General features: G+C 46.8%; 2 protein-coding genes across 5 annotated transcripts in view; one reads left to right on the forward strand and one right to left on the reverse strand.

The window, feature by feature from the left end:
- The window catches only part of VANGL1 (VANGL planar cell polarity protein 1), a 48,184-nt gene extending 42,132 nt beyond the window's left edge, over positions 1 to 6,052 (forward strand). For all 4 annotated transcript variants that reach the window (XM_018074706.2, XM_029960695.1, XM_018074707.2 and 1 more), the window contains exon 8: positions 1 to 6,052. This exon is cut by the window's left edge and continues 162 nt beyond it. In XM_018074706.2, the coding sequence (XP_017930195.1) occupies positions 1 to 99 (99 nt within the window). In that variant the 3' untranslated portion in view covers positions 100 to 6,052.
- A 9,257-nt stretch (positions 6,053 to 15,309) lies between these two features.
- On the reverse strand, positions 15,310 to 47,708 carry CASQ2 (calsequestrin 2). The gene is made up of 11 exons (XM_008922525.2): positions 47,287 to 47,708; positions 34,119 to 34,203; positions 32,553 to 32,653; positions 30,213 to 30,324; positions 29,305 to 29,378; positions 28,717 to 28,847; positions 23,862 to 23,907; positions 21,147 to 21,201; positions 20,356 to 20,456; positions 19,891 to 19,965; positions 15,310 to 16,116 (listed from the first exon to the last, which is right to left on the reverse strand). Exons 1-11 carry the CDS (start codon positions 47,518 to 47,520, stop codon positions 15,907 to 15,909), a joined length of 1,224 nt encoding a protein of 407 aa, XP_008920773.1. The 5' UTR covers positions 47,521 to 47,708; the 3' UTR covers positions 15,310 to 15,906.
- Between the last annotated feature and the right edge of the window lie 23,254 nt (positions 47,709 to 70,962).

A 70,962-nucleotide genomic window follows, 5' to 3' on the forward strand; every position in this document is an offset into this window, starting at 1 on the left:
AATGTGAAAAAAATCCCCTTCATCAAACTCTCAGAAGAGTTCATAGACCCTAAATCTCATAAATTTGTCCTCCGCTTACAGTCTGAGACTTCAGTCTAAGGGATTTGGAGGGTGGGTTGTTTGGAGATTTTTTTTTTCAATATTGTGCTTTTGGGTTTAATTTCCCCAATGCTGACTGAAACTGGCAGATGATGGACCAGTAATATTTGACCATCTGCACTTTATTTGGAAAGGGGAGGGGGGAGTTGGGATATCTTATCTAGAAAGAAGTATCTTAAGAGGCAACAGGGTGACTTGGCTCAGTTAGCTCAGCCTTGGAGACAGAACAGATTTTTTTCTTTTCCCCCCTCTTTCCAGGCATACTGTAAATCTCACGCTCTCTCTTTTTCTGCACAACTGCAACGTCAGTATTTTTGTTGGAGTGCTGCCTTACGCCGTGTGCACGCCTGCTCTGTTGTGTCTCTTCTTTTGCTACCTGTGGCTGTTCCTGAGAGGGTGTTGCTCACCTCTCCGTTATAGAAACCTGCTGACACGGGGGTGCCGCTGCCCCTGTTCACTTGGGGAGGAGGCAGTATCAAAGGGCGGGTGTGTGAGAGTACTTCTATTCTCTTTTATTCTTTTTCTCTTCTCCATGTGCCTCTTCTGTCAGTGCCAGACCTGTGTGAACATAGTGGGGTGGTTTCACTCCCTGTGAAGTTTCTTGTCTTGAACTGGATCAGCCCATCTTTCAGCTTTTTGAATTTTTATTACTTTTTTTTATCAGTGCTTGTTAGTGAAATTGTTTTGTGTGGCACGGCTCCCTGTTTTCTCTCACCTGCTTCCCTCTCTTTTGCTTGTACACATCTTTGTTGGGCACTCCCAAGGCTCCCTGTTTCTATCCCCTTCTGTCTGGCTTTCTGAATGTGTTTCCCCAGGCACTGCCACTTCCTTTTGCACCTGCAAGGGCATATTTGCACTGGGGCAGGGGTCAGTGAATAGCTGGCTCCTCCTCAGATAAATCACAGACCCTCCCTATATCTGACAGCCTCTTTGAGGGGAAAGGGGTGCAGGCAGGAATGTGCCCTTCCCTCTCAAGCCAGTTTCAAGTGTGTCTGGAGAAAAGACCAGCAAAAGCACTTCCCTCCTTAAGGAGAGGAGCCAGGGATGGGCTGACCCCTGCCATGTTCACTTGCTTTGGAAAATTGTTGTGGTCTGGAAACATTGCAGTGAGCCCTTCCCCACCTTACACCTTCAGCTGTAACTAAGAAATACCAAACAATGTTCTGAATGTTGAAAATCTGCCTGCCTTTCTTGGCCTTGCTGTGCTGTGGGAGTTTCTGCTCAGTGCTAGGATCTGCTCCTGAGAGAGTTTTGTTTGGAAGGCTGCCTTTGGCCACCAGTGCAGCTTTCATGTGTGAATTCAGTGTCACCTGAGTTTTATGGGGTTCTAGAAAGTTTGTTTTTAACAGTGACCTAAATCGGTGTCTGAAGTCTGATTGCCAGCATGGGGGCATCACATCAGTGTTCAGGTAACACAGCTGCTAGGCTGGCAGTGACCTGCCTTCAGTCAGGTACCCCTGAGATCCATGTGAATGTAAATGTTCATTCTGCTCAGTCTTTTGCCATGCAAATATCCCTTATCGGGCAGGATCTGGCCTGCCCTCTGGAACCAGGGCCTTCTTCCTTATGTTAGCCAGTGCCTTTCATTGCCAGACTACACAGTCTTCTGAGGAAGGCTGTAACAGCCCCACCTGTCCCCTTGCCTTTCCCAGGCCTTTCCTGGGCTCCTCCAGGAGCTCCTGGGGCTGCCTCCATGCTCCCACCAGGGTGAGGTGGCCAAGCAAAGAGTAGAGCTCGTGGCCCAGCAGGTGTGGGCTGATACTGGTGCCCACCACGAGCTGGTGGGAGGGAGCCGTCACCTTAAGCAGAGACGCTGGGGACAGGGCAGGAGGGTCCATCCTCTTCAGCAGCAATGGAGATGCATGTCCAACAGCACCTGTGGATAGTCCTCTTGGGATCAAGGGAACACCCCGGGGAGCAAGGGTCCAAAGTGATGATTCCCTATCCAAGTGACCCCTGCAGTTTCCTTCACCTTTCTTACAAGTGTGTGGTAGTCTCCTGGATCCTTTTTTCTCCCTGTCATGTACCAGATGTGGTTATGAAGAAACTAGATGGCATGATACATGATGGGATTAGGCCCTTTGCCCTTAAAGGGTGGGAAGTAGGTAAACTTTTCTCTTCTCCAAACCCGGTGTTTGGGTTTCTTTGTAGATCAAGCTTTCTGGTAGTCTGTATGGGGACTCCTTTATTGCCTGTGGCCTTTGCAGCATTTTACTTTGAAAAAATAGGTGGGTTTATTCCTTTAAAAAAAGAATGAGAGCATAAAGTATCTTACACTTGGCTCTCCTAAAGATACCTGCACCTGGCTTTTATGATGTGCATAACCAGTAGGGTGGGAGAGACTGGGAGTAGCTTGGGAGACTGTGGAGCACTTAATGCCTGTGTGGAGGCTACTGCCTGTGGCTGAATTGGCTCATTTCTATGAAGCCAGAACAAGAACCACCTTGCCAGGGGCTTGGGTGTGCCGTGTATGTGAGAGCACCTTGTCACAGGCACATCTGCAAACTTTCTTACTTTCCCAGGATTTCCTTCCCCTTTTCCCTGCCCCACAGGGCGGGGGTATCTGACACTATCTGCTCAGGAAACTCATGTCTTAATTTTGTTAAATCCTTTAACACATGGAGAACCAGACAGAAGCGGTTTGTGCTCACTCTGGGTCTGCTTCCTCATCTTCGTGCTGTAGTTCCGTGCTGCCTTTTCTGCCTGCTGCCAAAAAGGACACTGTCAGTGGGGGCCAACTCCTACATTAAATGTTCTTCCCTATGTCAGCAGCGTGAATGTTTTGCCGGATGAAATCTGAAGGAAAGGACTTGACCTCTCAAACAGTCTCTTTAGAGATGCAACCTGCTTAGAGGTGAGGACAGGCTTAAAGGGGAATCATGACTCCTGAATATTCCCTGTTCTGGTATTTTTAATGAGATTTTTTAGGGTCTCTCTTGTTCCCCTCTCCATGCAAGATCAGGGGACCACTGTCATATCTACCTCACTGGGGTGTTGTGAGGCTAAACTCAACTTGCTGTCAAGTGCTTTGAGATCCACAGGTGAATCTGTGGCATCTATAGGAATTCAAGTTCTTTAAAAAAATACTGAGTGGTGAGAGCAGACTGGTTTGTTTAACTGTGTTTATAGCCAGCTAATGAGTAAGAGTCGAGTCATAGGGAATGAAACACTGGTCCAATTCCTGCAGCCTTTGCTTCTACCGAGCTTGCCAAGAGCTGAGCATAAATACAACTTGTACGGTTTGTCAGCCAAGTGGAGGCTGTTTCTCCGAATGCCTCTCCTATCCTGTACTGTCTCCTTGCACATATTTTCCCTCCTCTCTCCCAGTCTGGATATTTTTACCTGGCTGGGAATTGTGGGGGTATTTTTTAGAATTCAAGTGTTTTTTTAAGACAACCCTATTTGTGACAAAGTGGACAGTGTCCCCCTCAGAGGAGATCCTTGCACTGGGCATCCTTCCCTGGAAGCTGAACCATTCAATAGGGTGCTGTGTTGTCTAACCAGGGGTGGTGGTGCCCCACTCCTCCCTTCCACGTTGGCATGGTTCCTGTGATTCTCAAGTATACTGCTTGAATACTTTTAAGGCTTTGGTTTTTAGCTCTCAGATTTGTTACAGCCTAAATCCAAGGCCATGCTGAGATCTTGCAAAACCAGATGCAGCTCAGACTTTCAAGTGTTCCAGAGCAGATGGAAATGGCTGTGGGTTTCCACAAAGGCTGGCTTTCTCTTTCATGGCTAAAAAGTGAAAGATTTGGATTTCTTGCAGCTAATCAGACTGTAGGGGCAGATATTAGACCCCTACTACTTTGCCAGTCTTGTAAATAGGCATGGGCAAAGGTTTTAGCACATCTGTTGACCTCTCATTGCCATGTGGCTTCAGCCATCCATGTGTAGGCTCTGTGGGGCTGCCCCAGTTCTCAGACTCCTTTCCCACTCCTGGGAGACAAGCAGACAGCACTCTTGGAAGTATAAGCATTGTAGGACTCCCCTCCATAGTGTACCAGCCCTTGACCAAGCTCTTGTAATCAGCTTGGGGCGGTTTGCTGTTACCAGTTTTCACCCTGCAGAGGGGAGACATTGCCATCCACGCCCCCCTGTAGGCAGCAGGGTAGCTGAGGAGAGATGCACTGGGCATGAAAAGCTGGTGTGATGCAGCTTGATCACAGAGCAAAGTCACCTCCTGCTTCAGGGGTTGCCCTGGTACCTTCAAGAGCAATGTCCCCCCCAAAGGAGGGTACTGGAGAGAAAGGCAGATCTGATTTCAGCCTCTGCCAGCTATTTCTCTGACTTCTGCCTCTAAAATTTTTTTCTGCCAGCAAAGCGTGTCTCTCCAGCTTCCATCCTCACTTCTGTGCATTTTTTTCCCCCCAGAGTTCCCTAGTGAGGCACAACAAGTATCTGCTGGGAAGGGAGGTGCTGAGGCTGCAGTTTAGAGCTTGGGGGCAGCTCACAGTAAGGCTCAAGTTTGGGGAGTTCTGAACAAATACTGTCCCTCATAGAACCTCCTAACCTTTTCCTTTGAAATGGAGGTATCTGTGCAAAACCTTGGGAATCTGCTGTATGTCAAAAGGTGAAGGGAAGGAGTTTCTGGAGCTGACTCTGCCCCACATAATTAGCTTTGAAAAGTCTTGTTTGAGATGTGCTCACTTCCAGCACTTGCTGCTGAAGAAACTGGAAAGATCCATAACTTGCTAAACACAGAAACCTATTGAAACCAATTTCATCTTGCTTACCAAAATGTGTAAATCTGCCCTTTTTCAAAGATAGGCCAAAAGTCTTGCAGTCTTTTGCAAAATTGCTGTAGTCTGGTCCCAGACTGGCTCCTCAGTTGTGCTCAGTTCTGCCCAGCCTTATGAGAGCTGTTCACAAGACGTGTGTGCAGGTGTCTGTTTTCTCATTCAGCTTGTGTGCGTGTCTTATGTGCTTTTTCCCTTCTAGATATGTGCATTATACATGTCTCAAGCCTCAGGCCAGGCTTGGTGGTTTAGTGTTTAAACTGTGTTAAGAAGGAAGTGCTCTTGCAATTGAGCTGATTTTATAAAACAAACAAAAAAAAAAAGTTAAAACCCCAAATTTCTCTTCTAAAAGAGATGGCTTTGGGCCATGACGTCTCCTACAGGAGTGTGCGTCCTCCTGTGCTCAGGCTGCTGCCTCCAATAGAGGATGACCAAAAGTTGCCGTTTCTGACAACTGTGACCGGTGTGGATCGCTCCGGGGTGCTCCGGAGCCAGGTCCTCGCCGCCCCAGCGGTACAGCTGGTGTTATCCGCCCATCTGCGTCCCTCCGAGAGACTGCATTTTTTTATCCCTATAGCACACAGAAGCCCTGCAGGCAGCAGGCAGCCAGCCCTGGGTGTGCTCTGCCCAGAGAGGGAATCCCTCCTTCCCTCAGGCTGCTTCCTGGGCACCTCTCACCAGCACCTAAGGATGCTTGGGGCCATCTCCTCTGTGCGCAGTGGGGAGATGCTGTGGCTCACTACCTGCACAGGCATGACTGTGAAGGAATCTTACACTCTTCTGTGCCTGTTTCTTTGATTCAGCATTATTGTGTCTTGGGGAAGGGGGTGGGGGTGAATGCCCTTCCCTCACCCTCCTTTATCACTGTGTAATACTTTTTCTACACACACTGTATAGTAAGAAGGGTTTTGCCAAGGTTTTCTAATTAATAGACACTAACCAGCATTTCTTTCTTTTTTTCCTCTTCTTTGCACATGTAACTTTAACTGCAATGGTACATGGTCTTTCTGTTCTTTTCTAATTGTGGACTTAAATAAGCAAATTCCTGGTGTCTGTGACATTAATGCACTGTGGGTCTAGCCTTGTAAATTGTTCTGTTCCAAGCTGGGTTCTCTTAAGTTATAGCTGGATGGGGTTTTGTTGTTTTTTAAACTGAAACATAAAACCGTTTTACACTTTGCATATTTTGTACAGTAAAATTCTGGAAATAAACTGAAACCAGATTTGATTGTCCTACTCCTTTCTCTTATCCTTTCAGACGAAAAGCTCTTCTGGTCTTCAAGCATTCCTTAGCTGTGGCTAGGAGGGGCCCTGCAAACATGTGGTTTAGCCTTTTTGAGGCTGTCTTTTTGTCACCCTTGTCCTAGGCCTTTCTGATCTGCCGCGCCACAGTAAAATGCAAACTCATTTATCACTCCTGAAGGAAGACTGGTAGGTGACTGCTTTGAACACCTGAAATCTCAAATGATGGGGAGCAAATGCAGCTGGGGAGGAGGGCATGATTAGAGTGGGAACAGGTTTTTCTGCCTCCTGTGTTCTCATAGTTTGCACACAAATTATGAAGTGCAGGATTCATTGCCGAGTTCCTTATTTGGCTTTGGTGAGAAGAAGGAGTGGCAAGAGGTAGAAAAGCCAGTGCTCCTTGTTGGTGTGGATGCAAGACTGTGCTCTTCTAAAAAAAGGTGTAGGGATCTTGCCTCAATAGCATCTCTGGGTGCGGCTTTCCCCACCATCAGTTTCAATACGCTTCATGCCAAGAGCTGGGAAAGACCAAGCAACTGTGCCCGAGGAAATGTAGGAGCAGCTTTCTTGCCTAGACATCCTTTGGTACCCACTCTTCGAGCAAGCCCCCTTTAAGGCAGAGTACCTTGCCTCACAGCTGTGCCCTGCCCAGGAGATCTTGGTGTCTTCAGCTACTGGAAAAATCCACAGGATGCTGCTGTGCAGTGAAAAAGAGTGCAGCAGTTGTGGAAATAAGCAGCACTCACAAACACACTTGTGGAGAGAAACAGCCACATTCTCTGCCTGGGGGGAGTAGAATATATTTGGGCTACAGAGAGCTGAACTGAGGCCTGGGAGGAAGCAGGAAGGGTGGGATGGGGCTGTGTTCTGTTCTGCCTCCTGTCCTCCCTTGATCTCCGCTTTTGATCTGTCCCCCTCATCCTGCTGATGCTTTGGCAGTGCCCAACCCTGGATTGTTTGCAGGGCAGCTCCCGGAGATGGGCAGGGAAAGGAAATGGCATTGCTGCTGCCCTGCAGAGCCTACAGTGGGAGTGCAACCATTGCTCGTCCCCACCTGCCCCCCACAGGAAGACCTGACTTGCTGGACTGGAGCTCTGTAGGTAAAGCCTCTGTGGGAGTCGGCCACAGGTGTGTCATGGGAAGGTGAAAGCAGCAGGAATTTGGCATAAACAAGATACTGCACTTGTCAGCCTCATCCAAGGCTCTTAGTTGTGTCTTTACATGTGAGTTCAGTGTGCTCTGTTTCATTTGTGGGTTAGTGCTAATACTGAATCAACACGTGACTGCTGCCGTTCATGGCACTTTCTCCCCTGCTGTGGGTTGTGAAAGCTGGTGGAAGGAACAGGCTTTGCTAGAGGCACTAGTTCCCTTGGCCTTCGCCCAGAGCTCAGCTATCTGAATCATAAGGGGCTGTGGTATGTAGCTCAGCAGAAATTAAAGCTGAAGGAGCTGATCTGGTTTGGCCAAGTCTTTCGCTGAAGTTGCAAGGGCCTTTGAGATGTGATGGAGCCTGAGGTGCAAAACTGGGTTAAGTATTACAGATACAAACCTCTGACAGAAAGGGGAGGGAGGCTTTTACTGGAAAAACACCACCACTTGGAGGGACCCGGCATCCTGAACCAGAGGTAAGGACCTTCTCCTGAGGGGCATACTGGACTTGAGGAAGAGTTGCCTTTCCTGCAGTGCCTTTCCTGACTGTATGGGAATTAAACACTGACTGCCCTGAGACAGCACAGCAACAACTAGTGGTGTAGGGTATTTGGTAGCTGAACTGTGGCTTAATTCCTAAGATCAACTGACCCCCATAGGTGATGGAACCAGGCCTCACAGCTATGGATGATCGGAAAACATCAGCTTTGGGGAATGAAGTGGAGATCTATGGGGCAAAGGGACCACATGCAGTCAGGGTATAACAAACAGGTTAAGAAAGGGATTTGTCACCTTCAGCAACTGGCTCCACAGCCTTGCTTGAAACACTAGCAACACCTCACCGTACAACTCTGTTAGCTAAATTAATAGTTCAATGAGACATCTGGCTGAGGAGGTCAGCAGGGCTTCAAACCCCAAAACAGCTTCTTCCTGTGCAATGAACTGGTTCTACTGTCTCAGCCCCGGGTCTGGACTACTAGGAAGTACAGTTGGAATCGACCTTGAGGGCTTCCAAGGGGCCCTGGAGCTCAGGGTAAGTGGGGTGGGTACGAGGGGAAGGGGATCTCTTAGCAGGACATGGTGTCTCACAACAGCATGCAGGAAGGGAAGGTGTTTTGGGAGTTGGCCAAACAGAGTGCTTTGATTTGTCTTTCAACACCATTCCTAAGTTTATGTTGGAGTGGGAAGGTGATGGGTTTAGGTTACAGTCCTTTCCGGTATTGACAGATAATCCCCTGGGGCAAGGGTATCCGTTCCCTTTTCACATGTGCATCCATGCACCGCTAGGTCAGGAGGTGCTGAGAGAAAAGAGAGCACTGAGTACATGTCTGCAGAAGTGAGCAGGGGCAGTGTAGTGGGGTGATTGCATATGCATAAATCACTGTCTATGAACAAGGTTGCCCGAGTTGCTTTGAAATGCTGTAATAAGTTTTACAGCCCTGCTGTGAGCATGTGTGCTAGTTTATGTCGATGTGTTGCTAATAAAATGGGAAATACGTAGTAGTCTGTGTTCAGGTTGGGGCCCACTGCAAAACTGCTAGCCTATTCCAAAGCCCTGAGCTGGTCTTCCCTTCCTCCAAAATCTGAGGACCTGAGTGGAGTGAAGACTTCTGTCCAGGACCTGGGGCTCGCTGTGGTTCCAGCTAAGTTAGTGCAAATAGCCTGGGGACACAAGAGTCCGCAAGCAGCTGTACTGCTGGTTTTTGGCCTCCTGAAGCCCATGAGTCCTGCCCATAGGAGCATGAGAGCCATTGTTTGCTGGAGGGACCACAGCCAAGACAAAGGGAACAATCAGTCTTTGGGCTCTGTGTGGGCAGAACTAAGTACAATTTAGAAGAGGATGAAGGAAGATAGCTTTTACCTTGTTTGGATGTGCATTTGGGTCAGCTCAGTGCATCCACCTTGCTTATGTACCAAAATATGGAGCAAACAGCAAAACCTCAAGAGAGAGAGTAAGACAAAGAAGAGGCAATGTGAAGTCAGTGGAAGAGACCTTGGAGATTAGGGTGTGGTTTTTCCCTCCAGCATCCTTAGAAACATGAAGGTACAGAGATTTAGAAAAATGAAGACACCACAAATTGCTCTAGGCATGAAGCTACTCTGTAAATTGAAATATTTTAAGTCTCTTCCAAAGGCAAAAGTCAAGATTCCAAATGGCTAAACATCTACAGTCTTGGTTGTCTTTCTCTTTTTTTGCTTACTTATTTGAAAAGGTAGCACACATGAAAAGTGAATGCATGGCAAGGAGCGAGTTCTTGACAAAACACATTTGATTCAGCCTCTTTGAAAGTTTTAAGAGACATTCAGAACATTATAGCTCTTTGGACCTCTCTTCAGCAAGTCAGATGTTGTGGGCATGCTTTAAAAGAGGGAACAAGAAGGAGCTGATTATATCTGGGCCACAGATGTGAAACAGATCTGCAAACCTTTTAGCTTCTATTTTGTAAAAGCTCATTCTTGAGTACTCATAATACCAGATCCTACAGTTAATTATAATTTTGCTTTGTAAGTGGTTGTGAGAAACTGGTTTAGTAATTCAGTAACTAGACTGTGGGAAGCTGTGCAAATTCCTTCAGCAATTTCATTTTGTGGGGACTGAAATGTTCCTCAAACATTTAGTTACTTTTGTTGTTCAATAACCTCTCTCTTTGTCACTAGCAGGAGCAGGGCTTGGACGTGTTGGACTGAATTTTAAAGCAAAAATCTAACACCAGGCAAAATTCGGGGCTGCTCTCTGGTCAAACATGACTTTATTTTTACCTGTGTTACTGAGGGAAGGACCTGATTCAAGCTGGGCTTCCTCCAAATCCAAAAGCAGAAGATGAGGTTGCCCATGGCTATTTAAGTCATTTACCACCCACGACTGAAGGAGAACTCGGTCAGGACAACCACTGGTTGTGTCTCCGGCAGGGAGTTGGCTTTCTGGCTGCTGTTAAAGTATGGGATACCCCCTCCAGCAAACTCAGCTCATTTAGCCCTGGAGGCTTATTTCTTGTATGTGAAGCCATGACACTTGTCTCCTGCTCAGAGGGTGAGCAGAAGCGGTGTGATCGCTGGTGTCACTGGGGGTTACTGGTCTCTTTCCCCAGTGGCAACAGTCAGGACTTGATTGCAGGGTGATGGTTCCTCATCTGGATTTTGGGACAATGGGAAAAGATGCCCACCAAAAAAAAAAAATTCTGGTTTTTCCTCAGTGCCCAGGCTGGTGAAATGGCTTCTCCTTGAGCATGTCCCACCTGTCCCCCTCAAAATGAAAGGCAGTGACAGCCTTGTTCAACTGTCTTTCCCCTCAGAAAGGAAATGTTGTCCGTCCCAGTTGTTGTCCGTGCCAGTTCCTGGCAGTGGTGTGGGGGAGGCTGCTGTCTCCTTGGGCTGGGATGAGCCCAAGCAGTAGGGGCAGGGAAGGGCTGTGTCCTTAAGTGACCCTCAGTACCATATGCTGTGGGGGTGGGTTAAGAAAAAGAGGAAGACAGGTTAAATAGAAATGGAGAGAGAAAATAAAGTAGGGCAGCCAGTGAGGATCAGAAGAGTAGAAATTCAAGAGGGATGAAAAGAAGGTGAAAAGGCTTGTTTTCTTCTTATTTTCCATAGCATTAGGGACAATACCCTTTGACAGGGGCTTGGCAAGAAAAAGCATGAGGGGGGAGTGAGGCACCGGAAGGATCTTTGCTTCCATCTCTGTTTGTAATCTGATTCCAGAAATGGATCTTCAAGCTGCAAGAAAGTTCTGTAGCTTTTTTTCTTTCCCTTTAAATAGTTTAGCACCTTTTAAACCTGGCAGAGAGTGTTCAGGGAGCAAGGCCGAGAGGGCTGGCTCTGCACTGGACCTGCCTCATGACCTGTGTCATCATTAGACAGCATCTTCTGCCAAACAGGTATGAGATCCATCCCATGGCTGTCCCCCAGGGGTACTGACCATTGAAGCGCTGCTTTGCTAGATGCCATTGGTACAAGGGAGTGGCAAAAAGGGAGCAGAGGATGCTGCAGTGCAGTGGGTTGACACACACAGTCTTTCTTGGGTCTCAGGTAGGACACAGTCCTGCTGGTGCAGCCTCATTACTGAGGTCAGTTATCCTGCCTGCTGCTCTCTGCTGCTTCCAGGTTCTAGCAGATGGTCTTGCACTGCATGGCATAGACATACCTGGGGTGTAAAAGCAACCAGGAGGCAGGGTGCTTTGTCTCAGAGGGCCTTGGTGCTTGTTGCCTGTTTACCTGCTCCTCCTTTTCAGACCCCCAGGTCCAGGCATTGGTGTGCAACTGGCTCTGTGTGACACTTCCTCAAAGCCAAAGCTCAAAGCTTTGCTGCAGTGGAGATGAAGCCAGATGCAATCTTGGCCTCTTTTCACAGGACTGCAAGTCAGTGGCAGCTGGGAAGTGATATGTTCCTGTCTAATTAATTATTTTCCTGGGAATAAAAGATGATGTTTTTTGTTTGGTTTCTGTAATGAATCAATCATTTCTTTAGGTATGATGTGCAGACAGACATGAAGAAGCAGCTGGTGTCCTCAGCTCCACGTTCATGTTGGCGTCTGGCTGAGCAGCTTTGTTTTGGGATGGGAAGCAGCCAAAATCTCTGGTTTCACTACGGGTCCATTCCTCTCCCAGGGGAGACACGGGAGCCTCAAAACTCCTCAGAAACATCACAGAAACTGCTGACCCTGAAACCGTGGAGTAATCTGCTGTTTCCAAAGTTCCTCTGTTGTCCCCTCCTTCTGGAGCTGTTTCCCAAATGGTTGACATAAGCTCAGAGCAGTTTTGGGTTCACAGAGCCTCTACGTCAGTGACCTTGGGCCCACTGCAGAAACTTTCTCCTCCATGCTGCAGTATGATAGCTGCAGGATGTGGCTCCTGGTGGCTTTCCATCTGCCTTGGTTGTTGCCCATGAGCAGCACGGGGTGGCCTGTGGTACAGCACACCAAACAAATCCCTTGGCTGTGGCCTCTGGCCCCGTGTCTGGTGACTAAGAGGAGGTGGTGGTGGTGTAGGGCTTGGTGTTCTTGCCATGTATCACTTGTGGGGGGGTGGGGTCCTTAGTGTCATTGGGGGCTGGTAAGACTATCTTTTGAGTTATTTTGGGTACTTACTTGGCAGTGGTGGATTAATGGTTGGACTCAATGATCTTAGGGGTCTTTTCCAACAAAAATGATTGAATGATTCTATGAAGTAACTGATCAGCTTGAAGTACTCACAGTTGCATGAGGGAAAAATCCAATTACTTGTCTTTATGCGTGTTAAGACTCATTTAATATGTCTAATTAACATGCTGGAGAAAAAGAACTATTCTTCGAGAGAGGGACAGTCTTAACAGATGTGCTTGCGGAAACAGCGCTGCTCATGTACACAATTTCTTTTTTTTTTTTTTTTAATTAAGGGATTTTTGCAGGTTCCTCACCCAAATCAACCTTTTGCTTGTCGGTATGTAGTGGGGGGAGTTAGGTTGACTTAGTTCCTCAGGGCCACCACTGCCTTTCAAATGCCAGTTGTACCTAGTTCTGACAGAGGAGCCCAGGAATACCTGTGCCTGGAGTCCTGTGTGTTCTCCTCATACCACTGTTTTACTGATCCCTGCAAGGAAGTCACTCAAGTTTAAGCTGCCATCTCCTTCACAAGAGGTATTGCCTCATTCAGCAGTTTGGTCACTAGGATCTTGGGGCAGATGAAGTGTTACAGGTAAATGGGTTTGCTACCCACCCATCCTCATTGCTGGAATCCTTCCTCTGCTGCAACATTTCTTAACTTTTCATGTGTTTGTCCTAAAAGCTGATAATAAACATTTCCTGTTTGTGGGCAAAGAGAATGATGAAAATTGTACTGGGGGGATTAGGCAAGAAAGAAAGGGCAGCCCCATCAAGGACTTCACTGGCACCACGAAGGAGTGGCAGCTGTAGCATTAGCCCTTTCATAACTCAAGGAAAACTGTCCATAAAACACTGGCACCAGTCCACCAGCCCCCATATGAGCTCAACCTCTACACTTCTACATTATTTATTCTATTTTCCCCCCAGAGCTCTGTTGCTTTGAAATATATGAATGCCTGTGAAACACCTGTGCACTTGAACGTGTCTGTAGCATTATTTGCAGGGTCTGCCTGCTCTGCCTGGGTAAGTTGTGCCTCTCAGTGCGTCTGGAGAAGGGCACATTAGAATAGACAGGCATCCACAGCAGGAGGGGAGCTACATGGAAAGTATCCAGGTAGTTGAGATGTCCGGAGACTGTGCTAGTTAGGAAAGGCAGTAGAGCAGCTCTTTGTTTATTCTTCGTGTTTAGAGTGACTGATATGGAGCTGCAGGGCCTGTGCAGGCTGTTGCCTTATGAAGGGTGAAACTGGGCATGTTAAACTCCTAGGAATAGCCCCAAGGTAAAAATAAGCATGTATTTTTCTCAGGTGAGTAGTTGTCCCTTAATTGCAGACTGGGAGACCACTAGATGGCCAGTTTTGCCTCTTCTTGCTCTTTACCAGTGTGCATGAATGAGACCTTGAGTCCTGCCTGCTCCCTCTCTCTCTGAGCCAGGGTCCTCCAGCAAACCTCTTGAGGAAAGAGCTCAAAGGAAAGAGTAGAAGGAGAGTGCTGGGCACCCTGTTGGCCAGGAGAGAGGCAAATGTGAGAGAAAAGGAGAAGGGGACCTCCATGCTGAGAGCACTCTGCATTTCAAGGCTTTTGAAAGTTGTTCGTCACCCCAGAGCAACCAGGTGAATGGTTTCCCCCAAAAAGTTGGTTCTTCTTCCAGGCTGTGCTTATGTATCATAAGGAAGCAAGAAAGCATGAAAAGTTGGCCTGGGGGCTTTGCTGCCTTGTCTATTCTTCTAATAGCTGTGTCTTAAAAGCACATGTTGAATGTTTTATATTCAATGAGGAGCTAACTTGGCCTACAGTCATATGCCATATTAGCACAGTATTCATTCATATGCATAGAGATATAGAGATATATAGATATCCAGCCATGTGTTGTTCATACTGGCATTTTCTACCAAGGGATATGGCATACATAGGAATATATCAATACTTTAGCTTTTTTATACCAGTAGTTTCAAATTTCTGTTTCAGCTAATGTAGAGGAGAGTCAAAGAGACTGATCAACAGGCAGCAAAAAAAAAATCTATAAAATCTTGCTTTGTGGTTCATCTGATAAAGGAAATATATAGTGTGTGAACCTTGTTTCTCATCAGGCTGATTCACACTTGTGTAATGAGCTCTGATTCTCCTGTCCCTCACACTGTTATTTCCTCTAATATCACTTACCTCTGACGTAAGCCAGTAAAAGAACAGTCAGGACAATGTTTTCCATCTGTAGCAAGAAAGGAGATGCATACCCTACCTATGCTAATAAGCCTGAACAACCAGAGAACATCCTTATAAATGTGTATATAGAGATAAAACTATCTCCGAACTCTCTGTTCATTGTACTATTGTCAAACCTAATAAGCTAAGACAATTGAAATCTGCTGGCATGGGAAAGCAGGGAGATTTAATGCTGCTGCCACAGTGACCTGCATGTGGATGGTGCTGCACTCACCAGGACTGTGTTGCAGACCCTTTGCTTTGTGAGCAACCCCCTTGACTGCAAACTGGCACCCTGAGCTCCTGCAGTCAAAAGATGCTTCTCGCAGGCTACTATGGGACATCCAAGTCTCTAAGCAGGGAGTAACTGTGCAACTAAATACTTAAAGCCAAACAACTTGAATCCATTCGCCGCTCATGGCCCGACATACCTCATCCAATATCAAATGTAGTTGGATGGGTGTGTTCCCTCCCAACATCTTGGTCATGGGAATAGATGCTACGTGGGCTTTGAGTGAAGTATCAGCTAAAGCCAGAAGGTCATGGGGAATAGGAGAGCTTCAGGGTGGGCCCCTACGGATGTTTCCATTGGCTTGACTCAGTGCCATGGTCTTCAAACTCAAGAGTTTGGACTCAGACCTGGATCAGCCTTTCCAGCAGTTCAGGAACTTGCAAGCTTTTATGCCTCCTATCAGACCATCTGCACTTCCCCGGCCATGGCCCGAGCTTTCAAGAAAAGAGGTTCAGACAGAGGGCATGGTGACTGGTTTTGCATCACACTGCCAGACAAGAATATCCTGTTGTTATGTGGAATCACCGAAAACTTTAATAGCATCCCTAAAACCTTCCTCCCCTCCCAAAGCATTTTGCTGCTCCTAGTGTTAGCTAGGGACTCCCACAGCAGGACTTGCAGGATTGAGTGGTCATGGCAGAGTATCTGCAAAGGGCATTGTGTTTAATAAAAGGACTAAACTTTACAGAGGCCTTCTCAATGTCTTGAAGGGAGATTTGGTCTTTGGATGTTAAGTGCTGGGCTGATGAACATGGAAAACACAAACTGGCTCCCTGCGTCCCTCTGGCAGCAAGCAGGCAGGCACTTTTCTCCTGCCCTGGGACACTCGGGGCAGATTCCCTGCAGATTCCTATTGTCCTTACTAAGGAGGCATGATTTGCAGCGGTGCTGGGTGCCTGCAGGCACTGCCCACCGCAGGGGCAGTCCCGGTGGCTCAGCACCACTGAGAATCAGGCCAGGGGGTCCCGGCAAGGGCAGGGGCACGGGGAGCAGGGCAGGGGGCAAATAGGAGCAGCGGTGCTTGCTCAAACACAGGCCTTCCAATGGAAGGACCTGCCGCAGGGGGAGGGCTCTCGGGCCCCACAAGTCAAACTGCACAGAGTCACAGTTAGTCATCGTCATCATCGTCGTCTTCATCATCGTCGTCATCATCATCGTCATCATCGTCGTCATCGTCATCATCGTCGTCGTCATCGTCGTCATCATCATCATCTTCAGTATTTATCTTCCCAGAAAGCACATCTTCTATCCAGTCTTCCAGCTCCTCAGCTGTGGGCAGATCATCATCATCTCTGATGTCCATCCAGATGCTGTCAGCCTGCAGGGACAGGTGATGGGGGATTAGCTGCCCTCAGAGACACAGGCAAGAGATGGGGTTCACTACTATCGTAGGAGTAAGGATTGGACCATGGGTGGGATCCAGGGTTGGTGGCAGCATTAGCTCCCTCTTTGCCACAGCTTGTGGGCAGACTCAAGCAAGGCATCTCTCGGCCCATGCACTGGGATTACCGCTTCTCTCTGTAGTGTTGTTGTATCTGGCCAGGGGCAGTGGGACTGGTCAATGGGTTTACATGGGTGTGTGGTATTGTGTGCCCTGGGTGAGATGTGTGACTGCTGCCTGTTCCTCTCCTGCACTGCCTACACCTGTGAGCAAGAGCATTGCCTACCCAATGCATTGTCCTCACTCTGTCTGGGGAGTTCTGTAGACTCCAAGTCTACATAAAGAGACCTCAAAGAGACCAACTGTGCCAGTTCCCCCTGCATTACCCCAGTTCATAGGACATCACAGCATTTCCCTCCTTCCATCCTGAGCCCTTTTGGGACCTCTTCCTTTGAGCTTTTATACCCCTCTGTCATCACTCCTTCTCCCCAAATTTTTACCATCACCTTTGCTTCAGGATTGTTTTCTGGACTCTCCACTTGTGATAGTGGTTCCTCCTCTTGGCAGACCCTTTCCTCAGATCATCTCAGCCATGCTACAGCTGAAGAATGGCGAAAACCACCAATGCCCTGGTGCCCCTGCTCTTTCCCTCCAGCTGTCTGCATTACCTCCACAAACCAGAGCGGATGGGGGAATTCAGTAAGAAGATGATGACTAAATTATAACTGTTACCCAGGGACAGCAAGCATAGCTTGAATGGTCTCTGAGGCCTGGAAATCAAGATTTTCCTCTCTGCTTTGCTGTAGGTTCCTTGGGTAAATACCTGGGTCAGCCCCTTTCCCTTCACGGCATCCCTTCCACAAAACAGGATCAGCATCCTATTTTGCAGAGGTGCTGTGAGGTTATCTCATTCAGTGTTTGATGTTGTAGAAGCAAGTGATCTTCATATCTCAGAAGAAAACTACCAGCTTTTGAAAATGCATCCAACTTCTTTCCCTGTCTGTGCTATCTAATTCTCTTTGGTTTATGGCTTGCTAAAACTCTAGACCAATTTCTGCTCAAGGAAAGCTATTTCTCCCATACAGTATTTTCCTTCTAAACTACCAAAACTGAAATAAAAAATAGCAATGGAGAGGCATGCAGCTCTTGCTTCACACAAATGATCTTGTCCTTAACCTCAGGAATATTTGTGTGGAAAAAAGTGACACATTTAAATAATGGGAACAGGAGTGGCCCCATTTTACCTAGAGAAGATGCTGTGCAAATAAAGCAGCGATATTTTGCAGAGCAGAGCATCATGGCCCTAAGTCCTGAGCCACCACAATGTGATGAGCCAGTTGGGGCAGCTGGGAGCTCCAGTGTTTGTTTTGGCAGGTTTTTAGAGAAGATGTGGGGTCACAGGGGTTATGTCCACAGAAGCCAACAGCAGTGTTTATTTTTACTCTGTTGTGTAAGCCCCACTTTGTACCTGTGTAACTTGGCTGAATGTTGTGATGTAACACTGAAATAATGAAATGAGCTCAATGTTTGTTTTAGTTATCACCCACCAACCTAGAACTTTCTTAAATCTCTCTCGAGAAATAAAAAATGGACTTAAGAGGAATGAAATAAAAACTGCAAATACTATAATCAACAACCTGAAACATTTACTATATCAAAGCCAGATAATGCATGAGTTTTTACAGGTCTCTGAGTGACTGCTGGATAATAAGGCATATGTTCTTACTTAATACTGCTTTCTATATGATTCTCATGCCTCTGACAATCCCACTTCCATGAATTTCCATTGATTTCTGTTTAATGTAACTTTGACGTGACTTAAACATGACCAGTCACAGTAAATATAATGAAGGAAGGTACTGCAGACTAGTGAGAAGGTCAAAAGACTGGAAGACTTGGGCTCTATTTTTGGCTTATCTGTTCATTCCTCTTATGATCTGAAGTGACAAGTGCTATCTTGGTCCCCTTCCCTTTTGTCTCTCCCTTAACAATTCTGCTAACAAGGCTTAAATCACTGGGTCTTCATGGTCTGGAGGATTACTGCTCTACTGCAGGTAAAGAGCTCACATCCAGCCAGCGCTGCAACCACTCAGTGACTCCCAAGTCAGCCTCTCATCCCCATCAACGGGATGGGCAATATCCGGGGGCTCTGCCTTCTTCATGACACCATCACTTTGCCTTCACCACCCCATCTTCCATCTTATGGTCTTACAGCATCTGCTTTAACCATAGGCACAACCGTCCAGTACACACTTGCTGTCCCTCTTTTTCTGGGGCGATACAAGAGAGAGGATGTGAAGGCTGGAAGCAAGGTCAGTGGTGGTGCCAGAACCAGCACCCAGCCCCAGACATTTGTCCCAACTCTTAAATCCCTCTCTGCTCTCTTCTAATGAAACATCAAGTTCACATACACTGAAATTGCAAACACAAAGTCAAGCACCAATTTACTTCTGCAGTGGAGAGATTTCTGTTTCCAGAGACTCTTATGTACCCACACAGGTTCATTTTTAAGAGGTTAAAACACCTGGCACTTAACCACCAAAAATAAACTCAGGTAATAAGTGAGCCAGGCTGCAGCATGCTGCTTTATGGGCTCTCTGATCATCTGGACTGCTATGGTCAGACTGAGGAGAAAACAGTTTCTCTCTGTAGTCATGTTAGGGCTGTGAAACATGTTACACTGCACTTAGCGACTCTCCTGAGATCTCTGCTGGTGAGGGTCAAGTGGGTCCCTCTCCCACCTGCCTTAAAAACTCACAGTGTGTGGGTAACCTGATGTCAGTCCCGTGGCTTGCTGGCTTGAAGGCAACCATGGTTAAAACAGTAGCTGCTAGAAAGTTGGCTCAGTAGCACAGCTGTGAGTGCTGTGGGTGCTGTGGGTAGCACCACTACTGCAGCTGTGCCAAAGCAGCACCTGCCTCTCCAGCTCTCCCTCTGCAGTGCTGCTGGCTGTGGGACGGTGTGGAAACCCTTCACTACCACCAGGTATGGCTTGGGTGGGTCTCCTCTTCCCACCCAAATCCCTCCAGCACTACCTGCATGGCAGTGGCTGAGAAGGAGGAGGGCCTAGATGAATCTCAACACACCCTCTTTACCACAGGAGGATCCCTCGATTACCGGTTTATGCTGTACTTTTATTAAAACTGTGTATTTATTTAGTTTTTTTCAAGCTGTACAGTTTCTCCCTGTCATCTGTTGGAGACCATTTTTCCCTCCTACGCTCAAGCTGTGCCATTCTGCTTCTGCTGCAAAAACAACCTCCTTTTTCTCCTCTTCTCTTCCCTAAGCATGGCTTTCTTTTGTCCTTACACACACTTTTCCTCCACAATCCCACACAGGCTGTCACAGCAGGGAATGGATAAAGGTTCATGCTGTGATTTGGGGTGGAAATGTGAGACCTTGAAACCTAAACTGGGCAAAGCCCTGAATCTTAGGCCACAGGAGCTGGTCCTGTCTTCAGTAAATGTAGTTTGTGTGTGACTCAGCAGCAGAAACACACTCAGACCAAAGCCCTGAAGCTGGACATCGGAGCTATTAAGAACTCCACTGCTTGTGAGAATGGTGAGGTCTTCACACTTTTTCCCAGGGCAAAAGCCTGGTCTACTTGTACTTAAGAGCAGAAATCCCACTGATTCCAGTGGACCTCAAGTCCCATCCTTTCTAGCACCCTAATCTTGGGGTCCCTGGATTTTCTGGGCACACACTACTCACGTCTGTGACATTCACCACCCCGATCTGTGGTCTGAACAAGTCGATCTTGAAGGTCTTCTCCCAGTAAGTGATCAGCTGCAGGAGTGAGAAACAAAAAGCTCAGGAAAAGATGTTTGTAATGCCCCCTTGCACTAGTTTAGTCAACTGGGCTGTGGTGTGAGGGATGTGCATTGACAAGTGCATGGGAGAGAAGAGAGTTCTGAACATAAGCTTGGGTTGCCACACCTGGCAAAGGAAAATGCCAACTCTGGGAATGTTCCCAAGATAACACCTTCATGGGAGGCAGACCCAAAAGACCCAAACAACAAACTCTCAAGGGGATTGCCTGTGGTCCAGTTTCCCATCCTTCCCTCTCCCAAATTCCCTGGGCAATTCCTGCACTTGTGTGTGCACATGCAAACACCCCCCCACACCCACCCCATCCACAAATTAAACCAAGAAAGGCAAGGAGCCTCTGCCACTCACCAGAGGAAAGTCATCAGGGTCAATCCAGACAATGCTCAGGTCAGGATTATCGGTGTTGTCCCTGGCAACCTGCTTCAGAACTTCCAGGAACTCAAAACCATCTGAAATGACACATGAACCACTGTAACTCTCTCCTACAAACACACTGGCACTTTTTGCTTGTGGGGTTTCCAGCTTCCCTGGCTCCCCTATGCACACAGGAGTTGTTTATAGTTCTCATTAAAATGCTGTCTCCCAGCGCTTTATTTCGATAATAAAGCTTTTAATTTCAGGCATCCTCCCTGGGTATTGAAATTAGTTACACATGAATTAAGTCTCATAATCCTTCCATGGAGTGGAACAATGTCACTATTTTCTTGTGATGAGGGAGGAACTGAGCCCCCAAGAGGCCAAAACATTTCGACATGCTGATGGCTCTGAGACGCATTGATGCCACGGCTTTTCAGGAGTTTGTGGCCTCTGGTTTCCCACATGCCTATCACACACCCAGACTTAAGCACTTTCCCAGATTCACACAGCAAGATGGATGCAGAGTTAGGGAGAAAATTCTGGTGCTGGGTGGAGGGGATGACTTTTTTTTCCCAGGTAGTCATCCATTTATATCCAGAATTTGAATCCCAGCTAGCACGCCTGCTAGCATAAACACCCAGAAGCATCCTGGCTCCCCATCCCATCATGCTGGGGCTCCCCATCCCAGCCAGGGTACTAGGCTCCACTATGCAAACAAAGCACAAGAAAACACACTTCCTTGAGGGATGGAGAGTCACAAAAGGAAGAAAATAGCCTTTTACCTGGGTCGTCTTCTTCAGCGAAGGCTACGATGTGGATACCCTCCATGTCATCCTCCTGGAAACAACAAAACCATTACTGATGGGCCAGGGAGGGAGGGCAGAGTCTGGGCAGTTGCTGGAGATTGAGAGCAGTGGGATGCCTTCAAACAAACAAGAAAATTGCAAATGGAAGCTTGACTGGAGCCCCCCTGAGAAGCCAGAAATGGAAGCTGAGGTGAGGCCGAGTCATGAAGGTATTCGGTGCTGAAGTGGGTAGTTTGGGTAGTGTTGCTGAAAGTCTTCAGTTAAAAATGATGTGTGTGCACCATGATGGCAAAGGTGAGGGAGCTTCTGATGGTGTGGGGCAAAAGTTTGTCTGCAGAGAAGGTCGAGGGCTCTCTAGCATGGGAATATAGGCTTCCCATTCATGCCTGAGGCCACCTACCCTCCTCAATTTGCAGATCCCAGGGGACAGTTTACAGGGAAACAAGTATCTGCCACCATCTTTTGGGAGGTGAAGGGTTTCCGCTTTAGGTGAGGCTCTCTATGAGCGGTGAGAAGAACTGGGGGGGGGCTCATTTCAGGGCTCCAATGAGTGGAGGACAGAAATGACAGCCTGCTAGGCTGCTTTTCTCCATGAGACACATGAGTAATGGGTAATGATATCGGCAAAGGCCAATGGATCTGCTGGCCGGTTCATCATCCGCCTGCTATGAATGTCATCTCTGAATTATCCCATGGATCGGTTTCGCCTTCCTCACCCGCTGTCGGTCCTGGTTTCCATTTCAATTGGTTTTAATGCAAGAAAAAATTCCCATCTAAATGCTAATTTCTTTTCCCTTCTGAGCCCAGAGGTGACAAAGCCACCATCAAAAACTGAAAGGGAAAAAGCCCCTGAAAGATTAAGTGGAAAACATTATCTTTAAAAACAATAGCGGATGCTGAGCCTTTGTGGATGTCTTCAGGGAATACGTTTTCACTGGGACATTCTGGGCAGATTTACTTGGAATTCAGACCACTTACAGCTGGCAAAATCTGCACTGTTACTTTTTCTTCATATTTGCCAGCAGCATTGTCAGACAGTAAAATAAAATATATGTATATATGCCATATATATTTATATGTATATAGCTATATAACATAGCTCTATTCTGACCTCCAAGGCAGCAAATGAAACTGGACTAACTCCAGTGAAAGCATTGAGCATGTTGTAAACTTCCAGTGAGATCAAAATCCAGCCCTCTCTCTTCTGTAGGTATGAGTTCCCTGCTTGTAGTGGAGGCAAGCTCTGTATTCCCAGGCTGCTGGTAAAGAAATGTCCCACCGCTGTGAATTCACACTTTTCCTGAGGCTAATTTAGAATCTGTTCAGTTTGAAAGTGAAATTTGGGTCTCACTGAAGCTCCGTTAAAAACCTTGGAGGGGCTTCAATGGATCTTGGGAGCTATGTTCTATACAGAGTCTGTATTTCAAAACAAAATGAAAAGCTATCATGCCTAAGTGACTCATAACTCCTGGTTCAATTTTATTACCTCTTGCTAGTTGTATTAAAGACTCCCAAGGTTTTTGCCACTTCAGAGTCTCGCAGCATTTCATGTTACACAGCCAAGCAAGGGGACATCTGAATATGCTGTTATAAACATGTCAAGCCTTCTGGAGGAATGACTGCATCTTCCTTAGTGTCTGTAAAGCACCTGTTCAGCTTTGTTTTTCAGCATTCATCTGGGACTTGAGGGTCCCTGACTAGCTTTTAACATTGTATTCATTCACAGTGAAGGGATAATTTGTTATACACAATTTTTCTTTCATTTTCACTCTTTCCCTCTTCCCCAACCCTGCAGACCAGGGAGAGTGTGTGATAGGGGCTAAACTGCTGGTTACTTCTTCACAGTTGCTGATTTGCAGCTTGCATACACCATAATAAGTGCAATCAATGCATGATCTGCTTTGAAATCTATATAATTAACTGTACTGCCTGCCCTCACTTGCATTTTGAATTGTACAACTACTCTGTTACTTTTACAAGGACATGTAGTGACAGGGTGAGGGGGAAAGGGTAGATTTAGATTTAGGAATTAGGACTTAATATTAGGAAGCAATTCTTTACTGTGAGGGTTGTGAGACACTGGAACAGGTTGTCCAGAAAATTTGTGGATGCCCCATCCCTGGAAGTGTTCAAGGCCAGCTTGGATGGGGCTTTGAGCAATCTAATCTGGTGGAAGACATACCTGCCATGGCAGGGGGGTTGGAACTAGATGATCTTTAAGGTCCCTTCCAACCCAAACCAATCTATGATTCTGTGAATTTCCATGAGACATCTGTACAATCTGTGCAGCTCACCCAGCAAGCAGGCCACTGAAATCTTCCTGCTACCAACACTGATATCCATTAGCTGAGATGGAGCATCCTGCAGCAGAATGTCCTCCACAGCTCTGTCATGGTCCCTACACAGGCCCAACACCTGCCTGGCAAACTGCTTGGCTTTCTCTCTTCCATCTGTGGAGCAAACGGGACCCAGTTCAGCTGTCCACTGCTGTTGAGCAAAGCATTTGAGCACACTGTTTGAACACGGGCACTGGGCATCACAGCCAAGGCCTTCCCTTCCTTGGAGAAGAGAGAAAGTAGCTTTGCAAGGAAGGAAAGATAGTGTTTTGCCCAGCCAGAGACTGGAGTTGGGCAGCAGTTCCTTGTTGAAAGCTGGCAGGGGACACAAGGCTTCCCACCCTCATGTACTTACCCACGTCTCAAACATGTCCTCTGGGCGCAGCTTCCTCAAGGTGGCCCTGAAAGGAAGACAGAAATGCTCTTTGAGGACATATCCAGCACTGTCACATGTGATGCTGCCAGAAACACAGAAATGGTCACCATGGCATATTTGACTGTGGCTGGATCAGCCACATTTTGAATGCAACGTGGGGGCACTGTAGGTCAACTTATGCTTTTACTTATGGTGATAAAATCCTGCCCCTGGCCCCACTGGAGTCATCGCAACCACTACTCATGCTTGGGAAGATGAGATGCCTCTCTGTGCTGGGATGTGCTGGTGAATTAGTCTCACACGTGGTAGATTGTTCTGTCTGTGCTGAGAGCATGAGGTGACCCATTCACTTTTGTCTTTCTGTTCTGGGACATTCCTAACGGGCTTTGTCTCCCTTTTCTCCTGGTTTTACCTCAGCATAATTTCAGCATAGAAATCCCTCCAACCCCTGCTGACACAAAGAAGACAGAATAACCTCTGAAGAAGATTTATAATCTAATAACCACTGAGAAAAAAATTTAAACCCTAAGACTAGTCAAAGTAAATTTTTTTTGAGAAGTAGTTCAAAAAGGACCAAAAAATTAAGAGTAAATATTTTCAGACACAATCATAGCAGGAAGCTTGTCAGAGAGCCTGGCAGGCTGCGAGTTGACTGTGGTGTTAAAGGGGCACCCAAGGAACACAAGGCCATAGCAGACAAGCACAAGTCATCCTTTGCACCTCTGCTTGCTATGACATCAGGTGTTCATGAAGGATCCCCCCAGAAAAGCCGGTCTCTGTGGCTGACCTGTCCCAGGACCTGTTGCAAAGAGAAGTGTCAGTCTATGAGGTTTTAGAACAGATTGGTAAAGGGAGTAGAAGAGTGTTGCCAGAACCAGGTGGCATAAGTGAGATGTGTAACTGTAACCTCCCACTTCAGTTTGCCCTGCTATCAGAGCAGTGGCAACAAGAGCATTTTATAGAGCTTCCTGAAGGACCTGAGGAGCCACAGATCTGGAAGGGTGACTTCCTTATGAGCACAGTGCTACCAGCAAAGTTAGAGCTAAGAGAGCTTTGAAGGAACATAATGTGATTTTACAAGAGGCCTTTAGGAGGAAAGTTGTGGCTATGGAGCTCCTGGAGCAAGTCAACGAGTGGGGGAAGGTATGCTGGTGAATGTGGTGAGTGGCCTTTGGAGAACCATTGGACAAGATCCTTTATTAAAGACTCTCAGGGAAACTGACTGCAGTTAGATCAGAGGAGAGGATCCTCCTGTGGATTAATACCATTGAGGAGTGAAGATGAATGTTCAGTTTTCGTGACAGAGGAAATGAACCAATTCATAGCATATTCTTTGGCATGATCACATGCATAACATATTCTCACATAGTCTGAAAAAGATGGGAAATAGGAAGATTTGCTTATCATATCCAGTTCTTTGATGAAAACAGAGGTGATACAGAGAGATCTCTTGAAACTTGAGTGTCTGCATGATAAACAGTCATATAGCAAGTAACACACTTGCAGAAAACCAGCCCTGATTATACAGGTGCAACAGTGGCTTCTAAATTAGTTGTAATTAATTATTGCCTCTCAGGAAAGGGGGCAAGTTGTAACAAATTGAGAAAGCATCAACTCCAAAGGAAAATGGCAAAAAGAAGGTTACAAACAGTTGGGAAATTACTAAGGAGAAGGACATATTATACCCTCATGGCAATGGAGAGCTACACTGTGCACCTCCACAGTGAATGTATGTGTAGTTCTGGTCATCCCATCACAGAAATGACATGAACAACTGAAAAAGGCACATGGAAATGTGGCAGTGATGAGTGAAGGTGTGGAATGATCTCTATTTGGTGAAGATTAAATAGATAAGAATTCTTTATCTTGTAAAGAAGGTGACAGAAGAGGGATTTGGCAGGGGGTGTAAAAAATCAAGAATGGTAAAAAAAAGTGAATATCTTAGAGCACTAATGGCACTAATAATGCCAAAGTCATGGGTTTGATCCCCGTATGTGCCATTCAGTTAAGAGTTGGACTTGATTATCCTTGTGGGTTCCTTTCAACTCAGAATATTCTGCAATTCTCTCCCTACAGATTACCTAAAGTGTTAGTCATTGTTCCTCTTAACACAAGAGTTAGTAGGTGTACAGAGAAATCATTAGGGAGCAGGTATAAACTGAACAAATAGGAATGGTCTTTTGATGCAATGCATAATTCAGCTGCTGAACTCATTACAATAGGGTATTTTTAGCATCAAAATAGAAATAAGGTAGAAACTACTATAGACATTGAAGAAATAGCCAATAAGATAAACAATTTTTGACCTAGCAATCCTCTCATTGTTAATAGTCCAAACCCAGAGGTTATATCAGGTGAATGCACATTACGTATTTAGGCATATTGGTAGCTTGCTTTCAAGACACTTTCCCTAAGCTGTTCTCTGGGAGAAGCACTTGGAGAAAGGAAACTCAGTGGGAAGGATTTGATCACACCCACAGGAACTGATTGCTGTGTTGTTGCTCTGGATACCTCCCTATGCTGGTGGGAGTGAAGTAAGTGGGGTTCTGTGAAGTAAGAGGGAGCAGAATTCAGTCCCCCAGGTTGCTACACCACAATTGCAGAGAACTGGGGGTCCAACCCCAGCATTTTGCATGTGAAACAGGCATAAACCCAAAGGCCTCTTGCTGCAAGCAGAGGAGCTACCATGTAATTTGGTTTTGTGCAACTGGGAGCAAAATCTGGGCTGAGACCTTGGAGTCCCAGCGCCTGGTCTCTGCGCCCAGATGGACACCCATCTGCTGTGCAGCCTTGCACGAGTCACCCCACCACACCCAACACCGACTTCCTGACCTGCTCAGGAGAGGATGAACTTTCCCACCACAGTCTGCAGCTGCCTGGAGAAGCCTCAGCTGGGAGGCTGTGTGTGGGCTCCTCCTGGGCACCTGCTTCAGATCCTGTCTTGAGGCTGCGATGGAAGCGCAGCAAATCCCAGTTTCTGGAGGAAATGGTAGTGAAGCCTCCTTGGGCACAGTACTGGGGAGCCATTTTTGCAAGGGCTCTTTAAGGCATGACAAAGAGCCTGGATGCTGCTGACCAGTAGTAGCTTTCCCCATTGATGTGACATGGCTCCTTTAGTGGGATGGAGAGGTGGCAGCGGGGCGTTGCACCTCAGAAGGGTTAATCCATGCCCATGAAGTGAGAAAATCTGTTGTGTGAGGGGGAGGAGGCCAATGATCCTCTATACCTTCCTGCAGAGAATACCCTGCCAAGTTGCCTACAGGGAACCAGCATGTGGCAGCTGCTGAGGTTACTTCATTTTAGTCTACAGGTCTGATCATCTCCATGTCTGACTAATTCCCATCTTTAGGAAGGGAAGACTTTAGGTCCTTTACTGGTGGCAAGGTAGGAAGAAGTACTTCTGCTCTGAGACGCTCAGCATTAACTGCTAGGAACACATCACTGTCACCCCAGTGTTCCTCCCCTGCCACAGCAGCACCTTGGTGGGTTTGGGATTTCAGGCATCCAATTTTACAAGACTCCTTTTAATTCTCTTCTGAGCCTTGGCACTTGCAAAATGCATGGCCCACCCCCTTGATCCTAGCAAGGACCACATAGCATCTTGAAATATATAAGACTTAGGGCATTTCGCTGCAATTTTGTGCTGGTGGAGAGCTTGCCTTATTAGGCTAGCATTTAGCTGTGCTTAATCAGCCTCCTGATGCTACTGCTCAACAGAAAGAGCTTGGAAAAAAAAGATGGGAAGGACTGAGGTCAAGAAGTCTCAGAGGTCAGCAAAGTGAATTTCAAGTACATGGGAGATAGAGGAGCTTTTCATGTTTCAGAAAAAGCAGAGCTCTGTTTCCTAGTCTGGTGAGTTGTAGATTCCAGAGATGATCTTCTGTCTCTAAATCCTCTGTGGTTGAACACAAACCTCCAGCTGAGCCCAATTTGAGATCCCCCTCTGTATCAATGGTCCTGCTTTCCTGAAACTCTGGCCTGGCCCCTTGAATGTCTGCTGGGAAATGCTATTGCAGGAGCAGCAGGTTAACTGTGCCATTATCCTGCATGGTGTTTTTAGGGGTGTAAAAACACAGCACCTTATCAGTAGCTGTGCCTGTATATTTAACCTCACCCTTTTACACAGGATCATCCTCTCCGGTGACTTCCAAAACATTGGTAGCTGAGTCCCTGAACAACTGTGCAATAAACCTGATTGCAAAAAGCATGGAGCATCCACAGCTCCTGCTGGGTTGACCAAACACTGTAGGTGCTCAGGACCATTGCCACATGAGGCTCAACACAGCCATGACAGCAGTGGCTGCCTCTCTGTGCCCTTTGTCAGCAGGAGTCTCTTAGTCCATCGCAGTTCCTCCGAGCTCCGTCTAAGCTCAGAGCCTCCTCCAAATGTACCTGACATTAGGAGAGGAATATAGTCATTAGTGAAGCTGTTTTGGGGAAGGATGGGACTGGACAGATTTGAATTTGACTTGAGAGGCCTTGGAGAAGATTATCTTCTACACAGACCTAAATAAAAAGCATGGAAAGTAGGCCAAGGTTTCCACTCTCCACTGCTTTCAAGCCTCCCAGCTTTTTGAAGGAGGACTAACTAGGGAGGAAAAGGAGGCTGTGTTGTCACAGCCCCATTGTAGTGAGCTCTGATTGCTACACAGATACTTTTACCTCTGGGACTAGTGAAAAACCAGCCACAATCTCCAACCTGGGTCAGCAAATCATGAAAAAGGTGGTTGTCATGCTGATTTTTTCTGAGAGGGTTGCCCTAGAAAGGCAAGGTTGCAATGACAGACACCTTTACTCACCTTCCTTTTCCAGGAGCATCCTGTACACTACCTACCTTCTGTGCTCTCTCACAAATTCAACCAGCTCCTCTTCTGTGTAAGGCTTATCAGGGATGTGAACAGGCTCATCCATAAATGGTTCATAGAAGTCCACCTCATTCATCTTCAGACCTAGCTTCTTGGCAACCTGTTACAGTGCAGATAGTCAGAGGTGAGGGAGCCTGATGTGCCTCTTTGCCTACCCAGAGTCTCTCCTAGTGGCAGAGCTGAGATCAAGGTGCTTGTTCTACCTCAGAGTGCGCTCCTAGGGATAGCCCACAAAACAGAATGGATCTTTCCTTGGTTAAAAACCCACTGATGCTCTCTCCACTACTGGTGTCAAGCACTGGAGTAGAGCAAAGCCAGACTCAAGGTCCTGCAGACCTGATGGAGGTCAAACCCATATCAGGACCTCCCTCCATGCTGCAGAAATGGCCTTTTATCTTGTGACAGAGCCAAATCCCAATGTGGACACGAATACCACAAAATACAGGAACACTGAAAATGAGAAGCTGGAGCCAGATAATAAATTTGGGAACATCCTGAGCTCTCAGAAAACAAGTGGTGGCATCTTTGAGCTCCCATTTAGGTCTGTGGGTGCTTACCCCTTTGTCAAAAGTAGCAAAGAACTTGATGTACGGCTGGAATTGTTCAGCAGCTTCTTCAAATGCCTTGAAATCTGGAAGGAGAAAAGGGGAATGAAGAAGATATTTCACAGACAGCTGACCACAGTTTGATCAGCACAGAAGGCATCAGGGAAGAAAAAATACAAATTATTGCAAACTCCAACAGATGACAGCCCTATGTTTCTTCCACCCTTTCAGGGTTTACACAGAAGGACCATTTCAAGTGGAGCAACACGCTGCACAGCTCCACAGCGCTCAGGAAAACTACAGATCCCAGCACGCCAGACTTTGTGGCTGAAATCAGCAGCACCATCAAGCAGGTCCAGAGGTAGTTCAGCCTGGGAAATACATGGAATTGCTCCAGCATTAATGATTGCCACCATTCCCTAAGCGGTCACCAAGCATTATTAGGCATGCTTGTCCTGCTGCAGGAGGAGGGGAAACAAGGTACAGGAACAAGGTATGTTTTTACTGTTACTCCTAACAGCACAGTGCTGGGTTCCAGCCTGGCAGGAGATCTTTACAACAGGCTTTTCCCACTTCTCTTCAGAGTACTTATTACTGAATTTCCTTACCCAGTATAACTGTAATCTCAACCGATTTTGGGTGAGGTAAACTTACTTTGCTTTAGGAGCCCTGGATTATGGCCCTCTTCTTTTACCAGCAGACTCCTTGTAGAAGGGTCATGGCTGTTGGTGTAGGAATGGGCTCGTGCATAACACCAGCAGAAACTTGTCTGCAACCCCACCTCATCTTCCATCAATTTTCACATTGCTGCACCCTGCCATATACCCCTAACACCCTTAATGTTCATGCAGAACAACCAACGCCCGGCCCCCTGAGCCCCCAGCCAGGCTCTAAGCCCCACAGGAACATATTCATCTTACGTTCAGAGTCTTCTCCTTTAAAGTAGCCGATGAGTTTGATTTCATCATCGATCTGGTCAAAGGCCTGAAGCTCCAGCTTGCTGTTTATGACCTCCACGGGGTCTTCTAGCAACTGCCATGACAAATGCATGTGATAGCACAGTGATTTGCAGCACCAACCTATGCCTGGCAGGGTGGGTCACAAGCAGCCTAAGTGAGGAGAAAGGGGTCACCCAATTTCTTCACTGTTGGAAACCCTAATTAGTGCTCTCTACCTTAATGTGAGGAACCGAGAGATGCAGGTCACCTTCAAAGGGAGACATTAGTAGGTTCCCTGCATAGGTGAAAGCATCCAGAGGGAGGCTGATAGAGGACAGGGTAACCTGAATAGATGCTGAGGGACCTGCTGCGATGAGAGATGAGGGGTAGCAATTGCAGCTGGCTTTAGGGAGGTTGAGAAGAAGGAAGAGCAGTCAAAAGGAGTTGGTATGAACACTGTGAGCTTCTGTAAGTGATACATATATACCTACATCTATATATACCTGTTTTCAAGTGTCATTTGGTGGAAGAGTTCATTGCAAAGAACTTGCTTCTGAAAAACATCAAAACCAGCACACTAGAGGGTGGCCAAACAGAGGTTTGGAGCAGTGGAAAGTCTGGATGTGAATTTTCCTGGCTGATGCTCCTATGAAGAATGGTTTAAAGCCAGGCTTTGGCCCCACACACATCACAGTGTTGATGAGGAATCTGGAAGACCTATCTGGCACTTTAGCCTGCCATTGATTCAGACTTTATTTCTGTTTTCTTAACTAGTCACTGCCGGTGAAAAGATTCAGCCTGATTATTTTGCCCAATAATACTGGTATAAATCAGGTGCGTTTTCACTAGAGGAAAAAAAAAACAGGCAGGCCACTGTACAGCCTACAGAGGAGGAGAGAACCTCTGGTTCAGAGAGAACCTCAGGTTTCAGATCAGGCTGCTGAGGCACACAAATGTGTTTGGTTTTATTTCCCTGCTTTACCTGCTGTTACCCTGCCAAGTACTTTTCCTCTTGAGTGGAAAATGCCCAAATAGAAATCCTTGGTCTCTTCTTTTTCACAGAACATGATTTTTCAGTGTCACACCACAAGGCATAGCAAGAAAAACCTCATCAAGCACCTTACACTGCACTCCTTGTGAGCAGTGCTCCGACATGAGGCTGTGCCTCTGCTGCACCCACAACAGTATGTGCAGTTTCCTGCTGCCAGTGGCCTGAGCCATGGGAACCAGGAATTCCACTGCTGCGGGGTCATGGCAAAGCCTTGACCTATCCTTGGCCCTCCTGAGTGGGGCAGATGCCCATTTCTGCCCCTGAATCCACTAGCATGTGTTTTGGCCACAACACCCGATGCATGCAGCCACAGACATTGTCACAGAAGAGCTGAGGTTCTAGGTATCTGTTTCTCTTCCCTGGCTGTGCTTCTTCTTATAGGCAGTCCTGCACCACAGGTGACCATGTAGGCAACCTGCCACCCTGGGAAACAAACACTGCCAGCTCCACTGCTCGCCTTACCTCCCTTATCTGCTTTACTGCATGGCTGCTTATAAAGGAGTCTCATTTCAAAGGAAAGCCAAACCACCACAAAATGTTTTCATTACAAAGCAAAGACCATGGTTTTGGGCTGTTGCCTTTCCTAGGAATAAAATGTAAAAAAAGAGAAGTGCAACATATATATGGGGAATTCAGCATCTTTTTTTCATTTAGGCACAAAGGTGAGTACATCATTGTGCCCGTGCACGAAATGACCCAAGGGCACTTAGTCCTAGGGCCTTGACCTTCTCTCACTCATGGCAGTGCAATTTGGGAAGTTGCCTGAAGAGATATTATGTTGTATGTGTCTAGAAATGGGAAAATAGTTAGCAACATAAGGCCTTTTCAATGCACCAAGCTCTTTTTAGTTGCTCTATAGGAATCCTACTTCTTGGATATTCTTTTTTTGAAAATAACTTTTCTTTAAAAAAAAATAATGTGGAAGACTTTGCAAATGGCAAAGTGTTTGCACACCAGCTTGCTAACTGAGATGGGTGATCAGCAGTCAGTTATGTGGGATTGTTGCTGACTTCCATTCAAATACTCCATAAACAAGAAAGAGGGCATAATGTCTCCAAGACAAAAGAGGTTGGTAGCATATAAAGATACCAGCTTCCCTGTGAACTCATGGTCAGACAAGTATTGGGGAAGATGGCAAATGCCATCTCTACCAGTGAGTAGCAAACAGATGGCATTTCAAACAAAGATACACCTGTGTTTTTTAGCAAACTCAGTATTTGCAAGGTCTTCTCTGAGAGGCTTTATCTAGCTCTGAGTTTATCTGTACTTACATCCAAGAGGAATTCCACCAAGACATCTGTGGCCAGTTCCCCATCAAATTCGATCAACCGCTCATCCTTAAAGACATAGAGACTTCCCTCTTCAAGCAAGCCTGAAAGAAGGAGACAGGAAATATAACGTGGTTAATGTGTCACTAAAAGCATTTTTACTGCAGAGTATCTTGCTTGTTATTCCAATAATGCTGTCTGGGAAAATGCAGTTGCCAGTTAACTGTGTTGGTCTACTTAGAAACAACCTGAGCAATCTCCTGACTGATGGCACAGGGACAGACCTCAGCCAGAACTGGGGCTAACTTCTTCCCAAATGTTGAACTTTTCATTCAGGTCACGGTTTGGCCTCATCTGGAAAAATTCTGTACCAGGAACTTTTTTTATCTTGGCTATCTATCTTACAGTATATACTGGGCTCTAACTGGCAGCTCAGACTTTAACAACCTGTCACCATGGAAAGTGGATTTTCCTGAGGGTTGTGCTCACTGTCTGGAGAAGGCTGGACTGTATGAACATCAACAGTGATCTAGAAGTGAGCTTCAAACTGTCTGAGGCTTATCTGGCCTTGGCAAAAGGGTTAGAAACCAATGGGAGAGATGGCACAGACAGCAGGAGGCAGATGTGAATGCAATATCACTGCACTGAGGACTGAGTGCCACTGCACTTCATTGGAGGCTCCAAAATCAGCAGCATTGGCCTCCTGTAATGTAGGACAGCAGAGTACCACAGGTCAAGGTGGTTGGTAGTTTGTTTCTTCTCAGAGGAGCAGAAGCTCTTGTCTTTAGTTGAGCTCCCACTACCTCACACAACCTCTAATTTAGGAAAGAAAATTACAGTCTGGTATGTCTAAACAGTCTCTGACATTAAGCCTAGTGGTATATTTGTGTGCTGTTTTATTTATGTGCCATAGTATTTCCATATTGTTTTGTGGGCTAAAATATGAAAGGATTGTCAGTCCCTGTAATGCAGCTGTGTCCAGGCTTGGGCAGTGCAGCACCTTTAGAACAAGTTTCCTCTTTTGCTCTGGGGAGCAAACCAGAACAGTTTGGCACCTGGCTGCCAAACCATTGCAAGGCTGTGGCTCCCCCTTTTGTTGGCAGAGGTCACCCTGCTGTGGGGCTGGTGACATTTGGGGACCTATGTTATTTCCCTGTATGTTCTGATTCTGGCCCACTGTATCAGTTATGTCTCTATGTAGGAAAAGCATGAAGTTACTCCATAGCATCTATTTACTGTTCCTGCACAACAAGCTGTGAGCTTATACCTTGTCATCATTACAGCATGAGTTGCCTTTCTTTTTCACTTGATTCGGTTTGGTTTTGGTACTCTCAGACAACAAGGTTTTTGCTGAAAGAGTCTTTCTGGGTTCATTCCTCTCATCCTCACCCCTACCCCTCTACTTGATCCTGCCCTTGGTGAGGTGGGTAGGTGGTCAGTGTGCAAGTGCCACCAACATCCTCCCTATCCTGGTAACAAGGATTTGGCTGCCCTCTATGGGGCTGGCTGTTCGACAACACTCCCACAGCCTCTCCAAGCTATTCCAGAAATGTCAGACATGGGACTCACCTAATTTTTTGGCAAGTTTGGCATCCTTCTTGGAGTCCACCATCCCAAAACCGATGCTTCTGGGCTCCAGGACCTGAGCTGCCAGCTGTGGGAGGAATCAGAGAGCCCAACATTAGCAGCATTGACACCACAGGGTAGCTAAAGGGCATCACGCCCCACTAGCATGGCATGACAGACACAAATGACCCATATTCTGCTTTTGAACAGCGCCAGTGAGTGGGATGTGTCACATGCTGCCTCTCTGCTGAGATAACCAGAGGTCACAAGGGTTGGGTTTCTTCCCATTGTGTTGCAGCAGGGATTTGCTGGCACTACCACAGGCTGTTCGCAGCTGTTTGAGACTGGCATTGGGAGAGGGCTCCTGACTGAATCAGAGACGCTAAAGCAGTGGGCATGGCTGGAAGAAAAAGACCCGTGCTACTGACACAAAGCAAAAACTGTTTCCTCCTTGGTGCCTTATTGGCCTCCTTCAGGGGAGTGCAATGTGGGGGCACTACTAACATTTTAACTCTTGAAGTGCATGGTGCCAGGTAACAGTGGATGCAAACTGGATGGGATGCAGGATACTACAGCATCATGTTTCTTTCATGCATGCAATGGGGTGGCCAAAACAGGCTCACTGTCCTATGAAATAATTGAAGTCATGTCTCCTGTCCAGGCTTCAGTAGCCCCCCAGATCCTGGTCCCCTCTTTTCGCTAAAGAAATGCATCTAATCCCAGCCATACTCGTATTTACCTCTCACAACTTCTCTAAACCACTGCCCCCTGTTCCCACCATTTTTGACGAAGGGGCCTCTTGAAGATATCGAGTTCCTGCCTGTTTTGTGAAAATAGATATGTGAGGAAAGGAGAGAAGCTCTGCAAGGGCCCCATGGTGGGAGCAGCCCCGGGTGAGACCCTGTGAATTCCAGATAGGCTCCTAGAGATGCAGTGACCCTGGAAAATGGGTCCACTTAAGCACCAGGTGACTGACAGCCCCACTGCAAACATGCTACAGACCATACAAGGTGATAATGATGCTCTGAGACCACCAAGCAGCTGTAAGAGCCTCTTCCTGCTCCCTCTCCCTTCCTGATCCATGAATGCCTTGGTCTTCTTGCTATTCCTCCTCCCAACCCCGTTGGAGAGTGGGGGATGATGCAGATGAGGGGTCAGGGGTCTCTGGGATAGGAATGTCCCTATTAGGGCACAGCTGCCAGTGCTCGGCGGTAGGAGAGGGGCAGATGAAAAGCCATGACCAGAGATATAGAGGGCTGATTTATGAGGAAGCCCCCCTGCCCGACCCATTTTAGTGCCTGCCCCAGAGTCAAAGCCAGTTTGAATGTCACCCAGTGGCGCTGCCACCGCAGCCGTGCGGCCCCGTGGCTCCCCTACTATAAATAGCTTCTGCCTGTGCCCGGCCACTGTGAAAGTGAGCAGCAATTAAAGGTGTTGGGGACCAAAAGTGGTGGGGCAGCTACCTCGCCTGTGCAGTGGGGCGTCATGGGGCCGGCCAGCTCCCTGTGCTGTCAGCACCCAGCCTGTCCCCAAAATTCTGGAGGATGGTGACAGACACCCTGATGATCAGGTCTCAGGACCTTGCTTGAGCAAAGGGGAATGATGAAGAATGTGGTTCTTTCCTTCCTTCCAACAAATATGCATCCCCAGGCCTGTTCCAAACCCAAAGCCCTCCAGGAGGACATAGTCTACACCAACCCCCACAGCAACACTGCAGCCTTGAACCCCCTGTGGCTATCTGTCCTGTTGTCCTTAAGGGGACACCATGTGAAGCAAAAGGGGTGCTTCTGTTACACAGGAAACAGGCATCTCAATGCTCTTTCCTTGCTCTTTGCCAGTGCTTTAAAACAAAGGTAAGGCTGCACGTTCGGGGCCTGTGCCATGGACACTGCCTGAATGGGGCAGAGCACTGATTCATGTTTGCATATCCAATGATGAGGCATCTGAGCACTAGTTTGACTGGTCTGGCATCCCATCTCCTGGCTCAGACCACGGCTGTACATCTCGGAACACCTGAGAGCAGTTGGCACCCAATATTGCTGTGAGAGATGGACACCTCTTGTGAACTCTCTAGACATCTCCAAGCAAGATGGTGAGAGAAGATCCCCCATAATGGGTCTTTCCTGGACAAGGGGATGGAGCCTGTAGGATCATCAGCTTTCTGGGACATTTTCAGCATGCTTGTTGGCAGTTGTGCATACCGGCAAGAGGTTCCTCAGAGTCAATGCTTGAAGCTCTGGCTGCTCTGTGACCAGAGGTAAAACACAGAAAGCCCAAGGGAAGAAGACTTGTTCAGTCATGTCCACTCCAGCTGATACTTATCTAGCTACTCAGAGTTATGTGAGCCATGTGCCAGACAAAGTCAGGGCAGTTTAAGCCCAATAGTTCTTGACCCCTGCACACAGAAGATGGTTAAGGTTTCTTGTGGGTGTTTGAAGAAGGTCAGAAAAGCTGCAACACCTGCTACAAACAAGTGGTTGGGTTGACTGCAAGAGAGGAGGCATTGATCAGGAGTCATGTATGTCAGTATGCAGCTCACACGAGGTAAGTCTGGAGAGGTGTGGGTGTAGCCACGTAGCTGTGAGCATGGGATCTTGCTGGGAAAGAGTAAATGTGTCAAGAAAACATGGGTGATGTGATGAAAGCCCCTTTGTATGAGACTCTGAGAGTGCTCAGTGGTCAAAAATGGCCACAGTAACGCTGGAGGTGTGCCCGTTGGTGTGACAGGGCTTGTGTGACTGTGTCTAGCAAGACTGTCTCTTGGAGGTGTATGTATTGTGGATATGAATGTTTACAGATGTCCCTCTGAAGAGGCTCATCCCGAGAGAAGATGTGTAACGGTGTGTGCATGTGTACAGGGTGTATGTGTGCCTGTGGGTTATGTTTGTATGAGGGGACAGAGCTGGGAGCCAAGCAGGCACCCTGGCTCCTCTGCTGAGACCTTCATGCTAATGAGACAATGAGGAAAGCAGTACAGCCTGTGCTCATCCTCAGAGCAGCGTCTCACAACAGGGAACTCTTTGTGTAACATGAGACTCTCTTTAGCTCTTTCTACTGTGGCAGTTCCTGGGGGCAGGAGACCTTTGCAGGGTGTCAGTACCTATGTGGTGGCTTTTGAAAGTGCCAGCTATGCAGGGCCTTGCTTTCCCTGCTTTCCACTGCAGCAGGTGAGTCTGACCAGTGCGTAGGTGAAGATATGTTCCCACACCTATACTTCAATCCCATATGGCAGCAAAACATGGAGTATGCCAGAGGCACAGCAGTTTGGCTAGTTGCCCCCTACTCATTACAGTATCAAGCATTTATATATCCCCTTACAGTATTTTCTGATTCCATAATGCTAGTGGGGATTTGAATGCAGATAATGTTTCTAATCTTGACAATCCTCTTGGCTCAGGACCTTGGGTCAGAGGCAACTGTAATCTAAGAACACAGCCCCTCCTCCTTCCACTCCTCCTCCTCATGCTTTTAAATTCATATTGCTTGAAGTCTTGGCCAGCCAGAGGCCTTGCCTTTGTGTCAACCTCTATAGTGAGTAATTTAGCTTCAACAGCTGCGTAGGGAGATGGAGGGTATAAACTGCCCTGGAAGAACTGGACCTACTGATCATGCAATCCCTGAGGTAGAGCAAGAGATTTGGGCAAGCTGAGTTGGCTGAGAGGATGAGCAAAGAGCCCAGTATCTTGTAAGCTCACATCTCATGCACATTTTCCAGCCTTCCTCTCATGTGCATGAAGCCTTTGCAATGCATACTTTCTAACCACAGGATCACAAACTCTGTTCTGTGCAGCCTTCGGAAAAGGAGGTGTGAGTTTGGGTGCACTCCTCCTTTCTTCCACATGGCTCAGGTAATAGGCATACTTGAATTTAGGTAAGCATGAGGGAGTGCATGACCCTCTGGGATGTGCGAGACATGCCAGCCCAAAGTGAAGCTTGAGTACCACCGAGTAAGCAAGAACCACCTCATCTTGTATGGTGTCAGCAGTAACAGGCACTCTGAATAATGGGTGTGGAAAGACACAGCTCCCTGCCGAACATCTCAGCTTCACACCCACTGTACCTATCTGAACTTAGGTGTGATGCTGGGAAGCTTTTGAGATTTAAGAAGTTGCACAGGGTCATTCTAAAATCCCAGGTAATACAGCAGTAGAAATATCACTGTCTGCCTGACCATGCTCCTATTCCAGCTGCAGACAACACTGATTGTGCCAAACCTTGCATTTAGTGTCAGTTTTGCTGCTAAATGGCAGACAAAATCCAGCAGAGAGGGTTACAAATGGGGGTGGAAGGGGTGGCTGTCTCAGCATGGTCAGATTTCTTTGTGAAGTGACATTATGGCATTCTGGTCTGGATTTTCTTCCCACTTCTCTAGCACTGAGCTCCCACAGACAGTAAGGCTCAACTTTCTTAGCTGCTCAGGCTGGGAGACAGGTGTCTGGGGCGTTTGGGTAACTGAAAGCCATTGTAAGTAAAATTCTCTTACACACGGGGAGCTTTCTGTTTCCCTATCTAGCAGTGGAGGAAGAACAAAACTCCAGCAATGCAAAGAGAAGAGCAACAGGGGATGATGAGGAAAAGTTCCACAAGCAATCTACACTTCTCTACTACTCTCTTTAAAGCTGCAGTTGATGTTGATGGTCAGAAACTGGTTGATGAAATGATGATGATTTTATATTTCAAAATGTTAGGTTTTTATTTTCAGAATCAGTAGGAGGAGATGGCAAGTGTCTAGGGTATTTCCCCAGAAGTTTTGAATCTTAACGCAGGGCTCATGCCTTCACACTATAGTTGGCTTCTCTTGTTTAAGCCAGTGGACAGTTTCTTGGAGAGCAGAGAGGGTTATTTCTCCTTCCTAATGCTGTGCTGTCTCCTCTAGCATTCCCTTGCATAGCACACTAGGTTCTTCCATAATTCAGGCTGGTAAATTAGAAGTCCTGAAGCATCATGATGATCAAAGAGCAGGGCCAGAAGCCTGCTGAGCAGTTGCCACTAGAGAAGTCACTCTGCTGGCAGTGAGGATTGAAGAAGAATTGTGTGTCCCACCTTCCAACGCATTTCCACCACCTGAACTGCTTGGAGAGGTTGAACCTCCCCTCCTAGGGGTCACTGCTCCTTGGACTAAAAGGCAAGTCCCCATATATGGGACACCCAAAGGTCACTCCCTCAGAGGTGGCTTTCACAGGTAATGCTCCAAAAACACTGCCTTGGAGCTTTAGTTGCTGCACAGCCACTCTGCACAGTTAGACATACGATGTGCTCTTTGGCTGCCTCCCTAAAGGTTTCACATAGCTAGGGCTGTATTTTTATCTGCTCCGGGCATCCCTAATTTTAGCGAGCTGTAAGCCAAAGCGCAGCCCCCTCAGCCACGAACTAACCGAGGCTGATGCCTGTGCCACTGAGCACCCATGGGTGCAGGGGCCACCTGCTGCTGCTCCCAGCCAGTCCTCACTGGTACTACATCACAGATGTTTTGCCAACTCAGCTGTGTAGCTCGTATGCCAAGGACAGACGGGGACGTGTGTGTGTGCACACATGTGCTGCCCCAGGCTGTGGGGTTTGGGATTAGGCTGGAGGCACACCCCCCTAACCTCCCCTTTGGCAAAAGGGAGACTGAAGGTGCAATCTGGGAGCTGTCCCTGAGAAAAGTGAGGCCGTTGCTGCCTTGTTGTCTTTCTGGCCTCAGAAAGATTGCATTGAAACTGACAACTGGATGCGGCTGTGAAACCCATGCAGGGCACAAGCTGGTTCCTTTCATTAGATGCTGGAGGAGGGAAACATGCTTGGTATTCAGCCCATTCACCTACGCAGACCACTGCCCATGTCATTTGTACGCCTCCAGCTCCCAGGAACAAGCTGGATTTCTCCACTTTCTGACCAAGTGGGTGTAAACCAGCACCTCTGAAATCCCGGAGAGTCCAGGATGCTGCAGGCGAGAGCTGGGAGCTCTGGTCCTGCATCTGCAGGAAGGATTAGGGAGGCAGGGCCCTGGGGGAACAGAGGGGTCCTTGAGACAAGAAAACCTTTTACCCAAGGAGTGAGCAGAGAGAAATAAGAACTGAGGAAAGCTTTAAATATACACAGCCCTTTTTGCACAGGGTTCGAGGTGTCAGAGGTCTGCTAGCTGACGGCTGTCTGTCTCCTGCCAGGGCTGGACAGGGTTCCCAGAAAAAGGACGTATCATGTATGGCAGCTGGCCTTCACCGGAGCTGCGTCAGAGAGCACACAGGAATGAGCACCATCAGCACTGCTCAAGAGGGAGCACTGACCCTCCCGGGGCACTGGGGAGGGGAGGAGTGACTGCCTGGGAATTGAGTTCTTCATTGTTGCTGCTTGCTCTATTTCCTTGGGCAAGTTTTTTTTCATGTATGTAGGTAAATCCCAATGTGCGAAGGAGAAAAAAGAAAATAATTTGGACCTTGCTAGGCCTTTCCTAGGCCATGGATTTCTTGCCTGGGTGCCTGTTATTTAGAGACAGAGGCTGCAAAAGGATATCTTTGGTCATCAGACCCATAATCATGTCATTCAATCTCTGTCACAAAGCCGTCAATGTCCATTTAAAACTGGTTAGACTGTTCTCCCCTTGAGCCTTCCTTCTCTGATGATCAGGGACTTTGTAGTTCCAGACTTGTTTTATTCATAGACCATTTGTCCTCAGGCTTTGAGTTTAAATAGCTCTTCTCTCTCTCGGGTGTTTAAAGAGAATTATCATATCCCCTTTCCATTCTCCCTACAAATGATACTCAGGCATGAAGGAAGGGCAGTCACAGGCTTTGATTAGTTTAGTTTTAGATGAAGAGCACTGGCAGACCAAGTTCTGGAATAAGGTCGGGGTGGGCGAGCATGGCATGGCCAACCGTACCCACTCTGCCCTGCAGAGCAACAGCTGCCCCAGCCTGTGGTCAGGATCCTGAGAAATGTCAAGGTCCAGGGTGGAGAACATGAAATGATAACTACAAACACCACAATGTCCACTGACTAGGCAAGTATGAGCTCAAGCAAGCCCTCAGGACAGGCAAAGGAAGAAATTCACCGTTGTGAGAGTGGTGAGACACAAAAACAGGTTGCCCAGAGAAGCTGTGGATGCCCCATTCTTGGAAATGTTCAAGGCCAGGCTGGATGGGGCTTTGAGCAACCTGGTGTGATGACCCACCCTTATTGGGAAGTGACACCTGGTCTAGTGGAAGGTGTCCCTGCCCATGGGCAGGAGGGAACAAGATGATCTCTAAAGCCCCTTCAAATCCAAACCATCCTGTGTTTCTATGAAAGGCACCTCATCGTACAAGAGTGAGACTCTGCCCCCCAGGAACCAGCCCAGCAGGAAGGCACTGGGAAACCTTGCTGGCACTTTTTGGGGAAGCTGACTAGTGTGTCAGGATGGCCAATACCAAAGAGGATGGACTTTTCAACAATTTTCCTCAACTGCATTTCTGAAGGGAGCAGTGACTCAGAAGGAGTCTCCATGCAGCTCAAGATCTTGCATGGAAATGGTCTCAAATTGCACCAGGGGAAGTTTATATTGGATATTAGGAAAATAATAATATTAGGAAAAATTTCTTCACTGAAAGGCTGGTCAAGTCCTGGGACAGTTTGCTCTGGAAAATGGTGGAGTCGCCATCCCTGGAAGTATTTAAAAGACATGTAGTTGTGGCCGTCAGAGGTATGGTTTAGTGGTGGGCTTGGCAGTGCTGGATTAATGGTTGGACTCGATGATCTTAGAGATCTTTTCCAGTCTAAATGATTCTATGACTCTATGGCACCTACAGAGGTTGTCTGCAACAGCTGGACAGTGATAAGAGCTCATTGCTTCAAGGCCAAGGAAGCCTGCAAAGACTAAGCAGACTTGGTCTTGCACTCCGTGAGCAAAGCTAACCCAAGCTGGCAGGGGTCTGCCATGTCTCCAGGGGACATTTGTATTCTTTAGATCCTGGGATTACAGCTAGTCTCTGCTCTAAGATCTGATGTCAGTACAATCCTCTCTCCAATCATAATTTAGCAGATGAGAAAGGTGCCTTTCAAAGCACAGTTATGGCTTTGAAAGTGGTTTCTTATGTTAAATGCTGCTCGTGCAGCCAGTTCAAACTCACTACTGGGAACTGACAGAGGGACTTCAAAGAAAGAAACATGGCAATGATAGGTAATGCAGCCTTGGAAATTATTTCTATCACTGCTATACAGAAAGATCAAGTAACATAGCTGTCCCTGGATGTCAATGTGCCCATCTGTGAAACAGGGAGCTCTCTGTAACTTGTTTTTGTGACTGGCATATCAGTAAGTGAAATCCTCCTGGGTGCTGCTGCTAAAAATCGGTGGTGTGCTGGCTGTTGATGAGTTGAGACCTACTTACATGGCCTCAAAGGGCAAAGTAATTGTTGCACATTTTTTCCTTTTCCTTCCTTCCTTATTTTTTGCATTAGCTTACTTATAGTGGAAGCCACATACCTTTAGTAGCCACATACCTCTTCTCTTACCACTAATCAGACTGGTTTTTGCTAGGGCAGTTCTCCATGAACTTTCAGTCCAGGGTCACTCTTGCACTGAAGAGACTAAAATATCTGGACTTGACGAGCCTCTCTTTTTTAAGGATATTACACATGCACACAGATGGCAAGGGAAGAATGACAGGGGAGCCAAGACTGAGCAAGTTTCAGCAGAGGAAAGAGCTTCACAAGTGCAAAAGGAAAACCCCTAATCCCACTGCTTGTTATTCTTGCTACATGATTCCCTAGAGAGAAAGGCTGGCCCACTGGAAGGCAAAACTCCCTATTTAGGAGATTCAGAGATGAGAAGAAGGGAGAAGGTCTGAGAAGTGGTGGTATGAGACAGGGTAAAGTATGCTAGGGGAGATACAGAGCAGAAGAAAACCAGAACTGGTATTTCTCAGCTTCACTGCTTTGATCTTTTCCTCTCTTGACCCTTCTTCATTAAAACTGAGACCCTTTAGGACAAGTAGCTTTTTCTCTTACTTTCCTGTTAAATAATTATTGTGATTGCTTGGCTGTTTTGCCTTCTTCTTCACTGTGCTCACCTCATGAAGTGTGCAGAGCTCTTGTAAACATTACCACAGACTAGAAATAGCTACTGTTCACTCTGGGACTGCCTGGTTCAACCTCTGCACTGCCCTGTATGAAGGATTTTCCCCGCTCAAGATGTAGGTGCTTTCTAGTAGCCTGTGGAGCAGAGTGGAGTCATAGGAGAAAGGCAAGCAAAGAAGAGTCCTTTAACCTGAGCTATGAAGCAGACTGTGCTCATGATATCTCTGCCCTGTGTTGTCTTAGACCAATCCTTCTCCAACCCTTTTCCACCCTAGGCAGAAAACAGTAGGCATCTCCAATCATTGCTTTGGCTATTATCCTGATAGATTAATCCAACAGCCCCTAGCTTTTCCACTGGGACCTGAGGGGCTGTCACTGCTATCCCTAGAGCTGTTGTCATGCACAAAGGATGACAGAGGAGCTCCTTTTGCTCCCAGAAGGGCTCAGTTGTCCCTGGATCCTGTCCTTACCAGGTGGCACCCAGCAGTGTAGGTGGCAAGAGCTCTCGGGACTGCTTCATGATGATTTCTAGTCTAGAAAGGGACCCTGGGCTGCGTGGGAATCTGGTGATGGTTCCCAGTGCACCTGGGTGCAGGGAACTAAAAACCCCATGTGCTGTGCCAACTGTAATATCAGCCTGATGACATCATCCCTTTTCTGGCGATAGTGGGTGTGGACCCTGAGCTTTGGACAGTGTCAGTCAGTCCTCTAAGCTGGTCTTTTGTTTTGGGAAGGAAATGTTTCCTATCATATCACTTCTCAATCTGCTGTTCACAGTTATAGTTTGGTGAAGTCCTTAAATAAGTGCTTTACTTTACTTACATACTGTCAGGTTTTCGGTTTTATTTCCTAAGTATATGATAGCCTTGTGATTCTTTCCTCTCTCCACTCCAGTCTGTCTGTCAGCTGCCTCCCCTAGTAACTTTATTGGCTATTGGCCCTTTTGAACCAAATTTTCCAGAGTCACTGATGTCATACATAATAAAGCTATTGCAAGTTTTGTGAAGAGCAGGGACTTGGAAGGGAAGAGGCTGAAGTGCCCTGAAAGAAGAAAATGTTGCCATGAGAGTTCAAGCCTCGTAGAACACCAAAGGACTCAGAGAGCCTCATGTGCTCCTCACTCCTGGGAGAGGCCCCAGGTAGATCTTATTACTGATGAGCTACATATTTCAAGGAAATCATGCTGGATCTCTCCTGCTCTTTTCTTGGTGTCTCAGATAATTCTTCAGTTCCTTGTTCTTTGGGATTACTCATTTCTTATAAGGTGCAGGTGGGAGAAACAGAAAGGGTGGACTTTTGGGGGGTTTTCTGGACTTAACATTTATTAAGTCCATTTCCTTCTGTGTGGCCACACACACATGTACATCAGGCAACATGATGTAACAACTCAACCACCCGGCTCAGACCTTTGCTTGGCTCCACACCTGCCTGCGTGTCAGATGGAAGCTTCCAATTACTCCTAACGATGGACACCAGTGCCACTGTATGAAAGTGGGGTTAAGGACATGATGTTTTCCAAGCTGTGGAAGCAGCATGTCTCATTGTAAAACTACAGGAAAATTGTCAGTACAGTAAGGTGGAAAAACATAAGGTGCCCCAGAAAGGAGCATCTTACCATAGGCAGCACCCTGCACTGGGAGCCTTCCAAGCCAGCTAGCAGGGAATAGTCAGGGCTGGAGTATTTAAGTCTTAGATACTTCATTTTAGGTGTAAAGGACCTTCAGCACTCAGAACCATGAACCCTCTACTGAAATTAGATATGTAAAGCCTTCCTGAGTGAACTTTTCCCAGGTTTGGCTGGAACGAGAGCCCTGTCACTGCTCCTGTGCCCACAGAGCAGCTCACTACTCTGAGTATGTGCTCAAATTACAGGAGAGCTGGGTTCAGTTGCTGACTGCTTCCAGGGATACTGATCCCAGGCAGCTCATATCACAGGTGAACATAGCCAAGGAGCCACTGCAGCCATTTCTTTCCTTTTCTCTGTGCTGGTGAACATGCAGTGAAATCCAACAGCTGGATGAGCTCTGGCAGAGAAAGTTGAAAATTACCTCCGTGGCACATTATGGTTTGAGGTGAGGGAGGTGAATGATATCACACGAAAGAGCAGATTACAACCTGGCTTGCCTACTCCTTTCCTGAGTGCTCCCATGGTTGAATTAGTACAGAAACTGTGAGCACTAACACCGTGCTGGGTTGTATCCTGTGCAGGATAGGAGATATTCTATCTTCTCTGTTGCCTTGTGAGACCCCCTCCCCATCTGATTCCCTTGACTGATAAAGGCAAAGAAATGTTCAGTCTGCAGATTGCTCTGTGCTTGGGCTGTCAGACTGCTGCTGTGGCAGTTCCCAGTCCAGGGGAGGGACTGTGAAACTGTGAGACATGCACTGAATCAGCATTGCAAGTGCTTGGGAAATTTTGAGGTCAAAGCCACAAGTGCCAGCTGATGTGTGGCACAGTTAGCTGGTAGATGAGCACTAAGGGACTGAAGCACTGCAATTGTGTAAAGTCTCCTGTGGGTCTAAACCTCTGTCTCTTGCCCAAGGTCACATAAGAAGTCCATGGCAGAGAGGCAGTCAGAAAACAAATAAATCATGAGAGTCCTAAGCTCATGTTTTCAACTGCTGAATCCAAACCTGAAAAACAAAAGTTTTAAGCCAGATTGTATTGAATCCATCACACGCTTGATAGGTCTGATTGCTACCATTGGTTTAGGTGTCATGGGGACTCAAACTGATAGTACACAACAGACCACAGAATCATAGAAACATAGAATGGCTTGGGTTTGAAGGTATCTTAGAGATAATCTAGTTCCAACCTCCCTGTCCCTGACAGGGACACATTCTACTAGACCAGGTTTCCAAGCACCCCATTCAACCTGGCCTTGAATACTTCCAGGGATGGGGCATGCTTCTGTCAGGTTTCTATAAATATGTCCCTAGTAACAGTTTGCCACCTATCAAGCACAAAATAGCTATCCTATTAAATAACAATGGAATTATACCACCAACAATACTCATTTCGGCTGGAGTTCCAGCATAATTTTTTTCTCTTCTTTGCCAAATGTTATTTGATCACTCACCTGCAGAAAGTACCTGTTGCCTGACAAGTGACTAAAATCTTGTTAGTTTTTAAATCTTTCTTTCAGGCAGTCATGAGGCTTGCTGAGGAGGTCAGCAGACCTTGAACTTGACACTGGACTTTTTTGGGTCTGAGTCCTCAGCAAGCATATTTTCTAATTCACATTTGCTATACTTCTAGGGATGCAATGCATTTTCTCTCTGGATCTGATAAATGAAGTTTAAGTGTTTCTTCTGCAATTCGCACTTTCTTTCCAAATGTGTCTTTTAGCTAAGAGGGACTGTTTGCAGGCCTGTGGCAGGAAATAGGCACCTAACAATCCAGGCTTGCAGCTGTATGATTCCCTAGATTACAGCTACACTACAAGAAAAAATACTACTAATCTACATTGCAATTTTTACCATGATTTATTTTACTGAGGATTCGTTCACAAAAGAATTAACAACACTCTTTTTCTAGCACAGAAGTGAATGGTTGCATTAGCAAGCAGGTATAGACTGATTCCAAGCAGGCAACTAAGTGTCAGAAAAACAAAAAGGGATTTAATGCTGCACCAATGGGGAGATTTTGAGATGGGGAGCTAGGACGCCCGTGTGCTGCACGGCTTGATAAGGCTTCTTGGCAGATTTCTCCTAGTGGGATAAAAAGTGGGACTGAATCCAGAATAAGAGTGGGATACTGGCTTACACAGAATGAGGAAGGATCGAAAAATTTCAAGCTATGTACTCAGGTTTGTGCTGAGATTCGAGAAAGCTCAGCTGAGCTCAGTTCATGTTGCTGAGGTTTGCAAGGTTACTCGCTATTGCCTGGGTTTCTGACACACAATCCAGAAAGACTATTTCCCAGCAAACAACTGAGAAGAGCACAAAAGAGGCTTTTTTTCTGGGCTTTCCAGAATTCAGGTAGGGGCTAACTCAAATGCAAGTAAACAAACACAGACTTTTGGGTGCTCAGCCTCCCCTGCATGAGACCGTTTGACTGTCCTGTCCTGTGGCTCCTCTCCACAGCTCTGACCAGAGCTGTGATACTGATCCCGACTGGGACATGCAGCAGCACTTACCTCCAGGACCATCTCTATCATCTGGAATTGCTTTTGGGAGACCTTGTCAGAACTCACAGGCTCATGGAAGAGCAGGCAGAGCATGTCATACTTCTTCAGAGCCTGCTTGTAGTTCTTCTCGTTCAGGTCGATCACTCTGTCTTTCCCATCGTAAGTGGGGAAGTTCAGTCCCTCTTCTGCCTTGCAGCAGAAAAGCAGGTAAAAACCTGCCAGGATCCAGCAAGTTGCCTTCATAAGGGTGCCCTTGGAGTGCAGCAAAGGGTGGGTAAATATCCCTCTCTTTCTTGATTTGGGAAGAGGGGGAGACCAAGGCTTCAGGTGAAGTTTGAACTGAGTTTCTCTTTCTGCTGCCTTCCTGGTGATCAGCCCAAACGCTGCAAGGCTGGTGGGGAGCAGCAAACTTTGCTGTCCTGGACTCACAACAAAGAGAGAGACAGACAGGAGAAGCTGTGAGGCCAAGCCCTGGATACCTTACATAGCTGTGTCCAGCTCCCGTGTCATTAGGAACTCCATTTTTAGGAAGCAGTTGTTTCAGGCTAAAAATAAACCCTGCAATGAATAAAAAGGACAGATATGACACTATTGAGGGACTTGCTGGCACTCTGCATCATCTGAGAGAGAGGGAATGAGCAAGAGGGAGGGAGTGGAAGATGACAGTCCTGGGAATATGCAGGGAGGGTTTGTGAAGGGACAGACCTCACTTATACAGGGAACCAAGGCACACTTGTCCTACTAGGACTTGACAAAAATAGAAGGTATTTACTGCAATGTATAATAAGGGTATCTCTCTTTGCATCCCTTTGGGCATCACAGTGATTAGGCTTTTGATAACAGATCTTGGGTTAAACAGTTTCATGAAGAGCCTTCTCTGCACCACTGAAGGAAAAGTCCTGTTTCCTCAGCAGCAAAGGAGGTGAGCACTCCTGGGACTCCCTCCTCCTCCTGCCTGGGGCACCGTCCCGTAGCTGCTGGCTGACATTCAAGCTGTTTTCTGAAGCACATTCTCTGCTTTCGGGGCAGTAGGAGAATTGCTCGCCCTTGGATCTGTAATCTCAAAGCAGAGGGAAGTTTGTGTTGCAACCTCTCATGCCCACAGCACTCACCAAGTCCCACACATTGCTGGCAAGTGGTTAAAACCTAATCGTACTAAGGGGGATGAAGGGTGGGAAGCGAGTGCCTAGGCCAGCATCCAGGACAGGAGACAGGGCTCTCCTCAAGAGGATAGTCCGATGCCACCATCACCAGCAACCTTCCTTTCTGTTGGACCGGAGTGGGTTTTTCATGTAAACCTGTTGCATTTCTGTTGCAAGTTGTTCTGCATATTCCTTCCTCATCATGTCCCGGGAATGATGATCAGTTCCTCCTTTCCTAGGAGCTTGGCACCAGTTGCTGCTTTGCTGTATCACCTGCATAACGCTGCCGGGGGAGAGTGGTTCTGTGGCACAGCATCTCAGCTCTTCCCCTCCTCTGACCAGAGTGTCACCTCTGCCCCATGACTGGCAGCGACAGGCAGGTGGAGGCAGGCCAGCTGGCCACAGGCCAGCACCAGGGCTGGCGTGGATCCGCTGGAGAAGGCATGCTGAGGGGCTGGCAGAGAAGAGCTTGACAGGGGGCACGGCTCCCTCCCCCTGCCAAAGTGATGTGCAGACAAGTGACCTTATCAGGCCTCCTCCTTGCATGCTGCTCCATCACAGCCTTGCTCTATCCACACCGGGAAAGGGATGACATCTCTTCTTGGTGCAGCTGTTCCCATTTAATTGTATGTCCGGGATTATTTCAATATTTGGGGCAAAAGGCGAGCATTACTTAGCTATTACAGAATCAAAGAATCATTTAGGCTGTAAAAGACCAATAAGTCCAGCCATTAACCTAACACTGCCAAGTCCACCACTAATCCATGTCCTAAGCATCACATCTACACATCTTTTAAATACCTCCAGGGATGGTGACCAAAACATTTCCCTGAGCAGATTATACTTACCTCCTGAGTAATTTAGGAACACACATCCCCCTCAGCTTTCACTTCCAACCTGAACAGCCCACAACATACTAACTGAAACTCTGTGGGCAACAGTTTTCAAATCTGTCTTGTTTCCAAAGTCTTCTCTTACTTCTGCTCATGCTTTTTCAGAAGTTCAATGTTTGCTGGCAACTTAAACTACTAATGATGAAACCTGAGGAATCAGGGTAAAAGCCAAAGGCAGACAGCCTCCAAAGTACACTTCCTACAGAGGCACCCTTCAGGACAGTCATTTTTAGAGGGAGATGTGACAAATCTTGATAAATCTCATTGCTTTTAGTGGGAGACACAAGACTTGTGTCACAGTGGGTGGCAATGGCTGGCTAGGCTTATGGTGAATGTTTAGGATGTAAAACACAGAACTGAATTTGTGGGATGACTAGGCTTACATTAGGCTGGTTGGTTGCCTTTGAAGGACCCCATGGGTCCAGGGTGCAGGAGCAGGCTTCTGCTGGCATCACAATATGTTTTAAAGCAGGCACACATCAGACAGGGCTGTAAAAATGAAACATTCACAGCTACTTCAAAAATTGGCTTATGAGTCTCCTGACCTCCTTTATTCTTGGAGAACTTGAGGAATTGCTCCACTTTCATATTGCTCAAGCTATTTTTGAGGCACCTTTTAATTTGCCTAAAAATAGATACAATCCAATTTTCATTTTCTCTTTTTTTCTAGAGAAGAAAAATGCTTTCTGTTCACAGAAGTTGTTGCCTCATTAGCCCCACATACATCTAGTTTATCTGCTTGTGATATGACTAGCAAAATCTGTGATTGTTAGGCTTCATCTCTGTGTCAAAGGGAATTCCTCCAGCAGACTGACACTGGCTGTCATGGCCACCATCTCTTTGTGTCTCCACTCAGGACCTTGGTGGTACTGCTAGGGCTAAATCTAGTGGACATTTTCTGTGGTCTTCTAGCTGTAGATGCATTTAATACGAAATTCAAGACATCCAGTTCACCAAGTCAGAAGTAAGGAGGAATCCCTCAAAATCTGAACAACTGGCTCAATCACCTGAAATTCTTAACTCCAATAAACTTTAGCCAAAGTAGATGTTCTCCTTGCAGCCCTGCCGATACAGATCTGAAATCTTGGATTCACGTGTTTTGGAATGTTCGGAACAGCAGTTAAATACTTGAATCTGAAGAGCATTACTTTGTTTTATTCCCTGGGGAGTAATAGAGCTGGGACTGAAGCAGATGCTCCCCCAACCTGACAAAGGCCATAAGTATTGTGTCTTTCTCTTCATCATCTCTCTGGGTACCAATAGCAGCACACTGAAATGTGCCCGTCTTAGCACCAGAAGTAAATCTCCTTGGAAGTTCAAAGCTTGCCCATCCACTCTCAGATAATGTTTTAAATTTGGAATTTTTGGGCAGGCTCACAGTCAAGAAAAGTTCAGTGTGCAGACCTCATGCATTTGGGGAACCTGAGTTTTATTGAAGGCCCATTTCCACAGGACACTGACATAAGGTTTCTCTTTGTGTCAGATCTTCTCCCATGGGATAGGAACAACAGTTCCCCATGGGAGGGAAGGATGAGGGGAACAAAGAAATTCCACAGATTTCTCTCTGAAATCTTGGATTTTGCACTCAGCAGTTCACTACAAATATTGTGCTATCTTTCTGCATACTCCAGTGTCTTCCTGATCCCATTTAGCTGCCTGTGATTGCAACACATCTGTTTCTGTGGGCAGTGTCATCCAAGGAATGATAAGGTCCTCACTGTATCCTGGGACACTTGTCTTTCAGCTCAGATAGCTCATTTCCTGGCAAAGCTGGCATCTGTTAATCTCTGATATAAGTTAACTGCAAGGCTCAACCTCCCAACTCTGACTACTCAACCAATTACTCCTTCATTCTTTCTGTTACCACATCACTTAGTCCTGCCTCAAGAAACCAGTATAATACTTTTCCCCATCAAACCATCCCTGAAAGCTTTCTGAAAAATGAACTGGTAGAGCTCAGTGTCTGTTCACCTGAGGTGGTGCCCATGTTGTTCAAACAACCTTCAGAATTGGCCCCAAAACTTCAGGCAAAGAAAGAGATAATTAAGAGGAAAAGCTTGCTGTTGGTTTATCCACTATTCTAGGCTCTTTGGGTTCATTCATTGAGCAAAATCCTGGCTCTGGGGATTTAGGTCACAAAACCACTCCTGACATTCATTGAAGTAGGATTTTACTTTGTTTCTTCAAATTTTGTGAGGATAGGTAGCCAGCAACAGTGCTCAAAACAGCACAATCTCAGCCCTTCAAATTTGGCTTCTAAAAATGCTGAGTGGGGATGTAGGATAAATAAAAATTTTCTTCTTGTTGATTTTTTTTTCTGACTTGTATTATAAATTAAGGATATACACTTCTGCTTCTCCCTCCTGGCTGCTGCAGTTGCACTCTCACCTTCACTGTCCTTTCTATCTCAAACAGTAAAAGAGGTCCCCAGCCACCACTGATCCAAATGCTTCGGTGAGCCTTTTTTCCAGGGCTTCAGGATTTAAGGTTCTGCTTCAGCTAATCTCTTTTCAAGCTTCTAAGACCTTGTATGTTTTGCAAGATAGGAGTATTCAGAAAATATGCCTTTTCCACCAGCCAGCCAAGCAAGGTCACAGCTAGTAGTAACTTGCGGTGTACTGCTATCATGGGGGTGGGAGCCTCAGAGACACACTGAACCCCTCTAAAGAGACCAAGGGGATCACTATCATCCTGAGAAAAGCTCTGCAGTTTGAGAAAACCCAGTTTTTTTTCCATTCCCTTCAGCCCTAAAAGGTGACAAGTCCTTCATGGTGCTTTACATTGCCTGTACCCTAACGCAGACATGCCAGTGATGCCAAGTACAAGGCAGAGAAACTGTATCATTGTCATTGCTGTGCTTTTTTCCTGTTGCAAACTGCCAGAGACCTTTTCAGGACCTGAAAACACTTTGTATATTTTGACTGAGGTGTCCTGAGACCTGCTGTGTGGTAAGAGGATGCTATAAACCTTTCTATTTTACAACACATGGACATTGATTTTGATGAGGAAAATCAAACACAGCACAGGCAAATGCACTTATAAGAAATTATATAAAAGTTGTAAAGGGAAGGCCAACGAGATGACTCAGGAGTCCTGACTCACTCTCAGCCACATGACATTTTCAAAAAAATATGTCTTTTTTAGACATCATGTCCCTCAGAGCAAAGTTACTCTGTGCCACCTCATGGGCATCATTGCACCTCGGTCTTTGGGAGCTAGTCTGGCACCTGTTACTTATACAGGTCAAAAAGTTCTTTAGAAGGTCAAAACCAGGACTGTCCAAGAAGGATTTGGATAGTTACCTCCTAATGAGCTAATAATCTCTGTACAGCAAGAAAGGATTTAACTAAGATATCACTGTGGCCAAATGGAAATGGGCCCATCCCCATGTATGGAAATTGGTGGGAAAGAAAGAAATAAATTGAAAATGAAAAGCATTAGGAGAAATTCTGGAAGGAGACAAGGCTGCTGCTTCATGCAGAGTTCTGACAAGGGACATCTGAGGGCAACCTGTTGTGGTGGTTCGGGGGACCCATCAGGTGGACTGGAAAAGGTGGCAGGTAGTTTGCAGCAGGACACAGAGGCAGCGACCTGCCTACCTCTCCCAGCCTGTGGGAGCAGGGTACTACTTATCCACAGGCAACCCACTCTGGAAAGGGTGGAGGCACTCCCTGGGGGGCTTCCTGCAGGTAGCAGTGGGATAGGAGAATTTTCTGCATATGACAGCCATCTTTGCTTTGCTGGTAATAACAATGAGTTGGGATACTCCAGCTGTGATCCAGAACTATTCCAATCATGTTGCATAAAGCAGCCCACGCAGAGACCCAACCATACCTGCAGTGGGCTCCTGCTCACCTCTTCTGCATGACCTGGGAGCAAGAAGGGGTCTAACATGCATCTGGTACTGGGGTCTTCAACCTTTTTTTTGACGTATGAGCTCCTAAAATTATGCTGGTGTCAGTGCAGATTTCTGCACAGCAATTTAAAGCTGACTGATGAGAGGTTTTGGGGGTTTTTTTGTTCCGCATCCCCCTCCAATAACTCTAATGCACCCTACTTTAGAAAAACTCCAGAAAAAAACCCACAATATGTTATTGCCACCCCACCCTGTTTTATGTCACCTTCCTCTGCTGAGATGTCACAACTAATGAGTTAAATCAGTTGCCCCTGAGGCAAAAGCATAATCTCCTGCCTGGTGGAAAGGTATGGACAGGTGCCTCAGGAGGGAAGGGAGGTGGCTGTGGGTAGGAGATGGATGTTCAGGTTTTCCACAGTCACAGGCTTCCCAAAGGGTTTTGGAAAAATCTTTTCATGTCTCAGTACTCCATCTGAACTGTGCCAGTGTGGTCCAGGATGATATGATGCTGCAAGGTGCTTAGACACCAGACTGAGAGGGATTAATGCTTTAGGCAGGCAGGGAGCCTGGACCAGCTCTGGGCTCTTGGGATGCTGGAGAGGTGGAGAAGGGGATGCAACTGCGGCTGAATAGGCTGAGTATGTTCCTGTGAGAGATGCTGAGATCTCTGTGAAAGCCCAGTGATCCACAGCCAAGCCCTTAGCTGGTGCAAAATTGTGGCCTAAAGATGGTTCCCCAAGATCTGGGGTGTGATTGGTGAGACTGAGCTCTGGCCTGGTACCTCAGAAATTACTAATAATATCATGATAATACAATTATTACTAACAAGGTAGAAGAAATAAAATACATACAGTATGTTCTGTTTTGGAAAACCTTAGGGCACATACAGTCTGGCCATTTCCATCAGTCCCCTGCTGTTTTTCTTGGAGGAGGTGGGGTCGTTGGACTCCTGCCTAGCTTTGGCCATGATTGGTATGTCCTAGCACATGTCTGTGTCTCTGCCTGCACGCACCCTTGCACGCACTAACCACCAGCGCTGCTTCCACCCACCCCTCCGGGGACAGGGTCTAAAAGGATCCTGCACCAGGCAGGGTGGTGGACAGGTCTGGGGTGACACTTGCACCTCGGGTTTCTCCAAGCCATGAGAGCATCAGCGTATTTAATGACATCTTGATGATTGGAGGGGTGTTTAATTTAGTGGTGTGGCGTCTGCTGCTGCTGACGGAGCTGTTCCCAGCAGATTTACACCTGTTGCAGCAGAGTGGCAGCTCAGCTCTCCTTTGCTCCTGGCATCCTGTGTGGCCCCTTAAAACCTTCCCCCTCCCTTGTCTGGACCACGATGCCAGTTGGGGCACAGCCGGCAGGCTGGGAACCACTTGGATAAGCTCACCAGGAGCCTCATTCCTTTTGGATGATGAGCCAGACAAGTTAGTGTGCTCCTTAATTAAAGGAGGCAGAGAGGATTTGCTGTTCTTGAATTTCTGCTCCATTTTTACCTCCTTCTTCTCTAACTGGGTTTTGTACAGTCTGGCATAGCCCAAAGTCTCTCTAAACGTTCATTGGTACCTGTTAGGAACTTGCATTTCTGGGACAAATGGTTTTCCAGGCAGTACTGATGTCTTACAGGCAATCCCTGGGCATGCTTCTTTTTATTTTTTTTTAATTATTATTTTTATTTTTAATGCCGGGTAAATTTTTAATTCAAATTCTTCTATGTGAATAAGCCCTACTGGCAGCAAACCCACTGTGGATATTGGTATGTGTCTGAGGTACAGTTACACAGTGTTCCCAAGAATTCAGAAATAATGACTCAGGTATCCCCTTCCCTTGGATCATCAAGTCGGCCTAGAAACTTGAAGATCTGAGAAGTGTCTTGCTTGTGATATCTTTCTCTGGCATGGCAGCTTCAGGGTGCCTGTGTTCAAGCTTTCACCTTCAATCCCAAAAGACAGAAACACACCTCTATTTGAAAATTGAAAAAAGCACCTCTATTAAAATGCCTCTGTTTGAAAATGGAAGCTGAAATGTTTGAGTAACAATGTGAAACCTGCCATGAAGAGCCATAGAAGGATCTGAAAATCACAAACTGTATGATGATATGGTGGAAGTTAGCAAAAAGGTGGAGACTTCACCTCACCTCACTCCTTAGGGGTGGCTGAAAATTGCTGTTGAAGCTGATGATGGGAAGAAGCATGTCATAGAATCACAGCGTCATAGAACAGCTTGGGTTGCAAGAGACTTTAGAGATCACCTAGTTCCAAGCCTCCCAGCATGGGCAGGGACACCTTCCACTAGACCATGTTGCTCAGAGCTCCATCCAAGCTGACCTTGAACAATTCCAGGGATGGGACATCCACAACTTCTCTGGGCAACCTGTGCTCTGTGCCTTAACACCGTAATAATAAATAATTTCTTTCTAATATCTAATCTAAACCTACTCTTTCAGTTTAAAGCCATCATCCCTTGTCCTATCACTACATGTCCTTGTAAAATTCTCTGACTTACTGAAAAATTGCCTCTGCTTTTACTGAGCCGCCCACAATTCATGCAACTAGTAGATTTTGGCTGGAGGAAACATCTTGCAGCTCCTTTTGAGTCTTTTCGCCCCTCTCCTTAGAAATGGCCACTTATGTTTGAAGAAACATTGGCTTGTTTGATGAAGAGTCTCCTCATCCTGGGACAGAGCACTGGCCCATTGGCCATCTCTGCTGTGGAAGGCTGGAAAGCAGAGACTGAGGCTGCATCTGGATAGGCTGAATGCTCAGAGGAGCCCTGCTAGAAGGAAGATATTTCAGCAGCAGCCTCCTGCACCAGCTCTGTCCTGGGATAGAAAAAAATAGCCCAACACACCCAAAAATGTGCAGCCAATACTTTCCTGAAGGAAAAAGCAGTAGGTGTGTCTCTTCAAGCCTGGGACCAGCAGTGTGTTGTGCCAGAGCATGGCTCGGCTTTTCTTTCTAACTTGAGGTTTCTAGCTAAGCACCACCTGGCAGAACCCCTGAGCTGTAGCCTGGATCATGGCTTCCATAAAGGGCTGCTGGGCTCACTCATATCTATAACACTTGCCCCTGCTGTGGTGTGCCAGTTTGCAGAGGTCAGCTCTCACCTCAGAGCAGGGAGTCATTCCACAGGATTTGCTCCTGTTTCCATCCCCACCTGCCCATGGGCTTCTCACCCCCTGGCAGATGGGATCTGGGGGTGGCTGGGTGAGGGGCATGGCAGAACGGTCCGAGGGGTAAAGGACACAGGGAAATAGGGTGCACAGGAGATACAATACCTGGTTTCTAGTGTAAACTGTACGAAGTAGGTGTGTGGCTTTATCTAGTGCTGCAGGGAAAGTGGGAACCACTACATCCCTCTGAGAGACAGGCTGTCTGCAGGCAGGTGAGGAGTTTTCTTCTTCAGGTGCATTTCAGTTGGCACTGTGGGTAAGGAGGATCTCAAAATCTAGGGCCTGACTCCAGCTTTGACCCTTCTCCTCTGAGTTTATCAAAGATGACTTTCGACTGACTTGTACAGCTGCCAGCTGTACAACATGGTACACTCCAAATGGAGTTGTAGAAAAGAGAAGATTAGACCACCAGATGCCAGCTTGTGGCCAACATTCAGATATTCCTCATGGCTTGGCAGCGAGAGCATATTATGGCATTGCTCTCAATAGGTCCCTTACTGAGCACCGTGGTCCTAGTGAAGGCTGAAGATCCCCTAATGGGGGTATTTTGGTGGGTAGGAGACAGAAACCACCTTGGAGGATGTGACAGGTTTTAGGTAAGAAGTCAGGCTGTACGTTGACGGTGTTCTTCATTCTCATCTGTCTCAGAGCATGGGGGCGGTGTCAGGAACCAGCAATGCCAACTCGGCTCTTCCTCCTCGGGAGCTGCACGTCACAGCTGTGTGCAGCACCCTCATGCTGATGGCTGCAACTAAGCTCCTACAAAGCTCCCTGGATTAGCAGGTGTGGACATACAGGGCAGGGATGGAGTAATTTGAGCTGGAGTAGTTAGGGCAATCAGGCAAATGTCATATGTAAAAAGAGGATCTAAAATGATCTAGCACAGCAGTTTGTGCACAGTTCTTACTGACCAGTAGCAGAAAACTAAGGTAGCTTTATTTTAGTAAATATAACTGATCCCTGTTCTTCCTTGGTCAATATATTTTTCTTGTCTTTTTTTTTTTCTTGTGTTTCTATGTAGGGTTTTTTCCTTTCTTTCCATTTCAATCTTGTACAGAGTGAAAGATTCCCAGGAGGATTACAGAGCATTCATTATGCTATCTGGGATGCTTTGACAAAGACACAAATGCCTGCCTTACCATAAAGTGGTGTTTTCTGCACTACTTATATTACTGTTTTGTCTGAGTTAAAGCCTGTAGATTTATGAACACAATGCCCTTTTAAAGGACCAGTTTCAGGCTACAGTCATTTCAGGATCATTACTTTATTTGCAAGTAGCAGATTTTCAAGGTTTAAACAGGCAATTAGATATTTTAGTCTTGTGAAGATGTGAAACTTATATTTTTTGCTGCTTTTAGAGTTTGTTCTGATTACTGTTTGTCCAGATTAGACCCATAGAGCAGATATTTAGGCAGCTAAATGAATCAGGACAGGGTCTGATTCAGTGATGCATTCAATATTTTTCAAATCTGATGAAGACTCCAAATACTTAAGTAAGTCCTTTTGACTTCCATGTGTTGTGATCATACACAGAACTATGTGGCTGAACAGCATCATTTATCCTGACAGTATAAATGCAAATAACAGCATCTGCCAAAAAGGGGAGGACAACCCAATAATCATTGCAGGCAGACTTTCAATTACATTAATTGAAGTGCTAATTGAAAAATATCCAGCTAAAATTCTCCAGTGGCAGAAAGCACAGATCCTGCAACATAAAGGACTTTAAAAGTGTGTTTTAATTTGACAGAACTGGTTTGATAAAAAAGTGAAACATTTCTTTTGACTTTTTTAATTGTGATATTTTTATTTTCATCCAAAATTCCCTTCCTGCACCTAACCCATTTCTCAGATAAGAACCTGGAGACCACTGCTTGAGTATCAGGCCCTAACATGCACATGCACGGACACACATATTTACTGGAAGCATTGTGAAGGAAACCTGGGGAGCTTGGTACTCCGGGAGAGGGTACAGGAGCAGCCAAATCTGTCCAGAGTTGTCCAGTCCTGAGAGACTTCACTTATTAAACTTTAGTGAAACAAACACTACGACCAGCTGCTGTCTTCAGCTACCCAGTGACAGTAACTTGGCTTTTTTTGCCTGTAAATTACTGGACACAGGTGGGAAATTTATTAGCATAAGTAAAGTCAGGAAGCAGCACTCCATCCATCTCCCCACTGACACTGACAGTCTGTGAGATGTTGACCTTCTCTAAAGTGTTAGTCTGGATAGACCTGAACCTAGGAAAAGCACTTAGGCCTGTGCTCAGTTTTGCATCCCCGTAGGTCTGCCCTTGTGCTAGAAGTTAAGTATGTGGGTCACTGTTTTCCTGGATCAGAGCCTAACTCCTGAAGGTCCGTTAAGACTTAGCTAGATAGAGCTTCTTAAACTAAAATTATGCAATTAATATGTTGGGATCTGCTCTCTTTTCTGTTAGTGGCTGATTTGTGATGAGGAGCTGGGCTGTTCAGAAGTATGCATCCAGCCATCAACAGTTTCTCACAAACTATCAACTATAAACACGTTAATAATTTCTAAATTACTAACGAAGTCTTTTCTGGGGTGCTTTTTTGTAGCTGATCAAGACTGTCCCTCCTTGCAGATCCAGTACCCTCATGTAGAGGTCTAAATTAGGGTCCGAACTCCAAAGCCCAAAAATTACTTTGCTTTAGCTGGGAGTTGTCAGAAGACTGAGAACAGCTGTTGCAGGATGACCAGGTTATCAGACCGAGCTGGTGGCTCTTGAGTCTCCTTGGTGACGGAATATAGTCCCCTCTGTCACATGGTGGTGTGCTCATCATGGCAGGAAACAGGGACAGATCTCTCTAACCCTCTCACACAGGCAAAGGAGGTAACCATGACCTAGTGTCATAGAATCACAGAATGTTTTGGGTTGGAAGGGACTTTAAATATCATCTAGCTCTAGAGTTCTGAGAACTGTCATACTTGGGGTACCTTTCTCTGGCATGGCAGCTTCAGGGTGCCTATGCTCAAACTTTTACCTTCAGTCACAAGAGGGAGAAAAGCTTCTCTACTAAAAGCATCTCTGAAGATGGAAACTGAAATGTTTGGGTAATAAGCACAGACTGTATAATAATACGGTGGAAGTTTGCAAAAAAGGTGAAGACCTCGCCTTGCTCCTTAGGGGTGGCTGAAAAGTGTGGTTGAAGCTGATGGTGGGAAGAACTGCGTAGTGGTACAGCAGAGTCATAGAATAGTTTGGGTTGCAAGCGACTTTAAAGATCACCTAGTTCCAAGCTCCCGGCATCGCAGGGAAAGCCTTTCACTTGATCGGGTTGCACACCTGGAGGGATGGAGGATCCCCAGCTTCTCTGGGCAACGTGTTCCAGTGTCGTGTTTTTGAGATCCTCAGCTTTTCCTCAGCTTTAGACACTTGTCTAACCAGTGCCGGGTTTCCCCCCCCTGAGGGCCCGCCCCCCCCGCCAGCGCCCCCGGTTCATCCCCAGCCCGCGGCCGCCCCACCGGGGAAGCGCCCCGCTACCGCCGCTGGCCGCCAGGTGGCCGCCGCCCCGCGGTGGCGGCCGTGGGACCGCGGGGAGGACCGCTGGGACCAGGGACAGCCTGCTGCCGTGTCCAGGGACAGCCCTGCTCCCAGTCACCAGGACAGCCCCTGCTCCCGTGTCCAGGGACAACCCTGCTCCCAGTCACCAGGGACAGCCCTGCTCCGAGTCACCAGGGAACCCTGCTCCCAGTCACCAGGGACAGCCCTGCTCCCGGTGTCCAGGGACAGCCCTGCTCCCAGTCACCAGGGACAGCCCTGCTCCCGGTGTCCAGGGACAGCCCTGCTCCCAGTCACCAGGGACAGCCCTGCTCCCGGTGTCCAGGGACAGCCCTGATCCCAGTCACCGGGGACAGCCCGCCGTGGGCAGGGCCAGCAGGGAAACCCGCGCCTGATGCCGCATCTGCCATGCTGTGGCCTCTGCCTCGCCCGCTCAGAGCCTCCTGACCCCTACACCGCAGCCGCGTTCAGAGCGCGGGTCTGGTTGCAGAAGGACCTTCTTGTTTCGCTGGGTGGTGCCCAGCAGTGCCCTTGTGGCCAAGAAGGCCAGAGGTATCCTGGGGTGCATTAGGAGGAGTATTGCCAGCAGTTCGAGGGAAGTGATCCTGCCCTTCTTCTCAGCCCTGGTGAGGCTGCATCTGAAGGACTGTGTCTAGTTCTGGACTCCTCAGAACAAGAGAGACGTGGAGCTCATGGAGCAGGTCTGGCAGGGGCCAACAAAGATGATTAGGAGACTGAAACATCTCATTTCTGAGGAATGGCTGAGCAAGTTGGGCCTGTTCAGTCTTGAGAAGACAGAGAAAGGACCTTACCAAGTATTCAAATATCTGAAGGGAGGGTGTCAAGAGGATGGAGCCAAACTTGGTAGTGCCCAGCAACAGGACAAGAGGAAACAGGCAGAAACCTGAACATGAGGAAGAACTTCTTTATTGTGTGAGTGACCAAACAGTGGTACAAACTGCCCAGAAAGGTTGTGGGCAATATCTCCTTCCATGGAGATATTCGAGAACTGTCTGGACACAATCCTGTGCAATGTGCTCAAGGATGACCCTGGTTGAGCAGGAAAGTTGGATGAGATGATCTCAACAGGTCCCTTCCAGCCTTACCCTTCTGCAATTCATTGTTTTCACCAGGACCAGGTCTGGGCTCCAAAGTGGTCCCCACAGGCAGTGTTTGCACAGATGACAAACATGAGAAGGAATGGCAGGGAATCAGAGGACTTGGGAGTAACTGACAGTGTGAAATGCAGGTCTTGGCTTTCCATTTTTAAAACCTAAGGCTCTCCCTGGCCCCAGCAGTTGCAGAAGGCAGCTTTTGAAGCCATGATCCATGGCAGCATTTTAAAGGATCATAAAACAAAACGTAAAAAACTCACCCCCTCCCAATCAAATAAAAGTCTTATTTATGTAAATTAAATCTTGTGATTTAAAGATAGTCATGTAACTTCGACAGCTATGATTTTTGAACAGGTAGAGATGGGTCTGCTGTGTTTTTAAGATGTGATAAACCCTTCTCCCAAGGTAGAATGCTGCAGCGAGGCACACACCCCCCTTTCGCACGGTGGGATGTTGTGCACTCTTCCAGCACTGATGGAAACAAGAATACATGGCCAGTTGGACTCGGGTTTAGCCTATTCTGTTGGGCCCACGCTTCACACCAATTCAGACAGCCTGGCATCACTCCCCCTTTTTGTAGACCGGAGAGAGGAGACGGTCAGAGCGCACGGCAGCAGCGAGAAGCGGCGGGGTCTCCAGGCAGCGCTGGCGGGCACAGATGGCGTTATTTCCCCCCGAGGGCCGCGGGGTGCCCGCAGCGATGCTGGTGTGCGGCTGAGCAGGGCGCTGGGATTTGCATGTGCCCTTTGCACGCCAGGCGCCGGCGATTTGAATGACAATGGGGCGAGGGGCAGGTTAGGTGGAAAGATATTTCTCTGTCTGAGTGGGCTGGTGCTGGCAGCTGCAGTCCAGCAGCCATCCTCGCCTCCCCTATCAATATCCTTTCCCCTGAGCTGGAAGGACTAAGGGATAATTTAGTCGTTATGCTAGTTTGGACTTTGCCTGATTACCAGCTGAGCCTGATTACACAGGCCTTGCCGTCCCTTCTGGGAAATAGTCCAGACAGCACGGAGTGGCCACGGCTCCTCCTGCCAGTACAGCCACTGCTGATTTCATTTTGGATTGCAAGATGGGTGGCTTGTTCTCTCTGCTGTCCTCTCTGTGCACCCACCTTCTCGAACCAAAGGACCTAGTTTCTCTTGAGGACCATAAACTACATTCACGTGCAAGGCTTGAATACAAACACACAGTCAGCTGCTGGGGAGCTGAGCTCTTGAGACAACTGGTGACATGGATCTGGGTCCTGGAGCAAGAAACACAGTGGAGCCCATCTTCAGGTGGGCCTCTTTACCCATTTCAGTTTCCCTTTTCTTTCACAATTTGCCTCTTAAGCCCCAGTATGTGCCAGTCTGTGACACAGCTGTAGTGGGTGCGTTGGGTATACGTGTTACTGGGAGCAAGAGTGAGCTGTCAACGTGTAGAAACTGGTCCAAGCAGCAAAGCTGAAGATCTGCTCAAGCTGAACATCCCAGCTTCAGCTTTTTCAGTGAGAACAGAGCAAGTGGCAGGCTGGGTAGCATTGAAGTACTGGGAACTGGCAGCAGCTAGCAGTGGCAGTCCAGCAGCCAACCCATCCTCTCCTATCAGTTGCTACTTAGGAGCCTTTGGATCAGCCAGACACAAGATTCAGATCTCCATCCATATCCACAGTTCTACAGAGTTCAGAGGAAGGGAAGTTTTGGCTTTGGACTTGTGCAATTTTCAAAGCTAATGAACATATGGTGTTTTACTTGCTGTCTTCAGCCCCTCTGTATAAGCTGTGATCCAAGTTTTAAATACTGTAGATGAATAAGGATGGTCATGGTCCTGCAATCATTTGGACAGGAATTATGTGGGGAGACAGAGGGACACAATGAAAAACTGGAGCCAGGACCAGTTTAAAAAGACCCTTGCACAGCTGCAGTTATCTCAACTGTGTTTCACAGAGGAGTTATCCCAACTTCTGAAGCTCAATGAAAACACTTGACCCTTGACTTGAACTGAGACCTCTGATTATTGATCCCAGGAAAACTTAGGAGAGAGGGCAGTTGCATTCTGCCTGCAGCAACTCTGGCTCCTGAATAGCTCCTCCTGTTTTTAGGAACTGCCACACTGAACTGTCCCTTCATCCTCTACATGGTCTCTAGCGCCTGTTCATGACTAGGACTGTATGAGGGTTTGACTCCATCATCTTTGGAGCCCCCTTTGAAATAAACATAGGCTGCTCTTATATTGCCTAGTAGTCCCTCCTCACCAGAGTGCCAGCCCAGCTCCTACAACCTTTTCTTATAGTTTATGTGTTCCAGACTCCTCACCATGTCGATGTTTCCTTGTTTTTCAATATCCCTCTGGAACTTGGGGGGTTCAAACAGGACAAAGTATCTAGGCACAGTCTCACCAGGACTGAGCAGATTGAGGTAATAACTTCTCTCAATCTGCTGACCACCTTTCTCCTAATGTAGTCCAGAATGTGGATTTCATTATTCACAATGAAAGCACTTGGTTTGACCTCCTCTTATAATCCCTTGGTCCTTTTCATCAGAGTATAAACAGGTATATCTACACTGACAGACCGTTAAGGCCAAAGCAATGCTCCTGGTGGCACTGGTGGTCCCTCCTACTTCTAACTGGCATTTGGGATTTGACTCCCAGAGCCTCATTAGTGGTGGCACCTTGGGCATTTGTCCATGCTCTCTTCCAGGTGTCTGAAACGATGTGAGAGCTGGGGCACAGCACTGTGCATCCAGCTGCTGGCAGTGGATGTATCAGAGGGTGGGGCTCGAGCAGTGGTTTGTCTGGTGGCACCAGTACACAGCCTGGCACAGGCTGATCTCTCCTGTGGCACTGCAGGCTCAGGTAGCACAGTGCTATCCTGAGCTCTGGGGCACAGATGGTCTGAAAGAGATTCTCTTGTACATGATGGAGCAAAACATCATACGCAATGTTGTGACAACTATTTTGGACCAAAGAGCTGTCTGTCAGCATCCTGTTTCCAAGCATGGCTAGTATAGGGAAAAGGTATAGCTTTGGGACATTTCGGAAACACCCACAGAGAGGAGTTTGATCAATCTTCCTATGACACAGCCTAACTGAAGCAGGATGACTCACAGTCCAAGCCATTTGCTGATTTTGCAGTGGTACTGTGAGCTCCTTTTCATTGTATCTAGGCGCTTCTGCCCTCATAGGTGATTTAAAGGTGGAACATTTCCAAGTTATTGAAATGATCTGTATTAATTTTTCATTTTCAAGTGGCTTTTCACTTAGGCTTTATTTTTAAGGTGAAGCAAAATATTGTCATTGATCTGAAACTTGTTTCTTTGCAAAGAGTTTTTGCTAGATGTGTAACTTCAAATTCCAGGCTGTTTTTTTGGTATGGATTGAACACAAGAGTTGAATTTGTAGAATTGCCTCTACCAAAAAGACAGAGGAAAATTATAGAAACCTCGATACTCCTAGACTTCAACTGACCCTTCTTACTCCTTCAGTTTTGTTTTCTGGGGGGTTGGTTTTTTTGTTTGTTTTGGTTTTGGTTTGTTTTTTCTATTTTTTCCCTTGTAAACAGGTTGTAATGGTCTGGCTAAAAGCATTGTCATTCCTTGCTAACTGCAAGGGATGCAGGTACTGGTGTGCTGTAGCCCCAGTCCTGGGCTGGGAGCGCTGGGAGGTGTGCAGACCTGGGAGGTGTCTCCTGAATATCGCTTTGTACCAAGTGATGTGTCCTGGCCTTGGCTCCTTTTCCCATGCTACTTGTGCTGCCATCACTGACAGTGATCCGAGGAGGGCTGTGCTGCACCTGCTCGCTGCTGGTTTGGGCCTCTCAAAGGTTCGTTAGTTGTGCTCTGCACCCTGCTGAAGTGGTGCTGCTTCAGGACACAAGCTGGGCTTCAGCTAGTAAGAGCAGTTGGGCTGAGGTGGCTAAACCTGCATGGTTTAGCTCGCGTGCAACCTGCCCACCGGCTGCAGAGCCGCCTGTAAGCCTCTAGCTTACTCTGTGACAGTCCATGGTTAGGTAGCAGGGGTGCTGCATTTGGGCTCTGCCCCTGCTGCTCTTATTTGTGGAAACTGGGCAATTGGTGCATGGAAAAAAGCCTGCAGAGGGTGCCTTGCCACCTGCTTGTCTGCTGGCAATGACCCAAAGAGCACGTGTTGGGGTGATCATGTTCGAAGGAGGTGTGCAGCTATGGAAACCTGCCTCTGCATGCCCAGAGAGCATGTGAGAGCCTGCGAGCAGGAGTACTAATGCTTCTCTGCCTTGGCTCCCCTGTGATCTTCTGCAAACAGCCCTGCGGGGAGAACCACTTCATTTTCTGGTCTGCATTCCCTACGCTCACAATACCTGGGGAAAAAATGACAGCTCTCTTTTCTTGAGAATACATGTCAAATGCCCGGGGCTGTAATGAAATATAGATCTATCCAATGCTGAACATAATATACGGGTATTTCCTTCTACACTTGAGGAAAGAGCCTGCCATGTCTCCAGCTCACAGCAGCCTAGTGCAGCTGGAGGAGAGCCACTCTTGAGCTTCACTCACTTTATTACCAGACAGCTAAATAAAGATACGATGTTTGTCAGGGTATAGTGAGGCTCCTGGGGAAAAATGATCTACAAAGGTCGGTCAGGGGCTTTTACCAAAGACTCTCTATGGAGAATTGGTTTATGACTACTTGTGTCACCAGCGCTTGTTTCAGGGCCACCCAGGTGTCTGTCGTGCCTCTGATCTGGGGGTCCTTCTTAAGCAGCTGCAGATGTCTGGCACGTTTTCCTTTCAGGCCTGACCCATTTAATGCTGAGGAGGGCAGGTGAGCACAAGCGGAGCCAGAGCTGGCCTGGAGAGGAAGGTAGAGGCAGGGAGACCTGAGTTGCCCCGAAGTCCTTTCCTCGCTGCAGTGATGATCACCACTCAGGAAGAGGAGAGGGGTAAACTATCTGGAGGAGCTTGCTCAGACAGAGACCCACTCTACTGTGGCTCCAAGCATGGTTTGAGCCCAGTGTGCAGCTACATTACAGCAGCTTAATGAGTTGCCACAAGCCAGTCACACCGTGGTAGCCATCTGTGTGCACCCCACACCTGGGATGGATGTGTGGCATGTGGTGGGGGTGCTGAGGAAGTCGCCTCACCTCCCCATCTTCACTATTTCAAGTGGCTTTGAGTTTGTCAGAGTCTGTGGGCAGTGACCTCTGCTCAGCTTCTGTAGGCTGATGAGCCACCAGGCTGCAGAGCTTGGAGCTGCTTGCCCTTTCCCAAAGTGAGGAGTCAAGCTTTGCTGGAAGGAGATGTTTCCTTACATCCTGCCCATGCAGGCATTCACTGTGACAGGAGACCACTGAGGCCAGTGACCATGCCTGTTTCAAAAAAAGCATCAAATATTTGTTTAAATGGTCCTTCCAAGAGGTCCATCAGTAAATAAGGAAAAACTATGCAAGAACCACAACGGAAATTGAGGAACTCAGCTTTGAAGTGTTACCCTGGCCACAAAGTTCATGAGATATTCTCAATGGACATCATGGGCAACAGCAGGTTTTTGAGCACCTTTTCCAAAAGAAGCAGCCTTTGACCTTGCCAGGAGACAGGGCTAGATGAACCTTGTCCCTCGTCTGGCAGGTTCAGCCTGAAACCCCCTCACACAGCTCACATCAAACCAAGACAAACCAAATGCTTCCAGCTCAGGTGTTAGGCTGCTTTGATGACAATCTTTCCTTTAAAACAGCTTCAACATTACATCAGTGAAGGTTATTTTTTAAACTGGGCAGCTGAATAAAAAGGAATGACCTATGACGGTTTTAGGAAAAAAACCTATTTTTAAATAGTTGCTGAGGACTCATCCTTGGTAAATGCCTAGTAGCTGGCTTGATGTGGTTCTTCTGTCTGCCTTTGTGTGCGGGTACATATGGTCTCAGTGGATGTGTGTGGAGTGGAAGCAGTCCTGTTCTGTAGGTCCCCTGTGCTCAGGTTTGTGTTTGTGTACTGGGAGCGTTAATGAGAACAGACTGCCTTTCTTTCCCTTCGTTCCCCAATCCCATCTGTTCAAACAAAAGGCTGAAAGGGAGAGAGAGCCGAGACCCTGCTGGTCAAGAGGGGATGGATAATAACACATATCCTTGGGCTACATTTCAGCACATGCAACCCTTTTAAGCTGTGCTAAAGCTTTTATTCAGGCAAGAGAAAGAACAACCAATATAAAATAAGGATTTTTTTTTTCTTCTTTTTAAAAAAGCTGCATCAGGCCTGAAGGATGCTACATTCCGTTCTTTCCCTCTAACATATAGTGCTGGATTATCAAAAAAAGAGTCTAAGCCAGCACTGATTATATATTTGTGTGTGTACAGACAGAGCATGATACTGGGCTAGAGCAAGTGACATATGCAGAGGGGCCAGGGATAGCTTAGAAAGTCAATTTTCACTGTGTTTGCACATGGTAACAGTTCCAGATTCGTGTAATTAACTATACATCAAAAGGGTGTGAAGGAAGATATATTCCTCTCCACCTTGGGGATTTGATGGGTACTTTGCAATTCATGGTTAACCCCCCATTCACGTATTTGTCATTATGGTCGTGCCAAACAACTCATCTGAAGATCAAAACAGCTTTCTTGGGGACTGTTACAGCGAGAGCAGCACAAGAGATGGCACCTCAAATCCCAAAGCGGGTACCGAGTGGCAGAGAGGGATGCAGCCCTGGATGGCAGCGCTGGTGCTCAGCCCTCTGCCAGCCATTCCAGGGACGTCATAATGGTTTATGGGAGAAAAATGGTCTCAAATGCCATTAGTTTAATGCTTCATAATGTCGTTGTGTCTGTTTTAAATGCAATCACAGAGCTCAGGGGACACCCAGGACTAAAATAAAAAAAGAGGAAAAGAGCTTCCAGAAGTATAATGATAGAAAGGGAGGCAGGGGAATCTTTGTTGAGTGAAGAAATAAAATTCACTTGTCCCTTTCCATTGAGCAGGTAGCACATGAGTAATTGGTGTAGGACTTTTAAGGGGGTATTCATCATGAAAACTGATTGCACCCAGGTTGTAATAAATACAACAAAGTAATATAATCAGTCTGGAGGCGGAGGAGAGTTTTGCAAAACATGAGATCTGATACTTTTTCAGAAACAATCATTTCAAGTGAGATTTCTAGTGCTGTGTTAGTGGCCTGGTCTCATTTCCAGAAGTGGTGCACAAGAGATCCCACCGAATGTGTCCATCATCCCCTATCCATCCAGCAAATTTATTGATGTGTATGGGGTGCCTAATTCCAGAGTGCATGACTCCACTGTCTCGAAGAAAAGGAGCCCAAAAAAAAGAAACATATCAAAACCAGTGAACAAGTTGCATCTGACCTGTTCACACCTATAGAAATGCAATAAATAAATTGCAAAATCAGTGAGTACAAGCAGTGGTTATGCTCATGCAAGCTTTAGAAATCCTTCCAAGTGTCTCACGTCTTATTTCAATCTCACAGGTGGAACTGTTTCCTTATGGCTGAAATTCCTCCCAAGGAAATTTCCTTTCCTTGGTTGACATCTCCCACTCCAAGTGAGGCAGGTACATGCTCCTTTCAGACAGGAGCTGTTCGGTTTCAGTGGTCATCTGTTATTCTTCCCTAGGGAGGGATTAAACAAGGTGTAGGGATCATAGAACCATCCAGCACTGCTCCTTTGTGTCCCTTTCCTTCTGAATCCTAGCAATTGGGAGCAACCTGCTTCTGTGCCTTGATGCTGGCTAATCTAATGTAGAAAATTTGCATGAGCAGCACATCCCCTCTCCTCCCTACACCTCTTCTCACAAGGCATCCATCTCACACACACAGAGTGCACACTGTGGCTGCTCTCTTGTCTATCATTAGAGAGCAGACTCCTTGAGCCTGGCCTAACTGTGCACCATTGATGTATTAGCAGGACATGTCTCTGCTGAATTCATCCATCAAGCAACCACAAGAAGTGATTTCTACAGATTAATGCGCTGATGGGTGCATGCAGAGGTTGAAAGGAGAAAGGTTCATGGTAGTAGCTGGCTTAGTGAAAAGACAGAAAAATAACTGTGGCAGAAACAGGGTCCTTAACATTGCAGATAGGTACAGATAGAAAGGTCGCTGCTTTCAGCTCTTGTATTTGCTTTCTGCTACAGCTATTTGTAGAAAACAAGAAAAAGTATTTTTTGACAATGCTTTCTACAAGACTGGTTGCATTATAGGGATCTGTTCCCAGTGTCTTACAACTGAGGCAAATGTAACCCTTGAGACTGAGATCCGCCCTGGTGGATGTCTCTGGTGGTTTGGGTTGAGGGAGCTGAGTTAAATCTAAAGCATTTCAAAAGCAGTTTCTCAGAAGGAGGTTAGAGGAAAAGAAACAGATGTATCTGTAGTTTAAAATTGACTAGGGGTGCCTTTCTTTGAGAAGATCTAAAGCTTCTGTGGAGCAGAGATTAGAAATTTGGCTTGAAGGGAACTCCACTACAGTGAATACAACTTCTGTCATACCCCAAAAAACTGTCCCAGTTTGGCCAGATTGTGAGTCTCCAGAGAAAACCAGAGTAAATCTCACTGACACTTGCCCAGTAGAATTTTGTCAGAGTTTAACAGCCAAACTTCCTGTCCATCCTTGGCATTCATGACCACAGTGCCTGACCCATCCCTACAGAGACCAGGAGTGTGCAGCCCTGAGCTGTGTTTTCCTTGCAATGCACTTAACTGTGGGGCTGCTTTGGTGCTGGATAACACAAGTGCAGATTGTGGGAATACAGCCGAGAGCCGCACACAGGAAAGTTTATTTTGCATTTTGCCAATGGCCAGAAGTGTATCCAGATGGACTTACAGCATCAGGAGTCACTGAGCAAGGAGAAGAGTCAATTAAGTAGCTATTTGCTGTCATAGGTGAAATAGATAAAATTCTTCCTTTAGTTCCTGATGTGAAACAAATAAACTAAAGGGAATATTTTTCACTCCAGGCCATCAGAGACATTTTTTATTATCCTCAAATATATTACCTGAACATGATGTATCAGCAGGCTTCCAGCACAAGATTTTAGAAAAACAGAATGTTTGTTGGTATGTGTTCAACACCCTTCCCAGGAAACATCCCTTCCTTTGACTGTCATTCAGGTTGTGTTTCGTATTTACCCTCCCAGGAAAATAACAGCAAGGTTGGTGATATGAAGATACTTAGGTCTGTAGAGGTGGTATTTGGATATGGGAAAGAACAGATGAATTACATGACTGATGGCTCGGAGTAACTTTGGAAAAAGCTGGAGTTTCCAGAAGAACAAGCAAAACTGTCTATTTCTTATGATGGAAATGATGTGCCTGAAAGAGAAGTTAACATAGCCAGGTAGGCAAGAAAAATATGTTCAAAGGATTACATCAAAGGTATTCAGGAACTGAGAAAATCAAAGAGAAGAGCCAAAGGAGTTTCATGCTGGCATCAGAAGGTCAGTGGCATCAAGGAAGCTGATGAAGCTTGTCAAATATCTAGACATAAGTAGCAGAAATACTAGGGTTACCATGAGTGAAATAGTAAGGTTACTGTGAATGAAATACAAACAGAAATAGAGGTCTGTGCAAAATCACCAGGAGAAAAAAATAGAACAAGTGTTTAAAGGTTGGTCTGTATTGGATATCAAGGGTATGACTACAGCAGTCCAACTTGTAGACATTGAAGAAGACACTGTTTGTGTCAGGCCTGGACTTCAAGAGGACCCCAGCACAGACAGCTCCTCAGCAGATATGGACTCTGATAAACAGGAGGATGGCAGCAAGGTTGCAGCACATTGAATGTGCTATTGATCTTCCTATTATCCCAAAAGAAAGGCAGGCAAATAACCATGAGAAATCAGAGGTGTTGTGCACCAGCTGTGCCTAGGGTTTATGGAGACTGAAGTGAAAAAGTCTGAAGAAAAATCCTTCCTGTAGATACTGCTGACTCTGAAAAGGTATAAAGGACCCATTCCAAAACCTGCAACCAGGGGGATTCCATATGCATGGAAGCAATTCTTCCAGCAATTTCTTGGATACAATATACC

Source organism: Manacus vitellinus, unplaced genomic scaffold (assembly GCF_001715985.3).
Source record: "Manacus vitellinus isolate BGI_N305 unplaced genomic scaffold, ASM171598v3 scaffold_28_pilon, whole genome shotgun sequence".
Lineage (NCBI taxonomy): Eukaryota > Metazoa > Chordata > Aves > Passeriformes > Pipridae > Manacus > Manacus vitellinus.

What these genes read in the sequence shown, in the direction of transcription:
- CASQ2 (XM_008922525.2), bottom strand. Translation starts at nt 47,520, where the DNA reads ATGAAGGCAACTTGCTGGATCCTGGCAGGTTTTTACCTGCTTTTCTGC. An exon ending in TGATAGAGATGGTCCTGGAG is followed by an intron (nt 34,204 to 47,286) that starts GTAAGTGCTGCT and finishes TTCCTCCCACAG; the next exon opens with CTGGCAGCTCAGGTCCTGGA. An exon ending in TTTGTGAGAGAGCACAGAAG is followed by an intron (nt 23,908 to 28,716) that starts GTAGGTAGTGTA and finishes TCTTCCTTTCAG; the next exon opens with GGCCACCTTGAGGAAGCTGC.